Source organism: Cetorhinus maximus, chromosome 21, assembly GCF_964194155.1.
Source record: "Cetorhinus maximus chromosome 21, sCetMax3.hap1.1, whole genome shotgun sequence".
NCBI lineage: Eukaryota > Metazoa > Chordata > Chondrichthyes > Lamniformes > Cetorhinidae > Cetorhinus > Cetorhinus maximus.
This window is the reverse complement of record NC_135899.1, coordinates 4,103,430-4,175,518: the sequence shown is the minus strand read 5'-3', so window position 1 is coordinate 4,175,518 and position 72,089 is coordinate 4,103,430. Positions and strand designations below refer to the sequence as shown.

At 45.6% G+C, this 72,089-nt stretch overlaps 1 protein-coding gene across 1 annotated transcript; it reads right to left on the bottom strand.

Annotated features, from left to right (window-relative positions):
• Nucleotides 1-18,768: 18,768 nt before the first annotated feature.
• On the bottom strand, nucleotides 18,769-50,092 carry LOC144695594 (zinc-binding protein A33-like). The gene is made up of 6 exons (XM_078566490.1): nucleotides 49,626-50,092; nucleotides 48,333-48,428; nucleotides 47,465-47,698; nucleotides 45,807-45,829; nucleotides 45,598-45,713; nucleotides 18,769-19,346 (listed from the first exon to the last, which is right to left on the bottom strand). Exons 1-6 carry the CDS (start codon nucleotides 50,055-50,057, stop codon nucleotides 18,769-18,771), a joined length of 1,479 nt encoding a protein of 492 aa, XP_078422616.1. The 5' UTR covers nucleotides 50,058-50,092.
• Nucleotides 50,093-72,089: the final 21,997 nt, after the last annotated feature.

Below are 72,089 nucleotides of genomic sequence, written 5' to 3'. Positions count from 1 at the left end.
GAGTATTGGAATATATTTCATCTTTTCTTATTGGATATATATTTTATTCTTGTTAACATTTCATCAGCTGACTCCTGAGACTCTGTTCAGTAGCTATTCTCCACATATCTAAACAAACAAATTAAAAGTTAGGATCTATCAAGCTGGGTTCCACTCTGGGGTCAGGCTTGTCCAGGAGTAACCTCAGCTGGGATCATAACAGTGAAGAAGATTCTCTCAAGTTTCCAACTGCATTTCTTCCAGGATCATGGAGCCTGGTGACCTAGCTCTATGTCTGATGGCCTACAGAGAGTGAAGACGTCGGAGGAGAGAGTGACTGAGGCTCCTGGATGCTCAGAGGCAGGAGGAGCAATCTCAGGAAGAAGGAGCAGCTGGGTCTCCCACACACACAGTCGAAGAGCCACAGCGAGCTGTCACTGGTTGACGCCTAATGACACCCAGGGCCTATAGACGCCGCCTGTCACTCCTGCAGCTGACCAACAACCAGTGTCACTGAAGACTGCGATTATCTAGAGAACTGGTCGGTCACATCTGCCAGCTACTGCAGGAATTAGCGCCATGGGGGCATGGAGGGCATCCAGTGCTAGTGGCTGTGAAATTGACCGCGGCGCCCATTTTCTTCACCAGTGTCTCCTTTCAGGGCTCCACATGTGGGATCTCACAAGCCTCCACCCACAAATGCATCCATGAGGTCACGGATGCCATCTTTGCGAGGGCACACAACTTTGTGCATTTCACCTAGGACCAGGACAGCCAGGATGCAAGACTGATTGGATTCGCCTAGATCTCCGGTTTCCAACAGGTTCAGGGTGCAATCGACTGCACTCATTTGGAGCTCAGGCCTCTATTGAAACACACGGTGAACCATATTAACTTCAAGGGGTTCCATTCGCTGAATGTGCCGCTGGTGTGCGACCACCCGAAACACGTTTTCAAGGCAGTGCGCATGACTCCTACATGCTCAGTGGGTCACAGACCCCTGTAGTCTTCCAGGGTCCGCAGAAGTTGTAGGGATTGTTTCTCGGAGACAGAGCTACCGACAGAGCCTGTGGCTGATAACACACTTGAGGCAGCCTCAGACTACAGCAGTGTGACGGTGTAATGAAGTTCATGCTGCAGCTCACAAACATTCACTCCCTTCTCCATTTACAAGATGCACTGCAGGAACTCACCAAGGCTCCTTAGGCAGCACCTTCCAAACCTACAACCACTACCATCTAAAAGGACAAGAGCAGCAGGTACATGGGAACACCACCCCTGCAAGCAACTCACCATCCTGACTTTGAAAAATATCACTGTTCCTTCACTGTCGCTGAGTCAAAATTCATGAACTCCCTCCTTAACAGCACTCTGTGTACCTACACCAAATGGGCAGCAGCAGCTCGAGAAGGCAGCTCACCAGCACCTTCTCAAGGGCAATTAGGAATGGGTAACAAATGCTGGCCTGGTCAGCGAAGCCCACATCCTGTAAATGAATAAAAATTAATTACTGAATTGCTACAGGAAAAGGGAGCAAACACATCCCAGGGTTCAGGAAGCAGCATGAGAGAAAACTCATCCATTTGAAATTTAATGACTAAAGAAATAGCAGATTGAAAGACATCCCTGAAACAATATGAGGTTTACAGATGATGCTGGTAGTGTTCGTAGGAAAGGACGATCACCCTAAGGCTAAAGTGTTCAATCTCCTTTAGTTAATGAATTGAACAGAATTGTACAATCTTTGAGGTTTTCTAATTCAATCTCAGCACTATCACAACTGGGATTTAGCACAACTGTCGTAATCTGTTTTTTTTTCAAATTTAAAAAACAACTGTTTTGGGAGACGTTGCAACCTCAGTGTCCCTGTGGAGATCCCACAGGATATAAATTACAGGCTCTGAGAATGTACGGCCTCTATTTTAAATCACAGGGATAACCTGTAGCACAAAGGGACAGATTTCTTCACATAGAAAATGCATTTACCAATTGATGGTGTTGAAGAAATATACTACACAGTCCTTGCCTTTATTGGTGTTCCTGGTAAGTAACGATAACGATTGAAGTTTTATAAATCTGAGCTGGTTCCTGATTTTGCCTGTGCCCGATAATGTTACACTCTGGTCTAATGATGATCGTTATGCAGATATGTGATTGGTAATAATCAATTCAGTAAATACGATACCCAAAGATTCACTGTCATACTTACAAACATATAAACATAAGAGTTAAGAGCAGGAGCAGGCCACTCGGCCCCTCGAGCTTTCCCTGCCATTCAACAAGATCATGGCTAATCTGATTGTAACCCCAACTCCACATTTCCACCTACCCTTGATAACCTTTCACCCCCTTGTTAATCAAGAATCTATCCAGCTCTGCCTTAAAAATATTCTAAGACTCTGCCTCCACTGCCTTTTGAGGAGGAGAGTTTCAAATGTTATGACCATAGCTGATATTATTCAGCAAGCAAAAACCCAGAGGGAAACTTGTCTGACTGATCAAAACCTTTTTCTTTATATTTTGAAAATGAAGGAAAGAACTACTGATCCCAGAAACGTAGAATCCCAGGAACACTTTTTAGGATTTTAAAATTAAAAGATTTATTAGCAAGAAGGAAAAAATCTTAAGCACACAAGATTAACGTCACACAGTTAAAACAATCTTACAAAACATCCCCCCAAAAAGCCCCACTTGGTCAGAACACACAAGTAAATGACTTGGCAACAGCCCCCTTCTCAATTTTACACATAGAAATCCAGAAATATTACCCCATCCAAACACTGCCGTCAATTTAGTGAAGGTATACCACACAACTTCTCACCATCGCTGAATCCCCCACCATGAAGATCCTGGAGGTTACCATTGACCAGAAACTGGACCAGCCATATAAATACTGTGGCCACTGGAGCAGGTCAGAGGCTGGAAATTCTGAGGTGAGCTTCCCCTCCTCATAAATGGGGAGAAGTGGGGATGTTTGCTGATAACTGCAGTGTTCAGAACCATTCGCAACACCTCAGATAATGAAACAGATCCTGCCTACATGCAGCAAGACATGGACAACATTCAGGCTTAAGCTGATAAGTGGAAAGCAACATTCACACCACACAAGTATGAGGCAATGAGCATATTTCCTTGACATTTAAAGGCATTGTCATCACTGAATCCCCACCATCCACATGCTGGATCCTGCCATTGACCAGAAACTGGACCAGCCATAAATACTGTGGCTACAAGAGCAGGTCAAAGGCTGGGAATTCTGAGGTGAGCTTCTCTCCATTCAAGCCCATCTAATCTTAACAGCATAACCTTCCATACCTTTCTCTCTCATGTACATATCCTTCTTCCCCTTAAATCCAGCTTTGTTTATCGCCTCGACTACTCCATGTTTTGACAAGTTCCACAATTTAACCCGTTTTTGAGAAACAAAATCTCTCCAACATCCCTTATTGGATTTATTAGTGACCTTGATGAACATCCAGGTTTCTTTCATTTGTTCATGGGATGTGGGCATCACTGGCTAGGCCAGCAGTTATTGCCCATCCCTAATTGCCTTGAGAAGGTGGTGGTGAGCTGCCTTCTTCAACTGCTGCAGTCCAATTTGTACCCACTCAACTGGAAATACCTTCTTTATCTCAATCTCACAACAGACCTGGATCTTTTCGGAGATCTTAACTAGCTCACCCCTCAGCCTCCTCATACCTATAGAATAGAACCCACCTTGTTCAGTTATTCCTGTGAGTTATAATCTCTCAATCTGGTGTCATCTTTGTAAAAATAACCTCTCTGTCTTGATACATGGAAATATGGAAACCAAAACTGTTTACACTGCACCCAGTGTCTGATAACCGAGGTTCCATTCGAGTCCAATGTCACATTTTAGCTTTTCATTTCCTTGCTCTAGAATGAACTCCAGTGTTTTATTGTTTATGGCCTTGTTAACATGTGCTGTTACTTTAGATTCATTCTGATCTTGCACATGTGAAAATCTTTGCCCATCTCTCCTATTCAAATTTTTCAGAGAATTTTTGGGAATTTCATTCTTCCTATCGAACACCTCACATTTGTATTGAAATAATTTTTTGCGTAAAACAACCAATCTGCAAGTTTATTAATAGCTGCAGGATTATTTTTTTCACACATTACTCTCTCTATTAACTGCATTTCCAATTACTATTTTGTCTACAGATTCTGCATTTCTGCTTCTGCTTCCTGACTCCTTTTCATTTAGCCCAATGGTTAACAGCCCTGGTCCTTGTGGAAATCACTTCTCATCTTCCACCGGTCTAAATTTGTTTTATTCATTCACGGGATTTAGGCTTCGCTGATTAGCCAGCATTTATTGCCATCCCTAGTTGCCCTTGAGAAGGTGGTGATGGGTTGCCTTTTTGAACTGCTGCACTCCCTGTGGTGAAGCTATGCCCACAGTGCTGTTAGAGAGGGAATTCCAGGATTTTGACCCTGCAACAGTGAAGGAACGGCGATATATTTCCAAGTCAGGCTAATGAGTGACTTGGAGGAAAACTTCCAGGTGGTGGTGTTCACATCTATATGCTGCCCTTGTCCTTCTAGATGGTAGTGGTCGTGGGGTTGGAAGGTACTGTCGAAGGAGCCTTGGTGAATTCCTGCAGTGCATCTTGTAGATGGTACACACTGCTGCCACTGTGCATTGGTGGTGGAGGGAGTGAGCGTTTGTGGATGTGGTGTCAATCAAGTGGGCTTCTTTGTCCTGGATGTTATCAAGCATCTTAAGTGTTGTGGAAGCTGCACTCATCCAGGCAATTGGGGAGTACTCCATCACATTCTTGGCTTGTGCCTTGTTGATGGTGGACAGACTTTGGAGAGTCAGGAGGTGGGTTGCTCGCACAATTCCTGGCCTCTGACCTGCCCTTGTAGCCACAGTATTTATATGGCTAGTCTACTTCAGTTTCAGGTCAATGGTAACCCCCCAGGATGTTGATAGTGGGGGATTCAATGATGGTAATGCCATTGAATGTCAAGGGGGGATGGTTAGATTCTCTCTAAATAAAGACCTTTAACCCCTAGTCCTGCTTTTGTTGTAGCAATACATTTAAAAAATCATACAATCAAGTAGAGTCAACATGGTTTTAATGTCCTTTGATACAAGTACCAACGAATATAAAAGCGGGTATGTTTTCATACAACTATACAGGGAGTTGCTGAGACCACGCTGAGAGTACTGCCTACAATTTTGGTCTAAAATTAAAGCAAAATACTGCAGATGCTGGAATTCTGAATTAAACCAGAAAATCCTGGAAGGACTCAGCAGGTCTGGCAGCATCTGTGGAGAGAGAAACAGAGTTAACGTTTCGAGTGTGTATTCAGAGCTCTGAAGAAGTGCCACACAACTCGTAACATTAACTCTGTTTCTCCCTCCACAGATGCTGACAGACCTGCTGAGTTTTTCCAGTATTTTCTATTTTGAGTTCAATACAACATTGGTTGTCTTATTTAAGTGGGGTTATTGCGTGGAGGCATTTCAGAGAAGGTTCAGTAGGATGATTCCTGGGATGAAGGAGTTGTAATTATGTGGAAAGGTTGAACACATTGAGGTTATACACATTGGAGTTTAGAGGAAAGAGAAATGACCTTATTGAAGCAGAGAAGATTCTGAAGGGCTTATCAGAGTAGATGCTGAGAGGATGTGGGGGAATATAAAACTAGGGGGACAGTTTCAGAATAAGGCGTCTTACCTGATACCATAATGTTGTTGACTGACTAGTTCACCCTCCCCCCATTCTGCCCACCCTCATGCTGTCCTGCTGGGGTATTCCTCATGTCCCATCTGGAATTGATCTGTTTTGTTCCATTCATGTGTCATTCCCACTGGAATTCCTCTCACATTCTGGGGTGGGAAATAAAACATTGACTCTGGTTTCTCGATCCTCTGCCTTCTAGAATGTTCTACTTTGAAGCTGAATAAGGAAGATCATCGTATTTTTCCATTTGACGTGTCATTGTCTGTCAGACTGAGTACTGGGATTAAAACCATCAGATCATAATCACCTCTCCAATGACACATGCTGGGAAATTAGGGTGGTTATTTCAGAGTTACTGGAAGTGGAGGAAGTTTGTGCTGGTGATCTGGGTGGGGCTTCAATAGTGGTCAGTGGGCTGGTGCACATCACTTTTTATTATTCTTTCACAGGGTGTGGGGCATCACTGGTTTGGCCAGGACTTATTGCCCATCCCTAATTGCCTTTGAGAAGGTAGCATTAAGTGGCCTTCTTGAACCACTGCAGGCCATGTTGTGTAGGTACAGCCACAGTTGTTATGGTATGATTCTGTGAGTATGACTATGTCAGGTTGTAGGTTGACTAGTCTGTGGGACAGATCTACCAATTTTTACACAATCCCCCAGATGTTAGTAAGGAGAACCTTACAGGGTGGACAGGGCTAGGTGAACCCTGGTCATTTACAGTGCCGGATGGTCCGTCCAGTTGCAAATTGATACAACTCAATGGCTTGCAAGGCCATTTCAGAGCCAACCACATTGCTGTTTGTCTGGGTTCACTTGTAGGTGAGACCAGGTAAGGATGGCAGATTTCCCTCAATGGCATTAATGATTGTTTTTGAAATCCCGATTTATTAATTGAATTGAAATTCCACCAGATGCCATTGGTGGGATTTGAATCCTTGCCCCCAGAGCATTAGTCTGTGCCTCTAAATTATTCACCCACTGACATTACCACAGCACCACTGCCTCCCCCGCCTTTATTCCTGTGACATGGGAGCCTCTCCTCCCAGACATGTTTTCTTTGCTTCCTTTCCCTTTGGTTATTTTGCTACAGCCATGGACACTTCCTCTGGATCCATCTTTACTTTCTTCAATAACCCCATTCACCTTGTACCACCTTCCTGTTGGTCATTGAATCCCTCCCTCCTGCCCTTCAGCCAATCAGAGACTTTCCTCTCTGTGCTTTCCTCCTCCAACTCCACCATTATTTGCCACATTCATTCATTTTAAAAGTTAATCGCAAAGATCTTCCAGTTCTGCTGAAAGGCCATGGACATGAAACATTGACTCTGTTTCCCTCCCCACAGATGCTGCTGAGTGTTTTCTTTATTTTCTGTGTTTTATTTCATTTGGAGCATTTTCACTACTTTGGCTTTGCTGAAATACTTTGACCTGGATATTATTAGGATCAGGTAATGTAGGTGGGGAAGAGCTTCAGATAGTCCCATCTCTGCACATTGATCCCGAGAGGATCAGAATTTTGTCCTGGTTGGTTTCCAATTCCTCACCAACCCCCCAACCCCACACTTAGAGTCTTGGGAAACCAGACCATGACAGTGAAACCTGTGAAACAGGTCAAATCAGCTGCTGCCAGCCTCATTACAATATTTACATTATTAATGTGCCTCTTGGGAGGGGTTGGCTACCTGCCCCCTGTTGTACATCCATAAACCACATTAGTAAGCAGATTAGAGGCAGTCAGGGAGGAGATTTTCAAATTTTCACCTCTGACAACAGAATGGTTTGCTCCAGTTTTTGCATGCTAAAATCCAAGGTGAGGTGAGAGTGACTGCCCTTGACATCAAGGCAGCATTTGACCGAGTGTGGCATCATGGAGCCTGAGCAAAACTGGAGTCAATGGGGATCAGGGGGAAATCTCTCCGCTGGCTGGAGTCATACCGAGCACAAAGGAAGATGATTATGGTTGTTGGAAGTCAGTCATCTCAGCTCCAGGACATCACTTCAGGATTTCCTCAGGGTAGTGTCCCCGGCCGAACCATCTTCAGCTCCTTCATCAATGTCCTTCCCTCCATCATAAGGTCAGAAGTGGGGGTGCTCACTGACGATTGCACAATGTTCAACACCATTCATGACTCCCCAGATACTGAAGCAGTCCATGTCCAAGTGCAGCAAGACCTGGACAATATCCAAGCTTGGGTTGATAAGTGGCAAGTAACATTCACGCCACTCAAGTGTCAGTCAATGACTGTCTCCAACAAGAGAGAATCCAACCATCGCCCCTTGATGGTCAATGGCATTACCGTCACTGAATCCCCCACTACCAATATCCTGGGGGTTACCATTGACCTGAAACTGAACTGGACTAGCCAAATAAATACTATGAGTACAAGAGCAGGTCAGAGGCTCGGAATCGTGCAACGAGTAACTCACCTCCTGACTCCCAAAACCCTGTCCCACTATCTACAAGGCACAGGTCAGGAATGTGATGGAATACTCCCCACTTGCCTGGATGAGAGCAACTCCCACAACACTCAAGGAGCTTGACACCATCCAGGACAAAGCAGCCTGCTTGATTGGCACCACATCCACAAACGATGCACAGCAGCAGCAGTGTGTACCATCTACAGGATGCACTGTAGGAATTTATGAAGGCACCTTTGACAGCACCTTCCAAACCCGCTACCATCTAGAAGGACAAGGGCAACGGATAGATGGGAACACCACCACCTGAAAGTTCCCTCCAAGTCACTCATCACCCTGACTTGGAAATATATCACCGTTTCTTCACTGTCACTGGGTCAAAATCCTAGAACTACCTTCCTAACAGCACTGTGGGTGTACTTAAACCACATGGACTACAGCGGTTCAAGAAGGCAGCTTACCACCACCTTCTCAAGGGTAACTAGGGATGGACAAAAAATGCTGGCCTGGCCAGCGAAACCTACATCCCGTGAATACATTTTTAAAAATCTACTGTCTGAGCTCAGGCATGGAAAAAATTTGATTAATAATTTACTATCTCTTTCTGACATTTCTATTGTGATGGGGCCACTAGTTTGTTATATTCTGTCTGAGCTCATCCATCAGGAGTCAGTTAAACTATGTAGTGAGTTTCATGTTGGATTTATTAGTATCTTCGAAACATTTCTTGTATTTACGGCCCCTATGATTGAATTCTCCCACAAGTGGAAACATTCTCTCCACATCTACTCTTTACAACCCGTTCAGTTTTATACATCTCCCTCAGATCTCCTCTGAGTCTCCTGTTTCCTAAAGAAAAAACACCTGAGCTGTTTGATCTTTCCCAAGAGCTGCAATATCCCAGTTCTGGAAATTTTTTTTACACTTTTCCCAGTCATTCTATGGTTCCTTTTTCAGTCTGGAGACCAGAACTGTGCACAGCACTAAGTGCAACCTGAATAAAGTCCTGTCCAAGTTTAACATAACTTCACTACTTTTGAATTCTATAGCCCTAGAAATAATTCCAAGTTCTAAGTTAGCTTTTTTAACTTTTTTGCTGATCTGCAATTGTTTTTAAGAATTTGTGTAACGAAACACTGAGACACCTTTGTTATTTTACCCCTTGTTACGGTCACCATGGAGACCAATAATGTAAAGAAACCAGACTCCCAAAACAACCTCAAGAAGAAACCGATGGGCAAGATTTCACTTTTTAAAACTTTCACTGCAGCAACCAAACCAAAATCAATTTAAATTAAACATAAATTAACAGGCACATTGTGCTCAGTAGCGACCATGCACTTTAAACAGCTGATTTAAGAAAGGTAGATCTCACAGATTCACTGGTAGTTCTCCAGCACATATGGCACTATGTGCAGTCCCTCGAAACATTGTTCTTACCAGGTAGAGTTTCAGCTTCTTTATTCATGCAGGAATTATACCCATCTGACAGCAGCTTTACTTCACCCGACTTCCACAGCTAGGCGTGGGTGGAGGTGGGTGACGCTTTCAGTGCCCATGATGATGTGCAGTGCACTGACACCCAGTGCAGAAAAAGATTCAATGATTTGCTGCGCTCTGGACGGGTGAGTACCATGTCAGTCTTGGCCATTTGACCCAGAAGGTGGCCTTAGCCTTTGAACCCCCCCTCCCCATGTCTTGCTGTCGTTACTGCACAGGGCATCTGGTGCATGCTGGGTGGCCAAATGGGTACTAACCATGCTTACACCAGCCTTAGTGGTTGAGGAGAAGGAGAGTTTTCCCTGCAGCATATGTTGGTGTGTGTGGCATTTGAGTAGTCTGGGAGCAACCTGCAGGGGAGGCAGCTAGACACATACTCAGAACTCCAACACATGTCATATTGATGGTGGAAGAGATGGTGGAAGGGGAGCCTCAAGGTGTTTTGGCCAAGTGACATCTGCTGGCATCGGCGCCACACTTAGTTGCGCCTCCTTGCCATGGGCGCTAAGACCCATGTGTTATCAAAGTGATGGACGCCGAATGTGTCCAAGGTGGCCTTTGGGGGTGGGGGTTGGGACCAGCCGTACTATCTTCTGGGGACTGATCACAAGTAGTGTGGACAGGAGCCGCTGGAGGCCTCAGATGGGCCACTGTGGTTGGGGTGCGGCGTGCGCGTGCAGAGTACATGAGTTATCAGCCCCAATAAATCCTCTTCTCTGTTTTGCCACTATGCCCGGGAGCGCCAGAGGACTGGAGGTGGGCACGCCCTCCTCCAGCACCTCACAACCTTTGAAGAGCAGGCCATGGAGCTGGGCAGGAGGCCAGGGCGGCTGGGGGCGGTGAGGCTGGGGTCCAGCTACCAGGTATTTGAGGTCCACAGTTCCATCCACTCTGTCTGCCCACCATCCAAACCACTGATGGTTGCTTCAATCGTTAATGCTGAAACAATGCTCATTCATAGAGTGAGACACTCTGATGTGTGGGTCATACAGAAGGGATGCTCATCCCCTTGAAGATTCGTGTCTCCACCACCTTCCAAAGTCACCCTATCCCATTTGTGACCATTATCACCACGGTCTAACATGCCATTGGATCGCTGCTGCACAGCCAAAGAGTTATTGCATCTTAGGGGGTTTGGGACCTCCACCACCCTTTCAGCCAGTGCGCCCCACATTACTCTGTCCAAAAGGTCCTCAGCACCTCAGCTGTGAACCTCATGGCACTCAACCTAAATAAATGCCACCATGTTACTCAGCAAATGCCGCAAGTGTTTGCGATGTTTCTTCAGCCCTGCAACTCTCCAGGCCAGAATGCATCCAGGTCAGGTACCTCTGCACTTTCCCCACTCCAATGGTACATAACATGCCATGAGGCATTCCTGAGGCCATCTGACCAGCCTGTCTGCATGTGCGTTTAATGGTTGGGGCTTTTCTTCACTCTTTTCCACCTCACCAATGTTCGTCTCCTGAGGGTCTTGAGGGGTGAGCGACATATGAGGCTGGGGGGGAAAGGGATGAAAGGTTGAACTGACTGTCCGCTAACTGAGGCACTGTCCTTGTTGTTAATTTCAGCATCACCACCACAGCGACCCACACCCCGACCCCGCAGCTCCCCCTCCACACCTGAGGGCCAACATGTGCAACTTGCAGCACATCTTTTCAGCCAGCCAGGCACCAGGGCAGTCACATACACCTCGGTGGGGTCTTTACCGTCGGCAAGTGTCCTGGGTTCCAGTGGAGAGGGCACACCGCAATCGCTGGAGGAGATGGTAGGGGCAGAGAGTGCCGATGGCGCCAGCAGCTGGAGAGCTGCAGGGAATGAGGCACATGCTGAGTCTGGCACTGATGACATGCCTCTGGAGTTGTCCCCAATGCAGCAGTTGTAGGACAGGCGGCAGGAAGTGCGTTTGCATCTGGCAGGGTTGCATGAGGGAATGCTTCAGTTGGTCTCTGCGACGGAGGAGTCCAGGCAGAGTGCACGTGAAGGTTTGACCCTCAGGGCAGAGCTTCAGGCTTCCTCCAATGAGAGATCGGCGACTCTCATAGAGAGCGGGTTCGATCGAATGGAACATTTTATGATTGGGATACCCTCTGACCTGCAAGCCCTCACAGCGGTACTGGCCACGGGTGGTCATTCCCAATGTGGGAAATGTTGTGGGCACCAAGCGTCGGCACTCGGTGCCCATGCATCTGCGGTGAGCAGGGAGGTAGATTTGGACCTCATGTTGGCGCAGCAGCTGCCTGTCATCGCTGCGAGCTCCTCTCAGGGCGCTCCGGATGAGGGCAGCAGCTCCTCCGCCTCTCTGCCAGTCAACGTTTCTTCCGTTGAGGCTGCAACAACTGGGGAGGTGCCAGTTCTGGAACTGGCCAGTTCCTCCCAGGCGGAGCCGTCACAGGCTTCACGGGCCAGAGGACGCCCGCCAAGGTCATCGAGGCCAACAGGACAGCAGAGTCAGCAGGCAGTCTCTCAAGCCACTCCGAGCGATGGGGCGGCACCTAGACGTAGCACCCGAAAACGTAAGCATAAGGCACCTTAGGCACTCCACGGATATGTCACTGGTGATTTTGTTTTGGCCTGAGAATAGGGACCCAAATTTTTCTCATTGCAATGGAGAATTGTTTGGTTTTCTTTTGGACAGAATAAAGTCCACTTTTGTTACCATGGCTGAGGGTGTTTTGTTTGTGGTGCATTTTTCTTTTTCACATATTTATCATGAGTGTTTGAGTGGACATTGATGTTTCTGTCCTAAGCCCTTAGTTGCAGCTGAACAGGTGGAAGATGTGGCACCTAAGTGCCACGTGTGGAAGTGCCAGGCAATGCTGTTCCTGCTGATCCATGTGTGTGGAGCTAGCTGAAGGTTCTTTGGGTTAAAGTGTCCTGGGTGTCCCTGCCTCCTTGGTGTAAATGCGGGTCGTCGTTGTGGCCCTCATCATCACCCTGTGCTTCCTCATCCTCTGAGCCACTGCTGGATTCATCATTTGCAGCCTCATCCACTGCGTCAAGGTCTTCATCGTCAACTGCATCCCCCCTTTGCAGCGCAAGATTGTGCAGAACGCAGCATGCTACCACTATCAGAGAGACGGGTTCTGGGGGCTACTGGAGTGCGACCCCTGAGCGGTCCAGGCAACGGATGCGCATCTTGAGAAGACCGATGGTTCTCTCCACCACAGCCCTTGTGGTGCGCTGGCTCCTATTGTACCGCTGCTCAGCTTCTGTTCTTGGATGGCGGAGAGGCGTCATGAGCCACCTTCTGAGGGGACAGCCCTTGTCACCCAGCAGCCAACCATCCAGCCGAGCCGGAGCACTGAAGAGCCCCGGCACCTGGGAGTGTCTGAGGATGTAGGCATCGTGGAAGCTGCCTGGGTACCTTGCACAGACTTGTAGAATCAGTATCCTGTGGTCACACACTATCTGCACGTTCATGGAGTGGAAGCCCTTTCTATTGATGAAAGCACCGGGTTCACCTGCTGGCACCTTGATGGCCACATGTGTACAGTCTATAGCACCCTGGATGCGGGGGAAGCCAGCAATGGCCGCGAAGCCTCTGGCTCACTGTGCCTGACTTGCCTGGTCGCAGCGGAAGTGGATGAAGGTGGATACCCGTCTGAACAGAGTGTCTGTAACCTGCTGACACAAGTGTGGACAGCTGATTGGGAGGCACCGCAAAGATCACCCACTGAGCCCTGGAAGGAACCAGTGGCATAGAAGTGGAGGGCAACTGTGACCTTCAGAGCCGCTGGCATGAGATGTCCACCCACACAGTTAGGGGAGATCTCAGGGCCAATCATCTGACAGATACAGTTGACTGCCTCCCTTGAGATTTGGAGCCTCCTTTGGCACTGCACCTCATATTGAGGTAGCTGCTTCACCGCCTGTATACCCTGGCAGCAGGATAGTGGCGTCTTCTCATGCCCCTTCCACCTTGGACAAGCTTTTGTCCCTGTGTCCCTTGTGCCTGCGCCTGTACTCCCAAAGGTGGCTCCCCTGGAGGCTGATTGTCCAGTCCTGGCCTCCTCCTTATTCTATCCCTCCCTTCCTCCTCAGGGGAGCTGCCTCAGTGGACAGGTCAGAACCCATACCCCCAGGTTAAATGGAGGCTTCCAGAAAGCTGCAGGCCCGAGGAAGATTACTGTCTGAGGACTGGTTTCAAAGTGCACAAAAAGCTCTTGGAAATCGATGAGAACTGCTAACAAGCACACAGGCAACTTTTAAACACTATCAGCAATTAAAACTTCATGTAACACATGAACAACCCCTCTGAGTCCACATATCCCGACATGCATGAGTTTTATTATAAAATGTCCTACCCGCCTGCCCATTGGGCTCGTGCGCCGACCTGAAGTTCGCACGGGCCCCTCAAAATCCAGCACAATTGGCAAGTTAAGGTCTTTAACGAGGCCTTCACTTAATGGCGGCCGAACGCCCCGCTGCTGAGCGCACCCGCCGACTGAAATATCACGATGCCTCGCGCTGAAGTCGGAAAATTCTGGCCCTTGTGTCTACTCTGACCAATGGCTGAAATTCCACCTCTCCGGTTTGTTTTCTTTACTTTCGAATCCGTTTCCATTTCACTGGCAATCTAAGCCACAGGCTGGGTTCTCAGAAGTCTGATGTTACAGACTGGAATTCTAATTTATACCGAACCCTCCCAGAAATCTGGGGATATGGGGTTGTACACAATGTCGGTTTATCATTAGAGGCTGGCAGCTATTATTTGCTCAGCAATGCCACCAGGAGACAGTGGCTGTTACTGGTACTACAACCACTTGGGCTCAGGATTGCTGAAGGACCTGGGCACAGGTGAGTGATGGCAGCGGAAGTGGGGTGGGAGATGTTTGCACGGTGGGGGTCAGAGTGAGACTCTCTGTACCTCCCTCCCACTGATACTGAGTCCCTCAATTGGGCACCAAGTAGCTTTGAAGGAGGGAAACTTCCTGGGAGCCTGCGAGCAACCTCAACAACAGCAGGATGAGGCCCTGTACTGGGCATTTATTGCCCACTTCAGGGCCTCAATTGGCATTGGGCGGGAAAGCCGTTCCTGGTTCCTTCTGTCCCGGACTAAATCAAGGCAGAGGCAGGAAGATGGCGGCATCCCCACCTGTTACCCTCCCATCCAATTAAATGCCCGTGCCACCAAACTCGCCAAGGGGCAGGTAATCAAATTCCACCCTTGGTTTCTGTTTCGGTTCGGGACTGTCTTAATAAAACATAGGCTTTGAAAGCACAGTCAGTGCAGACAACAACTTCCAAACTAGAGATTCCATCACACCATGAGTTTCTTTATTTTCAAATATATACTTTATATTTCTGTTTTTCTGACCAAACTGCCTCACCTTGAATTTATATCTATTAAAGTTCACTTGTGGGTAACTGTGCAGTCTGCAAGTTTTCAAACATCTAATGTGTGATGTTGTTTATTCAATTATTGAAATAAAGCATAATTTTAAAAATAAACAAATAACTATTTATAATGACAGCCATCTACAATTGTATGATATTGTGGGGGGTGTGGATTTTATTGGAAAATTTGATGCTAATTACACAATAAAACTCCTCACATTCACATCATACTACTGCCTTTCGAAGATGTCAAAGTTATTATTCATCTGAATGGAAGCATATGTTCTGGGAACTTAGGAAACAAATGTAATGAACAGAGAGTTTGAGAACCAAATTGAAATGCTGAGATGACATTTCACAAGATGAAAGAAAGGACAATTAAAATGGAAACTGTCATTAAAGCTTGTGGGAAATTCTGCCAACTTCCATCCAGTTAAAGTGAGACATGGGAATTACTGATTGAACAGAAATTGTAAAGGACGCTGGGGTTGCAATTTGTATAAAGTACTTGTGAAAGCGTGTTAAACAATGTTTAATAAGTGATTTCATACTTTGCTTAATAGTCTGCTTTTACAAAGTGTCTGTTATTGTCAGCACCACCCACTGTTCTCTGCATCGATCTTCTGGCATCATGTGAGACAATGGTCTGTGCCGTGGTGGTCATGTGATGCATGTTGTCCTCCAGGGTCCACTGGCTGGAGGGCTCCAGCACCTTCTCCTCCTCGGATGTCTGTGATCTAAGCAAGGCTCTAACACTAAGCCCTGACCCCTGCATGTCACACTCGTCCAGATGTGCTCTGGGCCGGTGTGTTTTCCCGCTGGTGTAACGGTAAATTGGGCCCCACTCTGACATGGCAGTCTCTGCTGCATTCCCTGCAGATGCACCATTCTCTGGCCTCTGTGTTCTCTGGGCCCTCTTCTCAGCCAGCTGAGCTTTCCCTTTCTGCTCACCTCTTCCAATGCCCTTCCAAACAGTCAGCCTCCAGAGCTCACAACCATTGGCAGATGTCTCCCAGTTGTCAGTGTCAATGTCCATCATCTTCATATCTCACTTGCAGGTGATCTTGTTGCAGAGGTATGGACTTCACCTGCTGGAAGGTGACTCAGTGGCTAGTTCACTGTACGAGATCTTTGGGTTATGGTCATTGTCCATCTGATGAATATGGTTGAGCTAGCAAAGGCGTCATTGACTTAGTAATGAGTGTATCTTTATAGAGATAATAGAATTTTAAACATTTTATTCAATGGGAGGGATCGCCTGGTCCTGCTTGTGGTGGGTGTCATGGCGGGTGTGGGGAGAGGGGTGGGGACAAGTCAGTGTGAGGAGCAGAAATCAGTTTCATGTTGGTGTGAAATCAGAGTGGGATCATCCGATGGTGTCCGCCACGGCAGAATGTCCATCCCGCTGGAGGCCGGCGTGAACCCGGTTTGCATCCCAGTCATGAGATGCAAAGTGAGGCCCGACTGGAATTGTCTCCCCGCCCCGTGCCCGATTTACCGTTACGCCAGCGGGAAAACACACCGGCTCAGAACACATCTGGATCAGTGTGACGAGCAGGAGTCAGGGCTTAGTGTTAGAGCCTTGCTTAGATCACGGATATCCGAGGAGGAGAAGATGCTGGAACCCTACAGCCACCGGACCCTGGAGGAACACATGCATCACATGCTGGGTGGATCCACATAGACATGGCTCAGCCACGAAGCAGCTCTTGGAAGGTGGGAGGTCTCAGTTGATGCTTCAGGTCTGCTTCAGAACATCACAGACTTGGCCTTGGGCTGTTAAAGAAAATCAGCGAAGGGGGTGGGGTGGGGAGGAGAGAGGAAGGTCTAGGTGTGAGTGGGAGTGGGGGTGGCAGGGCGGTGGTGAGTTGGGAGGTGGGGGACGAAGATGTCGGGGGAGTGAGGTTGGGAGGGGGAAGAGGGAGTATTGGGGGGTGGGAGGGTGTAACGGGGCAGAATGCTGCAAGTGGGAAGGTAGGTATTGGGGGGACGGTGTAAGGGAGGGAGTTTGGAGGGAGAAAGATGTCCAGGGGAGGAGGGAGTTCGGAGGGGTGAAGGTGTCTGAGGGGAGGAGGGAGTTTGGAGAGGGGAAGTTGTGTGAGGGAGGAGGGAGTTTGGAGGAGGGAAGGTGTCCAGCGGGGAGGAGGGAGAAAGCACGGAGGAGGAATTAAGGGTCGAGGAGGGAATAAGGGGGTGAGGATGCCCAGGTGACTGTGCAAGGGAAGGGTCCATGGAGTCAGTGACTGCTTCCTGGGGAATGAACTGAGTGTGGGCATGATAGGAGGGAATGGTGAGTGAGAGAGGGGGCAGAGGGAGCCGGTAGGGTGGGAGGGTGGGGGTGCATTGGTAACAGAGAAGGGACAGCGGGGTGGTTGTTGGGGACTTGGAGGCAGACACGGACCCTGGGGGTGGGAAGGAGGAGGACACTGACACCCTGTGGATCTGAGACGAGGGATCCGTCATCGGCCAGCAGCCCCAGGAGCTGCTTACGGACCCCCTGCCTGTTTTCCAGTGAGTAGAAGAAGGGGGAGCCACAGTCCAGGTCCTGAAGGAGCCGGATCTGTGACCTGACGAACACACCTCAGGACCGGATAAGCTGCAGGTCCCTCAGCGCATCCTTCTCCACCTCATACACCTTCCACAGGGCCGGGTCCTCATCGGCCTGACCGAGATGGGACTCCAGGTCGAGCACCTCCTGTTCCAACCCCTCGAGCTGGCCTTCCACCTCCTCTGTGCTCCTGACAGAAGACATGAGCCCTCTGTGAGGCGGACCTGTCGAGCAGTGTCAGCTCCGATCATCGGTCGAGGGCCAGCTGGACTTTGTCACGGTGACCCAAGCTGTCGGCTAGGAATTCCCAGAGTTCCCCGAGGGGGATGAGGGGAGATGTGGTGGGGACATGAGGGTGTCCCCCAACTCACTCGTGATGGACTAAATCACGCCCAGTGTCCACCAGCAGCTCCCTCATCCCCCCACCCTCCTCCTCCCCCCATCCCCCTGCCCTACTCCAACCCCCCAATCCCCCTGCCCTCCTCCTCCACCCCCCCAATCCCCCTTCCCTCCTCCTCCCCCCCCCATCCCCCTGCCCTCCTCCTCCCCCCCATCCCCCCGCCCTCCTCCCCCCCATTCCCCTGCCCTCCTCCTCCGGGTTGTCACTGTCAGTGATCGAACCCCCTCCCCCCACCACACAGAGGGCAGCGGGCGGCCCAGCCACACTAGTCGGCCCTTCGTCTGTCACCATCCCACCCCCAGGATCGACGACAAATGGCTCCTCCCTGGGCTGCTCTGGAGGTTCTGGGTCGGAGGGTGACAGTGGTTCAGGGCCCCGCTCTGCCTCAGGCACCGGGTCACACGACGACTCAGGGAAAAGCTCCATCCCAGAACCAGTGCCCCCGAAGCCAAAATCAGAAATGGAGAAGTGGGGACTTCCCCTCCCCCACCACCGCCCAGTGACCCAGTGTGTGGGGCCATCCCCTCCCCCGTGACCCAGTGTGTGGGGCCATCCCCTCCCCCAGACATTGACACAGTGTGTGGGACCTTCCCCTCCCCCACCACTGCCCAGTAACCCCGTGTGTGGGGCCTTCCCCTCCCGCACCACCGCCCAATAACCCCGTGTGTGGGGCCTTTTTAATTGAATCCTCGACCAGGTCGAGCAGGTCCTGGGGATATCAGCCCGTGGTTCCTGAGGAATGGGCGACCCCCGCTGACAGTGTGTGATAATGGGAGGGGGGGGGACAGGATCCGTGAAGGACACCAGCCCCTCATCGACAGAGGAACAAACCCCCCTCCCCCACCCACATACAAGAAACAGTCTTTATTTGGATGAAGGGATAAAACCCTCATCCTCCTGGATTGTTACTGTCCGGGGACAGATTGTCAGTGGTTCTGTGTTTTTACCCCCATCAGTGGTACCTGGACAGAAGAAAGGATAGAGTTTCTCAGTGAATGTCGCAGTGAAAGTGTAGATATGGGACTTGTTATCTGAGTTATAAAAGGACACCTTCCCTCCCTCATAATCCAGGCAGACTCGAATCTTTCTCGGTTTCACACTCAGCTCTAAGAGTTTCGATGGTTTCTCACACGCCTTGTATTTATTCCCCTCTATCAGTCTCAGTGCCCAGTATCCGTTATCTGGACTCAGGTAGATTTGCCCCTTCCTATTGCTGGATTCCTTGGCCACACCCACATCCCACTCAGTCTTGTTCCCCACCTCCACCTCCCAGGAATGTTTCCCTGATGTGAATCCCTCTGATCCCAGGACACAGGGACCGGGATCAAATCTCTCCGGATTGTCGGGAAGCTGCTGCCGTTTCCCGGTGAATCTCACGTTCCTCAGGTCCTCAGACAGGAGAAGGTTAGGATGGGCTGTATTAGGGTCGAAGGTCACTGGAGCTGGGAACAGATGGACACAAATAAAATGTTAGTCACACTCACTGTAACTTTCACAGCCGGTTAGTGATTGGGAAAATCAGCAATGAACCAGAATTAGAAATTCAACCCCCACCCGGGGAAGAGTTTAAACAGAGCACAGGGGAAACGGGAAGACACTGCCCGGGGGAAGGTTTTACCTGGTGCCCACACCCTGCAGTGAGGCTGAGGAAACCCCGTTACAGAGAGGGGGAGGGGCTAGGGAGGGTGACAAGGCCCCAGGACTGCACTGAATCAGGGATCTGCAGTTTCTGGAATAGAGAGAGAGAGAGAGACACAGAGAGAGACAGATAGGTAGAGAGAGAGAGAGACTGGAGGAGAGAGAGGGAGAGAGAGAGACACAGGGAGAGCAATGGAGAGAGAGAGAGAGACGCTTGCAGAAAGAGAGGGAGAATGGCAGAGAGAGAGAAAGAGACAGGCAGAGAGAAGGGGGCTGGCAAAGAGAGAGAGAGAGAGAGACAGACAGGCAGAGAGAGAGAGAGAGGGGCTGGCAGAGAGAGAGAGTGGCAGGCAGAGAGAGAGAGACAGGCAGAGAAAAAGAGAAGTGAGGGAGAGCGAGAGACAAGATGAGAGCACGAGACAGGCAGAGATAAAGAGGGAGGGAGAGAGAGGGAGAGGGTGAGCAAGAGGGAGTGCGAGAGAGCAGGGTGAGCGAGAGAAGGTGAGCAAGAGCGGTGAGCGAGAGAGAAAGGGTGAGAGAGAGAAAGTGAGCGAGAGAGAGGGTGAACGAGAGAAGTTGAGAGAGGGAGAGCGAGAGAGAAGGTGAGCGGGAGAGAGTGTGAGCGAGAGAGAGGATGAGTGAGAGAGATGGAGAGCAAGAGAGAGAGAGGGAGGGTGAGAGAGGGGGGGTGAGAGAGAGTGGGAGGGCAAGTGAGAGAGGGAGGGAGATGTAGAGAGGTTGAGCAAAAGAGAGGGTCAGCGAGAAAGGGTGAGCGAGAGGGAGGGTGAGTGAGAGGGAGGGAGTGTGAGAAAAGGTGAGGGAGAGGGAGGGGAAGAGAGAGGGAGGGCAAGAGTGGGAGAGCAAGAGAGGGAGAACGAGCGAGAGGGTGAGCGAGAGAGAGGGAGTGTGAGAGAGGTGAATGAGAGAGTGGGTGAGCGAGAAAGAGAGGGTGAGCGAGAGAGGGGGTGTGGTAGAGAGAAAGAGGCAGAGAGATTACGGAGGCAGACAAGCAGAGAGAGAGGAAGAGATAGTATCTGACAGTGAGAGCATGTGACAGGCAGGGAGAGAAAGAGAGTGTGAGAGAGGGTATAACAAGGCCACGACAGCCAGAGTGAGAGTGCATCAGACAGAGAAAGAGTGAGAGGCAGTGACAGGCAGAGAGGACGAGAGTGCGACAGGCAGAATGATCCCACAACAGGCGGTGAGCAAGAGAGGGCGTGATAGAGAGGGAGAGAGCAACAGGCACAGAGGGAGAGTGCAACATTCAGAATGAGGTCATGATAGGCAGAGAGGAAGAGATAAACTGATAGGCAGTCAGAGAGGGGTGACAGACAATGAGAGAGAGAGTGTGACAGGCAAAGAGAAAGATGGTGTGACAGACAGGCAGAAACAGAGAGAGAGAGGGTGTGACAGGCAGGGGCAAGAGAGAGAGGTGGGACAGGCAATGAGAAAAGGAAAGAGAGGGCTTGATAGGCAGTGAGATAGTGAGGGTGACAGGCAGAGAAAGAGGGGTATGACAGGAAGAGAGAGATTGAGCGCAACAGGCAGAGAGCGAGGGGGTGCGATGGGCTGAGAGAAGATGCAACAGAGATAGAGGGCACAGGCTGAGAGAGTGAGGGGGCATGACAGGCAGAGAGTGAGAGCGTGCATGACAGATAGAGTGAGGTCATGCCAGGTAGGGAGGGAAAGGATGTGACAGAGAGAGAGAGAAAGGCAGAGAGAGGAGGGGAGAGAGAGAGAGAAAGGGGGAAGAGGCAGATAGAGAGACAGACAGTTATATGTTGTTTTATCTGTAAATAACTGTAAATAGCTTCAGGGAACTACTTATCTCAAACTAATGTGTTATGTGCAAGTGTTCCAGGAGGCCAAATTTCACAGCTGCACCAGAGACTGAAGCGATGTGTATGTAACCAATTCAATCTGCTTCTTCTTTTGAATCAGACGGGGTGGCAAAATTAAACACAGTTTTTTATCTTTACAAATATAAAGTGTGATTATTAACAACATCTGGAAACCAAAAGACAACAAGAACACATGGAAAAGAGGGAGAGAGAGAGACAGGCAGAGAGAGAGAGAGAGGGAAAGACGGGCAGAGAAAGAGAGAAAGTGGGGAAAGACAGGCAGAGAGAAAGAGGCAGAGAGACAGAGCGAGACGGGGAGAGAGAAAGACAGCCAGGCAGGGAGAGAGAGAGGGGAAGAGAGACAGGCAGAGAGAGAGAGAGAAAGACAGGTAGGCAGGGAGAGAGAGAGGGGAAGAGAGACAGGCAGAGAGAGAGAGAAAGACAGGCAGGCAGGGAGAGAGAGAGGGGAACAGAGACAGAGAGAAAGACAAGCAGGCAGAAAGACAGAAGGGGACAGAGGAAGAAATGGGGAGACAGATTGAGAGAGGCAGAGTGAGAGAAAGGCAGGCAGAAAGAGAGAAAAAGATAGGAAGAGAGAGAATGAGAGGAACAAAGAGCAGAGAGAGACGGAGAGAGGGTGAGAGGGGAAGAGAGTGGGAGAGAGAGAGAGACAGGCAGAGAGGGAGGAAGAGAGAGAGACAGAAAGAGATGGGGAGAGACAGGTGGAGAGAGGGGGAGAAAGTGTGAAAGAGAGGGAGACAAGCAGGGAGAGAGACTGGGAGAAAGGAGGGAAGAGAGGGACAGGCAGAGGTGGAGAGAAAGAGAGAGACACAGGCAGATAGAAGGAGAGAGGAAGAGAGAAGGGGAAAGGGAGAAGCAAGAGAGAGCAAGGCAAAGGAGGGAGAGAGAGGGGTAGAGAAAGAGGGAGAGAAGTGTGGGAGAAGGGAAGTGAGACAGAAAGAGATAGGACCAGAAAGAGACAGAGACAGGCAGAGAGGGAGGGCGCATCTGAGAGAGAGAGAACAAGAGGGCATGACTGATGGTGTGAGAGAGAGAGAGCAACAGATGGAACAAGGATATGCCAGTCAGAGAAAGAGAGAGAAGGGGCATGACAGGCAGAGACAGTGCAACAGACGGAACAAGGTCACGACAGGCAGAGAGCAAGAGGGAACGCAGCAGAGAGAGAGAGAAAGGAAGGGGGAGTGACAGGCAGAAAGCAAGAGAGTGTACAACAGGCAGAATTAGGTCATAACAGGCAGAGAGGGCAAGGGGCATGACCGAGATGGTGGCTTAGTGGTAATGTCACTGGAGCAGTAATCTAGTGGCCCAGGCTCATGCTCTGGGGACATGGGTTCAAATCCCATCATAGCAGCTGGTAGAGTTTAAATTCAATTAATAAAATCTAAAACTAAAAGCTGTTCTCAGTAATAATGACTTTGAAACCATTGTTGTAAAAACCCACCTGGTTCACTAATGTTGTTTAGGGGAAAGAAATCTGCCATCCTTACCTGGTCTGGCCTACCTGTGACTCCAGACCCACAGCAATGTGGTTGACTCTTAACTGCCCTCTGAAATGGCTGAGCAAGTCACTCAAATCAAGAGAAATTAGGGATGGGTAATAGATGCTGGCCTTACCAGTGATGCCCACATCCCATGAAAGAATAAATAAAATGAAAGTGAGAGGTTAACAGAGGGGGAGAGTGTGCTGGGCAGAACGAGATTGTGATAGAGTGAGAGGGACAGGTGAGGAGGGAGAGAGAGCATGTGAGAGGGAGATGAGAGAGCATGAATGACACAGAGAGAGCACTGATTATAATATGCCTTTAAGTGATATCACTAGAAGGTAAGTATGCCACGTGATCCAGTCTTGGTTCATTTTGCTTTGAGCAGAGCACACACACACAGCTCTGATGCCTTCAAGCTTTATACCTATGTAGAACCATGTGCCTAGTCTTAATGATTGACCCACAACGTGTTTACCCAATCACCGATAAGAAATTGGTGCCTTGTCTCTTGTAGAGTAAATAAGCCCAAGGTATTATATCATTCTAATAACACGACATGGTGATCAGCAGTGGTAAGACAGGTGGCAGCAAGATTAAGGGAAGGTGACATACAAACAGAGAGCAGAGACTGTGACTTAAAGTGAGTGAGAGAGATAACGTGACAGGCAGAGAGAGGGAGAGACAACGTGACAGGTAGAGAGAGGGAGAGTGTTACAGGCAGAGATTGAGAGAACATGTGGTGGGCAGAGAGAGAGAGAGAGAGGTGAGATCATGACTGACAAGAGATAGAGTGTGTATGACATGCACAGAGAGGGAGAGGGTTATAGAGTGACTGGCAGAGAGATTAAGGGTGGGAAGGGCAGAATTAGTTCATGAAGGCAGAGAGAGAAAGAGAGAGAGAGAGCGTAATAGGCAGTGAGAGGGAGAGGGTGAGAAAAATAAAGGAGAGAAATGTGCCAGACAGAGAGAGGGTATGACTGACAGTGAGAGAGAGAGACAAACAAAAAGAGAGGGAGATAGAGAGAATGACAGGCGGAACGAGGTCGCGACAGGCAGAGCGAGAGAAGGGGCACAACTGAGAGAGTGAGAGCATGACAGACATAAGAACATAAGAAATAGGAACAGGAGTAGACCATTCGGCCCCTCCAGCCTGCTCCGCCATTCAATAAGATCATGGCTGATCTGCTTGTGTTTCGAATTCCACATTCCCATCTACCCCTGGTAACCTCTGATTCCCTTGCCTAACAAGGATCCATCTACCTCCGCCTTATAAATATTCAATGACCCTGCATCCACTGCCTTCTGAGGCAGAGAGTTACAAAGTCGCACAATCCTCTGACAGGAAAAAATTCTCCTCATCTCTGTCCTAAAATGGCGATCGCCAATTTTAAAACAGTGATCCCTAGTTTTGGACTCACCCACAAGGGAAATATCCTTTTCACGACCACCTTGCCAAGACTGGTCAGGAACTTGTATACTTCAATCAAATCACCCTTCGCCCTTCTAAACTCCAGTGGAAACAAGCCCAGCCTGTCCAAACTTTCCCCCTAAGACAACCCGCTCATTCCAGCTAAAAACCTAGTAAATCTCATTTGAACCATCCCCAAAGCTGAGAGAGAGAGCACGAGTGTGTGCAACAGGCAGCGGGAGAGCGTACGATAGGCAGAGAAAGCGAACGTACGACTGACAGAACAAAATCACAACAGGCAGAGAGACCGTAAGACCATAAGACATAGGAGCAGAAATAAGGCCATTCGGCCCATCGAGGCTGCTCCGCCATTCAATTATGGCTGATAAGTTTCTCAACCCCATTCTCCCGCCTTCTCCCCGTAACCTTTGATCCCCTTACCAATCAAGAACCTCGGTCTTAAATACACTCAATGACCTGGCCTCCACAGCCTTCTGTGGCAATGTATTCCATAGATTCACCACTCGCTGGCTAAAGAAGTTTCTCCTCATCTCTGTTCTAAAAGGTCTTCCCTTTACTCTGAGGCTGTGTCCTCGGGTCCTAGTCTCTCCTACTAATGGAAACATCTTCCCCACGTCCACTCTATCGAGGCCTTTCAGTATTCTGTAAGTTTCAATCAGATCCCCCCTCAACTTTCTAAACTCCATCGAATATAGACCCAGAGTCCTCAAACGTTCCTCATATGTTAAGCCTTTCATTCCTGGGATCGTTCTCATGAACCTCCTCTGGACCCTCTCCAGGGCCAGCACATCCTTCCTGAGATACAGGGCCCAAAATTGCTCACAATATTCTAAATGTGGTCTGACCAGTGCCTTATAAAGCCTCAGCAGCACATCCCTGCTTTTATATTCAAGTCCTCTCGAAATAAATGCCAACATTGCATTTGCCTTCCTAACTACCGACTCAACCTGCAAGTTAACCTTAAGACAATCCTGGACTAGGACTCCCAAGTCCCTTTGCACTCCAGATTTCTGAATTCTCTCCCCATTTAGAAAATTGTCTATGCCTCTATTCTTCCTACCAAAGTGCATGACCTCACACTTCCCTACGTTGTATTCCATCTGCCACTTCTTTGCCCATTCTCCTAACCTGTCCAAATCCTTCTGCAGCCTCCCCGCCTCCTCAATACTACCTGTCCCTCCACCTATCTTTGTATCATCTGCAAACATAGCCAGGATGCCCTCAGTTCCTTTCATCTAGATCATTAATGTATAAAGTGAAAAGTTGTGGTCCCAACACTGACCCCTGCGGAACTCCACTAGTCACCAGCCGCCATCCTGAGAAGGACCCCCTTATCCCCACTCTCTGCCTCCTGCCAGACAGCCGATCTTCTATCCATGTTAGTACCTTGCCTCTAACACCATGGGCTCTTATCTTACTGAGCAGCCTCCTGTGCAGCACCTTGTCAAAGGCCTTCTGGAAGTCCAAGTAGATAACATCCATTGGCTCTCCTTTGTCTAACCTACTCGTTATCTCCTCAAAGAATTCTAACAGATTTGTCAGGCATGACCTCCCCTTGATGAAACCATGCTGACTTTGCCCGATTTTACCATGCACTTCCAAGTATTCTGAAATCTCATCCTTAATAATGGACTCTAAAATCTTACCAACGACTGAGGTCAGGCTAATCGGCCTGTAATTTCCCATCTTTTGCCTCACTCCCTTCTTAAACAGGGGGGTTACATTAGTGATTTTCCAGTCCTCTGGGACCCTCCCTGACTCCAGTGATTCCTGAAAGATCACCACTAACGCCTCCACTATCTCTTCAGCTATCTCCTTCAGAACTCTGGGGTGTAATCCATCTGGTCCAGGTGATTTATCCACCTTCAGACCTTTCAGTTTTCCTAGCACCTTCTCCTTGGTAATGGCCACCATACTCACCTCTGCCCCCCGACTCTCTTAAACATTGGGGATGTCACTCGTGTCTTCCACTGTGAAGACTGATTTACAGGTGACACAGTGGCTGGAGCGATATCCAAACCCTTAAATGTTAAGGGTGGGACCCCAATAAAGTGGACGTGTGTTTTAGTGAGATGGGACCAGCCTTGGATGGGAGTTTTAGGTTCAGATTGGAAGTTGCCTCTCGTGGTAAATAACTGTTTGTGGGGTGGAACGGATAGCGGATGAGGTGTTGGTTATTCCTCCACGTCACGGTGAGACATGGGAAATGACATCAATAGGATCCTATTATTTAAAAACTCTGAGAACTTGGACACGGGAAACGTATAGGACTGTAGTAGAAGAAAATAGGGAAGTCTCCACTGTTCACAAACATGATTGTGGATGAGTGACTGGGGGAGAAGTCAGGATAGAGGGAGACCCCATGTCCCAACCATAGAAACAATATACTTTCCCTAAGGAAGTGGGGAAAGACCTGGAAAAGGCTGTAGCCTCCCTAGTGGAACAGGGAGCATTGGGACTGGGATGACAAATGTGAAAAGGCTTTCATTAAACTGAAAATGGGCTTGCAGACTGGCCCAGCTCTGGGAGTTGTGGACCCTGACAAGGACTTTTATCTGGAAGCTGCAGCCACCGACGTCAGTTTCAGTGAAGTCCTTCTGCAGGAAACAAACGGTCACTTGTGACCAGTAGCCGATGTGTCCAAAGTCCTAGCAGACGTGGAAAAGGGGTTTTCCCTCTGTGAGGGACATCTGTTAGTGACCTGTTGGGCAGTGAAACATTTTACCATTTTCACCGGCATCCATTACTGACCCAGCACAACCCAATCCGACTGTTGTTGGACAGAAAAATGAAAGAAGGAACAGGATCTAGTGCCAGAATAACCAGATGGACTTTCTTGCGAAGTGGGAAAAACATTACGGTAAACAGAATGGATGACCCTAAACTCATAGCTAATCTCAACTATCTGGGAGAACCCCTTACTTGTACCTTACAGGGGGTTTGGGAAACTGAGGGAGGATTCAAGGCAGGAATCCACCCTGAGGGATGAGATATTTATGTTGATGGCTCTAGTTTCTGTTTGTTGAATGACACATTATTATTTTGGTACATTAACTGCCATGCAATCGTCAGTGATGTGGCATTCTGGATATAAGTGCATACCTACATGTCAAATATAACCCCTGAATAATTTTGGAATAATATATATATAACAATGACCTTGTAGTCTTTGACATGAAAAAAGGGGGAAAAAAATGAAAAGAAAAACAGAATGCTGGATTAATGATCCACAAAGGGGGGTTGAATGAGCAATATCCCTGCCCAATACTATGAGTGCCCAGCAGGTGGAGCTAGTCACTGTGACTCTTGGTCACGCATCCGAGTGAAGGAGAGTCAGATAGAGGGTCAGAAAGGGGTCTGCCCGGCAATAACTGAACCCCACCTGAAACCCCCACCTGAGAAAAAATAGGTTTAAAAGTCCCACAACAGAGGTTAAAACTGCTCAGACAAATGAATAGGAAACATTTTCTGTTTTGAATGGAAAGGCAACGGGACCAGAAAACACTGCTGAAATTTTATTAGAGGAACTTTTCTTTAAAAGGAAACTACTATTGCTTTTGGTAGACATCCAATTAAAGACATGTCTTACTGACTATTTTTCCAAATGAGGCTAAGAAATTGAAAATTGGTTTAAGGGAGAGAAAGGATAAATAAAGGAGATATTGGAAATTCTTCCCCCTTATTCCATGTTATAGACTACAAGGTCGTTATATATATTCCAAAATGATTTAGGAACTATATTTTGACATGTAGGTATACACATATATCCAGAATGCCACATCACTGACTATTGCATGATGGTTAGTTTACCAAAGTAATAATGTATCATTCCACAGCACATGGAGAGTTCTGGAGAAATGCACTGCATCTCAGCTCCGATATTTGTATCTAAAATTCTAATTATTTTGGACTTCTGGGAACCATAAGACGTAACATGGTGGCAGCAAGTGTTTGTGAGTAAACCCCAAACCATATAAATGAAATAAATGCTGAATTAGTTTGAGAAAAATCAACTCAAATTAGTATAGAATGAAAAAAAACTGAGTGAACTGCATGAAAACGAAATGATTGCTGCCACAACCATGAATACACAGCTCTAACTCAGGATGAAATGGGAGGCCAATGATGTTATGGAGGCATTTGATAAGTTTAAACAAGAGTGTAAATTGACATGAAGTAAACATAAATCTGTAGCTGAAGCTTGATACTGAAGCACAGAGTAACATCATCCTGCTCAGACTATATCAGAAGATCTTTCCTGAAAATTTGAAAGAAAATGGTTACCTAAAGAAAGATGCTCTGAAATTCAGCAATGTCAAACTGACAGCATCTGGTGGAACTGAGATTCGACAGCTTGGAATGTCCCAAATCAGAGGGACACACAAAGGGAAAGCCGTCAACTGCGTGTTCTGCGTTGCTGAAACAGGTGGTCCTGCTTTCCTGGGTTGAGCAGATGTGAAGAGTTGTAGCTTACTCAGTAAACCATGAGATGATGGAGGCGTCACTGAGGGTTGTAGGTAGTACATCCACTGGAAAATGTCCTCCAATCAGATGCAAGAAAGATCTGGTCCTAATGTACCCAGAGTGTTTTGTTGAGACGGTTGGATGCTTTGAGAGTTTTGAGTACAAAAATACAAGAAATAGGAGCAGGAGTAGGCCTGTCGAGCATGGCTGATCTTGGGTCTTCAACTCCATTTTCTTGCCCGTTCCCCATTTCCCTTAATTCACTGAGAAACCAAAAATCCAAAGATCTTAAGTATAGAGTCAATGATTTATCACATCACCATTGACCCAGAGAAGAAGCTGATGATTCACCAATCACATAAATACCAATAGAATTAAAAGGAAACCTAGAAAACGAACTCCAGGAGACGGAAGAAAAGAAAGTGATTGTCAGAGTCCCAGAGCCTACAGATTGGGTAAGTTTCATCATTATGAGAGAGAAGCCAAATGGATGTCTACGAGTTTGCCTGGATCCCAAAGATCGTAATCAAGCAATTAAGAGAGATCACTGCCCCATTCCAACACTGGAAGAGATCACACCAGCACCAACAGGGGCAAAGGTTTTCACCATGTTTGATGCCAGAAATGGCTACTGGACTTAAAGCTTGACAAAGAATCTTCACTGTGACAACATTCAGCACATGTTTTGGACAGTACAAATTCCTGCCTTTTGGCCTTGAAGTGAGCCAGGATATGAGAAATGTAGGTGAGAAATATAGGTGAGAAAAAAATATATAAAAATTAAAAAATAAATATTAAAAAAAAATTTGTATGGAAAGGCAACGGGACCAGCGAGTTTGTGTATGAGTTAAGTTTCAGCCTTGAAGCTTTGAAGTCTGAAATTCAATTTGAACTTTTAAAAACACTGCTGAAATTTTATTAGAGGAACTTTTCTTTAAAAGGAAACTACTATTGCTTTTGGTAGACATCCAATTAAAGTCATGTCTTACTGACTATTTTTCCAAATGAGGCTAAGTGGCAAACATCAGAAATTGAAAATTGGTTTAAGGGAGAGAAAGGATAAATGAAGGAGATACCCCACCCCCACCAGCCCCCCACCGCACCCCTCCCCATTCCCCACCCACCCCCAACCCCCACCCCCACCGCACGCCACCCACCCCCACCAACCCACCACCGCACCCCCCCACACCCCAATTTTTGCTGACAGAGGATAAGGTTGTGAGGAGCAAGCCCACACTCTGCACTCTCGACCTTGCCAGCTCCATTGTGGGGTCAGGTGAATCATAGCCCTCCCGAATTTTTGTCGAGTCGGGCCAGCTTCTCCATGACTCATGGTTCATGGCCTCACAGAGGAGTTGTGACACATAGTCCGGATTTAGGAGCCTTTTGAAAGCTAAGGTCAAAAGGTCTTACTTATGCCCCCCATGTCCTTTTCATGCACCTACCATTCCCCCCTCCATTCCAACCCAGTGCCAACCCATTCCCTCCATCCATCCCATCACCCCTTATAGCCTCCATGTGAACTCATGGCCCTTCCATGCCCATTAACCCAGTGTACACAATGTATAGAACCAATGAGCCAGTAAGTAACAATGGCACTCGGGGAACTGCTCAGAAATAAAAAGCTATTCACAAATTGTCTTTTGAAAACGTATTACTGTTTTTACAGCCGAAGTGGCTGAGAGTCCAGACTCATTAAAGGATTATCTCAGTGAGGTTCTGTTTTGACACCTGGAGAGAAGGCTTGCCTTTGCTTGATTGACACCTTTCAGTAGTTATAATACATTTTCTGTCTGTGATCAGCTTTGTTGATGTCTCAGTGTTTATTTTCACAACATTAAGAGGTGTTGAAGCTGCTGTGTTTGATACTTTAATGGTCTGTCTGACTGACACTTTTACAGGGTTGTAGGAACAACAGTGTTTTTTTCAAAAGACGATTTGTGAATGGGTGTTTTTATAGCACTTCCACACAGGTCATTGTTACTATATGACTCATTAATTCTGTACATAGTGTACACTAGGTATAAGGGTACGAAGGGCCATAATTTGGATTGAGTTGACATAGGAACACAGGATCAAGGAGCAGGAGTAGGCCAGGCAGATCCCCGAGCCTGCTCTCCCATTTGATAACATCATAGCTGAACCGATTGTGGCCTCAACTCTACTTTCCTGTCTGCAGCCCCATAACCCTAGACTCACTTGTGTGTCAAAATTCTATCAAACTCAGCATTGAATAAGTTCAGTGACCCAGCCTTCACTGCTCTCTAGTGAAAAGAATACAGGCTAATGACCATCTAAGAGAGAAATCAAATCCCCTTGTCTCAGTTTTCAATGGGAGACCTCTTATTTTTAAACCTTGTCCCCTAATTCTAGTCTCCCCCACAAGAGGAAATACCCTCCTGGTATCCACCCTATCAAGTACCCTAAGAAACTTATATGTTTCAATAAGATCCTCAGGATTATATAAGTTTCAATAAGATACTATCAACATATTTAAAAGCCTCTGTGCATGAACATTGCAGAAATCCACCAAGATTGGTTTTCCTTTTTGTAGTGCCCATTCCCTTGTTTTTCGTGTAATACGTCACATCTCTTGGGAGTACTGACAGGTGATGACTTGGGAGATTTGTCTGCGCTTGTTCACTGAATAGTAATTCTGTATTGGTTCTGCAGTATGATGAAGTGTACACGGTTGGAATAGGTGTACATGATTTCACAATGTTCAGCACCATTCACGACTCCTTAGATACCGAAGCAGTTCATGTTCAAATGCAGTAAGACCTGGACAACATCCAGGCTTGGGCTGACAAGTGGCAAGTAACATTCACGCCACACAAGTGTCAAGCAATGATCATCTCCAACAGGAGAGAATCAAACCATCACCCCTTGACATTCAATGGCATTACCATCACTGAATCCCCCACTTCTAACATCCTGGGGGTTACTATTGACCAGAAACTGAACTGGACTTGCCATATAAATACAGTGGCTACAAGAGCAGGTCAGAGGCTAGGAATCCTGTAGCGAATAACTGTTAAGAAGATGTAATAATCCTTATAATGTTATTGGAATTTATTGTAAAATAGACTAATAGTGGGATGTGTCTGTGTGTCTATACGTGTCAGTGTGTGTATGAGACTTAAATGAATTAGTCTGGGTGCTTTGGTCTAAGAAGGGAGGTCAGCTTTGAAATGTTAGATAGATAACCATGGGGAAGTTTAGAAAGATAGGTGTCAGGGGAACCTTTGCATTTTGAAATAAACCAGACTAGATTGTTTTCAAAGGAGGGGTGAAATGTGTCACCTCGTCAGGTGAAGTTTAGAAACAGTGTGTTTATTTTTCCTGAAGATTACTGGAAAAACTTAGTGCTATAAGAGGGTTTTATTATTAGGGGGATAAAGTCCAAAGACAGAGTGAAACAATGGGTATTTGCATTCAAAGAGGAAGATATGTATAAAGACTGTTTTGTAAGGGATGGCATTTTTAAAATTTTATAAGTATGTGAAAAAGCCTTCAGCATCTATGCCTCAAGCTGCTGTCTCCAGGGACTAAAGTGAAGAAAATGCGCTCCGAATGCGACTTGTTCAGGGTATCATGATTCTTTGCCTGGGTCTTTTAAAATCTATGTGTCTTTCTGTTGCCTTGACAAAAGTGTAACTTGGAGTTAGATTGAGTAGGGAATTTGAAGTTATCATAGTAGTAATTTGTAGATCTGTGTATGGATTATGGATTAAAAATCATTTCTCTATTAGTAAATGTTCACTCTAGTTTTGTAAAAAAACCTATTAGATTTGGTGGTCTTATTACTACTGAATTCAAGGCAGGCATCTCAACATTTATACAAATTGAAAATTAATTGTGACAGTTGTTTCAAGTTTCCCTCTGGGATTTGAACAGCTCAGCATTTACCGTCGGCTGTGTCATAACATTCTTGTGGGATATATTTGAAATTCCTTGATTTGTTTGGAGTTGGTGAATCTTAAGGCTACGAGTAGGAGAAGCACTTTGAATTGAGAAGTTTGGCTGAGGCCTTTTGTAGTGGTGAGGCTGCAATATGGCTTTGGCAGTTGCTCAGACTTGTTTGGGAGTTGAAATTATAGTTTGGCCTGTTTACAAAAGATATCTAAAGTTAAGTTACTGGAATTGGTGGATACATTACAATTGGGGTTACCTGCAGGGGTTAATAAAGCAGATATAATTGAAGGTATAACACAACATTTGAAGTTGGAAGTGATACCTGGCACTAGTGAGTCACAGCTGGAGGTAGCGAGACTTCAGTTAGAAATGAAGAAGTTTAAACTTGAATAAAGAAAGGAACGAGAAAAATTGAGCGAGAGGCAGCAGAAAAGGAAAGGGCATTTCAAAGTGAGAAAGCAGAAAGACAAGAGAAAGAAAGGAAGCTAGAACTGGAATTCCAGGCAAGAGAGAAGGATAAAGAAAGAGAGGCAAGGGAAAGTGAGAAGGAAAGAGAAAGGGCATACCAACTTCAAAGGCTGGAAGTTAAAAAAGAGACCTCATATTCTGAGGAACGTTCTGATGATGTAAAAACCTTTAATTTAAAACCCAGTGAGGAGACGTTTAAATTTGTACAAGTTCTTCCAAAGTTTGAGGAAAGAGATGTTGAAGCATTCTTTATTTCATTTGAGAAGATAACTAAAGAGATGAAATGGCCACAGGAAAACTGGACATTGTTGTTACAATCCAGGTAGGTGGGTAGAGAACATGAGGTTTATGCTTTGCTGTCAGAAGAAATGTCAATGAATTATGATGTGGTGAAAAAAGGCTATTTTGAGTGCAGATGAGTTGGTTCCTGAGGCAGATAGGCAGAAATTTAGGAATATGAGAAAACAGCCGGGGCAAATTATATTGAGCTTGAAAAAGTAAAACAAAGTAATTTTGACCGGTAGATACGGGCATTAAAGATAGAGACAACATATGCAGCTCTTAGAGAGGTAATTATTTTGGAAGAATTTAAAGATTCAATTCCTTCGGTAGTGAGAACTCATGTGGTGGAACAGAGGGTTGAATCTGTCAGGCAAGCAGCAGAGATAGCTGATGATTGTGAGTTAGTTCAGAAAGCTAAACCTTTTTTTCGTCACCCTTTCAAATTGGAAAAGGATAGAAAGTGGGAATGTGAAAGGAAGGTTTGTAGTTAGGGGTGAGAAAGAGTAGGTGGAAATTGTCAGGATGTTTTTCCTAAGAATACAAAGGAAGGTGCTGAGGGTAGAAGTCACATTCGAAAATTGAGATGATTTCATTGTAATAAAGTTAGACACATGAACTCAGTCCGCTGGAAATTGCAGGGGAAATCTGTTGGAATTATAGGGGTGCAGAAAAGTTCTGGAATTAAGAGGACAGTGGGTTCTGAGTTTCAGGCACAGGAAAATCCAGTGGTTTGTGCACAGATAAAACAGGAGGAACCAGTGATAGGTAATGAAGTGCAAATATGTTCATAATTTTCCAAAAATCTTAGGACTCCCTCCTGAACAGCACTGTGGGTGTACCTACACTACATGGACTGCAGCGGTTCAAAGAGGCAGATCACCACCACCTTCTCAAGCGCAACTGGGGATGGACAATAAATGCTGACCTAGCCAGTGACTCCCACATTCCATGAATGAATAATAAAAAATTAAATTCAGCTCAAATTGTGCCGCTCAGCCTGCTGGCCGATGATGTGCATTGCAGAGTTTGGTGATATTCTCCCAATGTAAGCACCGGGTTTCCAATGGTACTCCTTGGGCTCTGTCTTCCTCATCTTTGTCTTGATGTTACTATGGATGGTGACCAAGGACAGGTCCTTGCCCGCCGGTCGGCCTGCAATCACTGGACCCGTGGTGTCCACAATGTAAAATATCTGGGGTAATCAGAGTGAGTTGTTGAAGTGACATTTGAATGTAATAGATCCCAGGGATGGAATCTCCCGGTCATTGTATGCAGTGAGTTTGGCGTTGGTTGGTTGAATCATCACTTGCCATTTCTGTGGGTACATACATTTCAGTGTGTGAAATGGAATGATGTTTACACTTGTACTGGTATCCAGTTTTGCACGTGGGTTATGCTGCCCCTTCAGCTATGGGCATATTTATCTGGATGTTGGCAAAGGCTTCTGTTGGTATCACTGTGCCAATATATTCTTTGATGTTCACCAGGCTGATTGTTTGTTCACTTTCACTGTTGGTGGTCTGGTCATTCTCACCTGACCGTGTAGCTTGGCCAGACATGTCGTGGATCTTCTCTTGATGCTGTTTGGTGCACACCCTTGGTTTGTTGGAATGCTGCATCTGTCCGGCCTCTGGTTGTGGTTTCTCATGACATTGAACCACTTCTTTTGGCCTTTGCTTTCAGCACTCACACTTCCAATGTCCTCTGATGCCACATACATTGAATACAGCATTAAAAGCTGGGCAATTTCTGGATGTATGTATGAGATTGTATCTCCTGCATTGCTTACTAGTCTAACCTGTATTGGCAATGGTGCCAATGGTGGATAAATTCGGCATAGCCTGTAGACTTTTTCTACCCAATAGTCTGGTTTCATACTTGTATCTGCTTTGTAGTCACTTCTATAGTGTAGACTTTGGGCTGGTCCAAGAGGTCTTTTTGGAACACTTCTATTGGAGTAGATGCTATAACAAGCTCGATTATTCTGTCGGCTAGCTCTGCTGCCGTGAAGTCACAATCACACCCCTTGTATCGACAGCTACTGATCAATGGTCTCTGTCGGTTGTTCACTAAAGGACATGAATTCCAGAAGGTGTATTCTGAAGTTGAGCTTCAGTCGTAATTGATCTTCGAGTGTTAGACCATATTTTATTCAGATTTTTAAGGTGGCCATCTGACGGACTTGACATGTTCAGTCTGTGGAGACCTTCATTCCCGACAGCAATTTTCATTTCAATGTTGTTTATCACGTTCAGAAATATTGAGGTCCAGAAAACACAGCTTGACGCGTTATCAGAACAAAGTCAACTCAGATAGAAGATCAGTTGCCTTCCAGTTGAGTGTTAGAAATTTTGTGGTCATCTTTTTGCTTTTTTCAGGATTTTTAATGCTATCTGAAAGTTGTAACAGCTATTCAGATTTTCTTTTACAGCTTTTGAACTTAGTTTAGCTCCAGGTTGCAGCACTTTAAGTGGCAACTGCCTTAGATGATCATTGGTTGCTGCTTGACTGCAATGGCATTGCTGTTCAGCTTTGTTTCTTCTCTCCTGGTTTAACTCTATGCTTCACCCACAAAATAGTGATTTAGGACAGAAAATGGTTACAGGGCTTCAAAATGAAAGCAAACTGTGAAAAGTTTTTTTTACAGCTCCACTAAAACCTCACAGCATTTATATTCTATACCCCAGCCAATGAAAGCAAGGATCCCGTATACCCTCTTGACCATCTTATATCCCTGTCACATATGGGACCACACTACACTCCAAACCCAGACATGAACATTCACAGATAATCCACTGCTTCAGGCTCCAGACTCAACAAAGCAACATATTTCACCAGGCCACACTTCTGGCTGCATCCCCAGTCGAGCCTCTCAGGTTCATTCTGCCCATGTGCTCATCTCAATTCGATTCTGTGCACGTGGAAAATCTCACACTCGGAATTTGCTAATAAAGATTTACCGATACTAATAAACCTTACTAGTATTAATAAGCTTTACTAATATTGATAAACCCTACTAATACTTAATATGCCTTACTAGTGGGAATAAACCTTACTTAAAAATAGAAGATAAAACTCGCCAGCTACTAATTTGTTATTAATAGGTAATATTTTTAACATTTTTTAAACTCAGTCCCTAAGCAGCAATACTCACCAGCCAATCATCTTATGACTTTCACCGTGAGGTTATACTGGAACTGTATAAAACACTAGTTAGGTCACATCTGGAGTACTGCCTGCAGTTCTGTTCACTGCACTCTCGGAAAGATGTGATTGCACTATGGAGAATACAGAGGAAATTTTAGTTATGAGGAAAGATTGGATAAGCTGGGGATCTTTTCTTTGGAACAGAAGAGGCTGAGGGGAGACCTATTTGAAGTGTATAAAATTAGGAGAGGTCTAGATAGAGTGGATAAGTAGATCCATTTCATCCGGATGTCAGGTTCCTGCTTCCAATTTGAAAATCCGCCTCATCCATTTGGATTATATTGAATTGTCTAATTTAATTAGTTCACATTGCAAAGTATTGCTCATGGATTGAAAGAGCAGGACTATGAAAGCAAACAGGTATGAAAAGCTGAATAATCAGCTCTGAGATCAGAAGCGTACCCAGCTTCACGGAGAGTATTATGGGACATGATGATGTCGGGCGCGTTTATGACATCATCACGCCGGTTGCTGATAATAGAGTACGCGGGCGGGTCAAAAAGTCAGGAACCTGCCCGCGATATTTAAATATCAATTTAAAAGGCAATAGAGCTATTTAACTACCCATCTCACTGCAATAATACGGTCAAAAGATAATAATACCCCTTCAGGGTGAGAATCACGACTGGTGAGGATTTTGTTTTTTTCATAGGCGAGCTTGTTTGGGCGGGTTTTAAAACTGCAGCTCACACCAGAGTCTCAGCTTTGCAATTAACACTTCATTGACAGCAGAGACTGCTCGTGTGACTGAGCAGAGGAACCTTGTGGATACTGTTTCATCAGGAGGACTCTCCTCTGGTTCAGAGGGTTCTTTCGATTGATTATTTTGCTGTTTGTTACCCAGGGGTGAAAAGTCTCGGAGACAGATGGCATTGTGGTCTCAGCTGGAGAGACATCCTCCAGTGAGGAGGAGAGAACGATTAACAGGAGAAGCAAGATGAGAAAGGTGAGAGGAAGAAGGGAGCACAGGGGCGCTCAGGATGCTGTGGTTCCTCAGGAAGGAGGCAGAGTAATGCCAGACCCCAATGGGCAGGAGGAACCCAGAAACCCTCAGCAGAGGCACAAATGAACTTATTCTGTCCCAAGAATATACAGGCAGAGATTCAGCTACCTGCAACTGAGTGAGACTCCGTGACTTTCAGGAGTCACTGTGACATCACTATGTGAGATGCTGACAGGGGAGATCTCACCCAACCACCTGGTGCCTGTCACATTGAAGGTAACAGTGGAGCTTTACTTCTTCACAACAGGCACATTCCAGGCAGCCTGTGGAGATCTCAGTGGGATAACACAGCCTGCTGCACACCACTGCATCAAGGTGTTCACAGATACAATATTCCAAAGGGCTGGGAATTACATCCCCTTCACGCAGGATGTCCAGGGCCAAATGGATAAGGCTGAGGATTTGCAGCGATTGCAGTTTTCCCCCGGGTGCAGGGAGCCACTGACTGCATGCACGTAGCCACTAAGTCTCCTGCTGGACAGCCATGCACCTTCAGAAACAGAAAGGGCTTCCACTCGATCAATGTCCAGCTGGTGTGTGACCATATTCGGCAGGTCATGCAGGTGTGTGCCAGGTACCTGGGCAGCAGACACGACTCATACATCCTCAGGAACTCTCAGATTCCAGACCTCTTCACCAGCCCGGATGGGTTAGAGGGACGGATTCTAGACATTAAGAGCTATTCACTGAAAAGATCTCTAATGATGCCTGTGAGGGTGTCCAGAACTGACACAGAAAGGAGATACAATGAGAGTCACAGCAGCACCAGGGCCATAGTGGATGTCATGAGGTGTCATAATTTTCACAATATTTTTCTGGTTTATTGTAAAGTAGGTTTATGGGGGTAAATAGTTACGTCTGTCTGAGTGTGGCATTTAATTTCATTTTGTAACTCTTTCGAGTCAAAACCAAATAAACTAAATTAACAAACCAAGGGACAAATGAAAAGGCAGCCCCTTAAAAGGGAAACTGCAAAAACAAAAGACAAAATTTGAAGCAAACTTACAAACATTAATCCAAAATGTGATCAAAGTGATCAATAAAACACCCCAGTGCCCACGGTGCCCACCGAGAACGGAAGGCCTCGACGATGCCAGCGGGGACTGCGTGCTCCGTCTCCAGGGACTCCCGGCTGCAAACATAGGCACAGAAGACGGGGAGACAGTCGGGCCTGATGACCCCCTGGATCATCCACTGCCTGGGCCTGATAAAGGCCAACTTGGCCGGGCCCAGGAGCAGGTTCACGAGGAGATGCTCCTCCCTCCCCGTCTCCCTCCTCATTGGGTGCCCGCAGATCAGGAGCGTGGGACTGAAGTTCAAACAAAACAGAAGCAAAAGGTTCTTCAAGTAACTAAAAAGGGGGTGCAGCTTATAACAACCTATATAAGTGTGGTCCTCGCACTCCACAAGGCCGGAAAAGACGCAGACATCTTGGGAGTCCGTGAACCGACACATGCTACGGTTGTATGGGACTGCTGCCTGCAACACCCACCACCCCAGGTCCCTGATGGAAAGGAGGAGGACTTCCATGTAGAGAGCCCCCCCCCACTGGGGACCTCTGCCACTGAAGGGCAACAAGGTATGCCAGGGCGTGTCTGGGCAGTGGCTGAGGGCAAGGGAGTGAAGGGTGTGCAGCGGCAGCCCATACAGGAACCCCCTTCGCACCATGCTAAAGGACACAGAGGGCATTTCCGCGAGGCGACTCAGGTTGCAGGGCCCCAGCTCCAGAAGGAGGGTTTGAGATTTGGGGTGAATGTGGAATTCTGTCCAAACAGGGGTATGCTCTGAAGGAAGGCCACCGCACACCTGCACCATCTCGAGACCCAGAATGACATCAGGGCTGGGCATGACCATCCTAAGGTCTTGAATGGCATTGGCTGTGAGCCAGATACATACCGATGCACTATGTGCCAAATCCTGCAGAAGCATCCAGCCCACTCCTCCGCCATCCGACACATCCCCTGTCCTGGTCACCCCAGCAGCCACAGCCCTCCTCTCCGCCAGCCACCGAAAATGGTGGAGGTACAGATTCCTGAGCAGCGGCTCTCTGATGATATTGATACTCTTCAACAACTTCATTACTCACACATGGGCATAGATCAGACGAGAAGACTCGTAAGAGGGTCAGTCTATTGGCCGGGTATGAACAATGACAGTGAAGTCATCATCAAGAAATACAAGGCATGTCAAGAGCACATGTCAATCAACACAAAGCACCATTGATTCCACATAAAGTTCTTACGCATCCTTGGCCCAACGTCAGATTCTACCTCTTTCATGTCCATGGCACATTCTTCATCATCATGGTCGACTACAAATACCCAATTATTCGACAATTGCACAATATGTTAAGCATAACTGCCACATGCAATCTTAAGGGCTATTTTCAGTTTATTTGGCATGCCTAGACAGATCATTATGGATAACAGTCTGCAATTTATTGGTAAACCATTTTGGGATATGTATGAGAAATGGAATATCAATCACACTACTTCTTCTCCTCATTACTCTAGATCGAACAGCCTAGCTGAACGAATGATTCATGCAGTGAAATCCCTAATTCTCAAATGTAGACAGACCAAGCAAGATCTACACATTGCAATGTTACATCTCAGACAACACCTTAAATGCAACTATTCCATCACCAGCAGGGCACATGCTTGGCAGACCAGTGCATAGCAACTCTTACCCACTCGAATTCCTCAGAAACTAGAGAACAAATTTTAAAACTACAAGATAAGGTGACTAATGTGTACAATAAAAATTCAGGTACAGAATTGTGAAATTTACAGTTGGGGCAATGAGTTTACATCCAGAATCCCACAAGCAACCAGCTGAGGTGACAAGGATTTGTTCAGAATCAAGGTTCTATGAAGTCATTACACACAAAGGTGCAACAGTGAAGCATAACCGGAGACAAATCAGATCCATTCCAGCTCCTCGACCACCGTACAGTCCTACTGCATCCAGGACAAGATCCCAAATACAACCAGGAACAACATCCAAGAATGTCAATCCCACAGATCACTGTGAGCAATTAAAGAAACCTCCAGACGAGGTTACCATTGCAAGATCTGGGAGTGCCAGCTGATTATCTTTACGCTTTAGAGACTCACAGATTCATCAGTTCTATGCACTTGTGTAATGGGGACTAAACATGAGCATGTATTGTAAATAGTTAAACTTCTTTGAAAGAGGGGAAGGTGACATTCAAACACAGAGCAGTGTGCATAACTTACAGTGAGTGAGAGAGAGAGGAAAATTGACAGGCGGAGAGAGGTGAGATCGTGACTGACAGAGAGAGAGTGTGTGTGACATGCACAGAGAGGGGGAGAGAGAGAAAGAGGGGGCATAATCGGCAGTGAGAGGGAGACGGTGAGAAAAACAGAGAGAAAGAGGGAGAGAGAGAATGTGCCAGGCAGAGAGAGCATGTGACTGGCAGTGAGAGACAGAGAGAGACAGAGAGAGACAGAGAGTGACGAGCAGAGAGAGAGGGAGTTAGAGAGAGTGACAGGTGGCCACGACAAGCAGAGGCACAACATAGGGAGTGGGAGCATGACAGACAAACAGCATAAGAAATGGGAATGGAAGTAGACCATTCAGCCCCTCGACGCTACTCCGCCATTCAATACGATTATGGCTGATCTGCTTGTGCCTTCAAATTCCACATTCCCGTCTACCCCCGGGAACCTCTGGTCCCCTTGCCTAACAAGAATCTCTCTACCTCTGCCTTCAAAATATTCAGTGACCCCGCCTCCACCACATTCTGAGGCAGAGTTCCAAATTCCGACAACCTTCAGAGAGGAAAAATTTCTCCTCATCTCTGTCCTAAAAGAGCGACACCTAATTTAAAACAGTGCCCCCTAGTTCTGGACTCATTCTTAAGAGGAACCATCCTTTCGAAGTCCACCTTGTCAAGGCTCCGCTCTACGGGCATTACCCTGGGCCTCTGGAATACTAGTCCAATGACAATGCCACTGCCTCCCTGTTGCCTGTAAGGATCCAGGTGCAGAGAAATTCAGGACAGCAGTAACGTGACTGCCACGAACAGTAATAGGGCTGGATTTTATGCTGAGGGTGGGATCCACACACCCTCATGTAAATTTCAGGGGCAATCACACTGCTGCTGAGTCAACTCGCCTCAATTCGGCCAAAGTCAGGTGACCACCTGACACCTCCCCTGCTAGCCATAAAATTATGAGGTGGGGTGAGGCTGGGTATTGTGTAATGAGAAAGGAATAATTGGCAATCTAGTTGTGTGAGGCCCCTTGGGGTTGAGCGACAATAATATGACAGAATTCTTCATCAAGATGGAGAGTGACGTCGTTGATTCTGAGACTTGGGTCCTGAATCTTAATAAAGGAAACTATGATGGGATGAGGTGCGAGTTGGCCATGATGGATTGCGAAAGTTTACTTAAAGGGATGACGGTGGATAGGCAATGGCAAACATTCAAAGAGCGCATGGGTGAACTGCAACAATTGTTTCTTCCTGTTGGGCGCAAAAGTAAAACAGGAAAGGTGGCCAAACCATGGCTTACAAGGGAAATTAGAGACAGTACTAGACGCAAAGAAGAGGCAGACAAATTGGCCAGAAAAAACAACAGACCTGAGGATTGGGAGCAATTTAGAATTCAGCAAAGGAGGACCAAGGGATTGATGAAGAAGGGGAAAATAGAGTACGAGAGTAAGCTTGCAGGGAACATAAAAACTGACTGTAGAAGTTTCTATAGGTATGTGAAGAGAAAAAGATTGGTGAAGACAAATGTAGGTCCCTTGCATTCAGAAACAGGGGAATTTACAATGGGAACAAAGAAATGGCTGACCAACTAAATCCATACTTTGGTCCTGTCTTCACAAAGGAGGACACAAATAACATAACAGAAATGTTGGAGAACACAGGGTTTAGTGAGAGGGAGGAACTGAAAGAAATCAGTATTAGTAGGGAAATGGTGTTGGGGAAATTGATGGGATTGAAGGCTGATAAATCAACGGGGCCTGATAATCAACATCCCAGAGTACTTAAGGAAGTGGCCCTGGAAATAGTGGATGCATTGGTGGTCATCTTCCGAGATTCTATAGACTCTGAAACAGTTCCTACAGATTGGAGGGTAGCTAATGTAAACCCACTGTTTAATAAGGGAGGCAGAGAGAAAACAGGGAATTATCGACCAGTCAGCCTGATGTTGGTAGCGGAGAAAATTCTAGAGTCCATTATAAAAGATTTAATAGCTGGAACGTGGAAAACAGTGGCAGAATCAGACAGAGTCAGCATGGATTTATGAAAGGGAACTCATGCTTGACAAATCTACTTGAATTTTTCGAGATTGTAACTAGTAGAGTTGATGAGGGGGAGCCAGTGGATGTGGTTTATTTGGACTTTCAGAAGGCTTACGACAAAGTTCCACATAAGAGATTGGCGTGTAAAATTAAAGCGCATAGGATTGGGGTAGTGTATTGAGATGGATAGAAAACTGGTTGGCAGAGAGGAAACAAAGAGTAGGAATAAACGGGTCTTTTTCGGAATGGCAGGCAGTGACTAGTGGGGTACCGCAGGGATCAGTGCTGGGACTCCAGTTATTCACAATATATATTAATGACTTAGATGAGGGAATTAAATGTAATATCTCCAAATTTGCAGATGACACAAAGCTGGGTGGGAGGGTGAGCTGTGAGAAGGATGCAGAGATGCTTCAGTGTGATTTGGATAAGCTGAGTGAGTGGGCAAATGCATGGTAGATGCAGTATAATGTGGATAAATGTGAGGTTATCCATTTTGGTAGCAAAAACAGGAAGGCAGATGATTATCTGAATGGCTATAAATTGAGAGAGGGGAATGTGCAACGAGACCTGGGTGTCCTTGTACACCAGTCACTGAAGGTAAGCATGCAGGTGCAGCAGGCGGTAAAGAAGGCAAATGGTATGTTGGCCTTCATAGCCAGAGGATTTGAGTACAGGAACAGAGATGTCTTTCTGCAATTGTACAGGGCCTTGGTGAGACCACACCTGGAATATTGTGTGCAGTTTTGGTCTCCTTATCTGAGGAAGGATATACTTGCTATAGATGGAGTGCAGCGAAGGTTTACCTGACTGATTCCTGGGATGGCGGGACTGACATATGAGGAGGGATTGAGTTGATTAGGATTATATTCGCTGGAGTTCGAAGAATGAGGGGGATCTCATAGAAACCTATAAAATTCTAACAGGGCTACACAGGGTAGATGCAGGAAGGATGTTCCCGATGGTGGGCTAGTCCAGAACCAGGGGTCACAGTCTGAGAATATGGGGTAGACCATTTAGGACTGAGATGAGGAGAAATTTCTTCACCCAGAGAGTGGTGAGCCTGCAGAATTCGTTACCACAGAAAGTAGTTGAGACCAAAACATTATATGCTTTCAAGAAGGAGTTAGATATAGCACTAGGGGCGAAAGGAATCACAGGGTATGGGGAGAAAGCAGGAGGAGGCTATTGAGTTGGATGATCAGCCATGATCGTAATGAATGGTGAAGCAGGCTCGAAGGGCCAAATGGCTACTCCTGTTCCTTGTTTCTATGTTTCTGTGGGAATGGGTGAACCAGTGGCGGGTATGTCACCAAGGACATGGCACCCTAATTTACAGGTCCACCTGCCTGTTTGCCCACGAGTGGTCCGTAAAGTTCAGCCGATATTGTCCAGGTGAAAGTCCAGCTATCAGTGGACAAATCTCCCTAAAATCCACTGGGGGAGAGGCTGCACCCTCCTCGGAGGTGAGGAACTGAGAAATCTAAGTGTCATCTTCTTGATCATCAATCCTGGTGAGTGGGGATCCCCCATGTACTGCTGGGATTAACTAGAGTTGAGGTTGAGGATTAAATTCGGAGTGGAATAGTGGTATTGTCACTGAGCTGGAAATCCAGAGATCCAGTGTAATGTTCTGGTGACCTGGGTTCCAAACCCACCACAACAGATGGTGGAATTTGAGTACAATAAAAAAATGTAGAATTGAAAAAAGTCTAATGATGTTGTTGATTGTTGTGAAAGCCCATCTGGTTCACTAATGTCCTACAGGGAAGGACATTTTAGCTGGTCTGCCCTATATGTGACTCCAGACTCACAGCAATGTGGTTGACTCTTAAAATACTCTCTGAACAAGGGCAACAAATGCTGGCCTAGCCAGCAATGCCCACGTCCCATGAATGAATAATAATTTAAAAATTGTGTGGGCGGGCTGACCACCCACACTGTGGTGGAGTGGACTCTGTGTGGACATTAGGGAAATGACACTTTGTTGAGGTGAATTATAAACCAACAGAGTTAAGGCAGTCACAGTTCCTGCCTATTTAACTCCATTTAGCACCCACAGTGAGAGGGAAATCATAGGACAATCCAGACAAACAAATTTCACTGGCCCACTCACTCCCCCTATCATTTAATATGTTTATTTTATGTCCAGTGTAACTGAAGACATGGGGGACATTGAACATTTGAAAGGTTTGATTCCCAAATGTAATCGATCACTGATTGATTGTGGGCTTTCAGAAAACCAGCCTCCAGTAAAAGCAGCAGCATTTTTCAGTTTTCAAATGTAGCTCCCTCCTGTCCCTTACATTTCTGACCAGTCTACTGATCGAGTGGGAAATAGAATTGGCACCGACGGACAATATGGAAATCCCCAAGACTCCAGGATTTGGTACAGTGTCGGGAACAGGACAGATGGAATTTCAGCCGTTCCCAGATCTGTCCCGAAAATACCTCCATTGGGAATTCTGGGCCAGGCTATGTGTTCACCAAAAAATGTCAAATGGAAACAGATCAGACAATTATATATTTTAACAGAAAACTAACTGAAGTAAAATCTAATCAGTTACAAATACAATGAGATATTTATTATAAAGAGACAGGTCCCTTCTACTAATAACAGAGAGAGCTGTTTAATAGCTGGTGTCAGGAAGCTCACACCCACCTGTATTAATCACCGTCAGCATCTTTTTCCACACTCTGTACTGCAGTGGCCCAATGTACTTCCCCACATTTATTAAAGGGTAAACCTTCTGTGGCTCTGGGAGAGTTCGCTTCACTCTGAAACAGGAGATAAAGGTCAGTGTTGGATCTTTCCAGGGTGAGGGAGAAATATGTTAGAAATAAAAATCAAATCAAGGGTCTAAATTTTACCTTTTCTGTCGATCTTGAATTTTCTGTGGAACAAGAAGAATTATTTATGTTTGTGTTTTGAGAGCATTTTATCACAAAAAGTAAAGAAACAAACTGGATTCCACAGAAAAGTACATTATAAATTTCGCAAGTTATTGGACTGCCTCTTCCTGTCCTCACTGGACTGTGAGTTACTCCACAATATTACAAATGACTCGATCTTACTGCACAACACAACTCACAGAGATACAATCCAATTGTAAAACCCTGATGGATGTTCAATTATTGGAATTAATTTAACAGCACTGTGGGTATACATACACCATAGGGACTGCAGCTGTTCAAGAAAGCAGCTCACCACCACCTTTTCAAGGGCAATTAGCGATGGGCAACAAATGCTGGCCTAGCCAGCAATGCCCACTTCCCATGAAGGAATAAACAAAATAGTTGCTTGGTAGAACAGAACTTGAATATTGATGAAAAGAGACATTACTTGTGAAAAAATTTCAGATGAAAAGATTATTTTCTCTTTTCAGCAATAATTAATTAATTGGTTAAAGAGAATTACTTTAATGATTTCATTTAATAATTTGTATGTGTCCTGGAGACAAAAGTTTCTGTGACTCTGTACCAGTGTTGTCCAATAGAAATCATGGACTATCCTAGAAAGATGGGTAAATCTGCAATGTTATTTTACGTTCAGTCTTGGGGCTAATCAAACTTGTATTTGAATCTTTGTCCGCAGTTATACTACAGAGAGCGTCTCAGGCTACTCTGTGTAACCTGAAAACCTGAACCATACAGAATATGATAATGTCGGGTACACTTGCTGTGAGTCCCACTGAGCTCAATGACCAACCAGCTGAGTGGGAACTCCATTGTCAGAGGTACCGGGTTTCAGCTGAGATGTTAAACCGAGGCTTCTTCTGTCTGTTCAGGTGAAGGGAAAAATTCCCAAGACACTTTTCCAAGAAGAGCACTGGAGTTCTCGCAATGTCCTGTTTAACATTTATCCCCCAGCCAGCACTGTTAAAATAGATTAATCAGCACTTAAATATACAGCAGAGAATTAACAAAAGTAAGGACACAGGGTGTTCATTGAACTTGCTGGGAAATTCTTCAATTCAAATTGATCTTAATTTAAATGTTTGCAGAGTGGAGATTCCCCCTCCCACTCTCTGGACATTTAACCATTTAACTGCTGGGAGAAAATTTTACCTATATGTGTATCTGAGCCTGTGGAGAGCTCTCTCCTGGACAGAATCATTACAGATCTAGCCAGTGAGGAGCAAAGCATTGTAAACATGGTAATGCCTGGATGGATCCTGGACTGCAGTTCCCAGTCACAGCTGAACTGGAAAAGTACACCCAGGGTAGAATGGTCTGACCCTTCTGAGGGTTTCTCACTCTGTATGAAGCTGCTTTTCCTCATTGTTCAATTTAATGGAATTGACCTCCTAGAATATCACGATAAACAAGCTCCAGATGTAGTAATTTCCAAGTTAAAGGCAGCCGTTAGTGACCTTGGGTGTGAGACAGAGGAAACAAAATGTCACAGGTGATTGGCATTATTCTGATCAGTGAATTTTATATTCTAGATATTGATGACACAACCTGTTCATTCTTCACGACAGTCTCAAAGAAAAGAGGTGAAGGAGAGAGAAATAAATAACAGGCACCGTTAAAAACTTGATGTTGTCCTGTTCACTCAGCTCTTGTTCAATATCCCGAACAGTGACTAAAAGCGATGAGATTTCCTCCATTATCTTCTCAATCCTCTCCTTCATCTCCTGACTCTTTTTCTCTTTCTCCAGGTTCAGATCTTCCAACACGATTCTCTCTTCCTCACGGAGAAACTGGTGCAGTTTTTCAAATTCGGCTGTAATCTGTTTCTCTGCCTTTACACTTTGGTCCTTTGGAAATTATCAGTGAGGTTGATAAATTAAATGAGGATTTTAAAAAGGTTATTCAGCCTGAGCAGTTCTGTTCATATCAGAATATTATACAGAAAAAATATTCCCAATCTAGTTAATCCACATCCAGATAATTTATTGAGATGTATGTATGATTTATTTTAAACAGAGAAAGTTATTCTCTAATGTTCTGAAATCTAGTTACTTCATTATACATTAGATATAACAGATGATATATGATCAGATGATAATTTATTCAGAAGAGGGAGCTCTAACTGAGGATCAAGTTGCTAATTTCTCAATTGGCTTATTGGTGAATATCTTGTACTTAAAACCCCAAGTTTTGGACTCCCTGTCAAACAGAAACATCTTCTTAACATCTACACTATCAAAAACTTTCATAATTTTAAAGGACTCTCTCAGGTCACCTCACAGATTCTCTTTTCCAGCTGGTTGAATCTTTCCCTAAAGGTATAACCTCTCAGTTCTGGTATCATCTTTGTAATTATATTTTTGCGCCTTCTCCACTGCCTCTTTATCCTTTTTGTAATATGGAGACCAGAATTCTGCACAGTACAATTCTGGATGTCTATAATTCTGTACAGAGGGTCAAACAAAATAAGATCAGAAGTACCTGAATGTGGGTTAATGTTTTCTCATAATCACTTTTTACAGCATCACATTCCTTCTTCTTGTCCAGGATCGGCTTCTGTAAATTTTGCAGTTCCTCCTGATGAAAGAAGGACAATTAATTTGTATATTTTTCAGAAATAAACACCCAAAATTAAACATCCTACAGTTAAAATTAAAAATCTGAAGGCTCTTATTGTGGGGTACCTATTGCTTCACATTCAGCAGTTTGGTTGAAAAATGCTATCAAAGGTTTTCATCTTGCCCTCATCAGGACAATTCACAAGAAATTGGCAACATTAAGGGGACAACAATTTACACTGCTGGGAAGAGTGCTGATTGGTTGGCAAGTGGACTCTGATTGGTGGAGGCGTTGCCATGGAGAATGCAGCATGGAACAGTTAACTGTCCAGATGCGAATTTGATTGTTTAGTGTGATAATTTGATGTGTAATATACCTTTAAGAAGAATGTTATACAGGATGATTACATGATCTTGTCATCCAATAGCTGTGTAGCTCAGGCTACCTCTGTAGTTAGTCGTCTTGAGTTAGGTTTTGTGTTAGAAGCACACAAGTGTAAGAGCTGTGTCTCTTTTGTAAATAAACAGTATGTGCTTCATCTAATATTGGTCTGCTGATCTGTTCTTTCTTCTGTACCAACTCGGCCATCCTGAATCATGCGTGCAACCCGTATTCTTTAGTCCCAGCAAATGGGTATTGAGAACACAACATTTAGCAAGTGTTGTCTAATCCTGATTGTGCTAAGAATTACACTAAAAATCAATTTAAGATTATCAGTCGGTCTTTCAGTGTGGCTCACTTATGCATGCTAGAAGCCACAAATATTCACACACAGGGCCCTGTGCTTAGCAGGCAGAAGGAGCCCACGTGCTGCACCTTTTACAACTAAACAAAAGCTTGGGGAACAGCCATTCCCTGGTTCACTCCCCAGGGCAAAGCCTTGAGCAATCACAGTCGACCTGGACTGAATTTTGAACAAAAGCTCATCATGCCTTTGTTACCTCCAGAATGTTCCAACGCACTCCTGGCTGCTCTCCCACATTCTACCCTCCATAAACTTGAGGCTATCCAAAACCCTGCTGCCCATCTTCTTACACCATGCCCCATTCACCCATCACCCCGGTGCTTGCTGACCTACATTTGCTCCCGCAAAAAACACCTCGATTTTAAAGTTTGCATCTGTAATAAAACATTGTGTAATAACTTTATAAAATCCTAAAACAGCGACGCCCGTTACCTCTGTTGTTTTTCCCTTTCAAGAATCTATTCATTTACCTCATTTCTGTTCTCTTTTACCTTGTACATTCCGACAGCTTCTTTAATCGGCATGAAGCGGTGCTCTCTGTGTTCCCGCGAATCTCTACAAATCAGACAGATCAATTTCTTGTCAGTTTCACAAAACAGCTTCAGTTCTTCCTCATGTTCCTCACAGTGAAGTTTACTTTCCTTCTCTCTCAGGTTCACCTTCATTTTTCCAGCTTTCTCAGCCAAATTCGCTAAGGCCCGATTTATTCTGAGGTTTCTTTCCGGAAACTCTTCTCTACATTCCGGGCAGGAGTTTATCTCCTTCTCTTCCCAACTCTGGGTGATACAGGAGCGGCAGAAGTTGTGTCCACATTCCAGTAAAACCGGTTCGGTGAAGAAATCAAGACAAATGGGACAAATTGCCTCCTCAGTCCAACTCTCCTCCGGCTGTCTGGAAGCCATGTTCACACTCAGCACTTCCTGATTCAAACCACTTTCAGTTTCAATGTTCCTGCACTGCTGCTGAACACATGCAGTTCGGTAATTCCCTCAGGACTTTCACTGCAATACACAAGAATTATTAAGATAAAAGCAAAATAGTGCAGATGCCGGAAATCAAAAACAAAAATAGCTGGGTTTTTCCAGGTATTTTTGTATTTGTTTCAGATTTCCAGCTTCCGCAGTATTTTGCTTTTATCTTAATGATTAATTGACTGCCACTCCTCTTCAAGGAATGCCTACCTTGAAGAAGTATTGTTCTTCTCTCTGACAGGATTTCCGCCTGTCTCTTTTGCCCTGATCACCTTCATTGCTTTCCATTTCTCTCCTGATGTTTGCACCACCGTTAACACCCCTTTGCCCTTTTGTCTATGACATCTTTGGCAATCTCTCCTTTGCCTCTACCTATCATTGGTCCTCTACCCAGCTCTACCTGTCCCACCCCTCCTCAACCAGTTTATATTTAACCTAATTTCTTGTATTCCCTCAGTTCTGATGAAGAGTCATACGGACTCGAAATGTTAACTGTATTCCTCTCTGCAGATGCTGTCAGACTTGTGGAGTTTTTCCAGGTTTTTGTTACAAACTGAAACATATTGTCCAGCTCCTCCTGACCTGCCCCTTTTAATCCACGATGATCCTCTCAATCGTCACTTTGCTGGTCACTCCATTTAACTGAAGTCCCTCATCCCTGGTTCCATTCTGGTAAATCTCCCCTTGCACCATTCCTTCGGCCTTGATATTCTTCCCAAAGTGCGGTGCCCAGAATTGGCTGTAACTTCGGTGGATGAGCAGTGGAAACTGCTCCAGGATGGTATGTTGGCTCCCTGGTGCAAGGGTCAAGGATGTCTCAGAGCGGCTACAGGACATTCTGAAGGGGGAGGGTGAACAGCCAGTGGTCGTGGTATTCATTGGTACAAACGACATAGGTTAAAAAATGTTATGAGGTCCTAAAAGCAGAATATAGGGAGTTAGGAAGTAAACTGAAAAGTAGGACCTCAAAGGTAGTGATCTCAGAATTACTGCCAGTGCCACGTACTAGTCAGAGTAGTAATAGCAGGATATATCAGATGAATACTTGGCTGAAGAGATGGTGTGAGGGGGAGGGTTTCAGATCCCTGGGACCTTGGCATTGGTTCTGGGGGAGGAGGGCCCAGTACAAACTGGACAGGTTACACCTGGGCAGGACTGGGACTGATGTCCTCGGGGGAATATTTACGAGAGTGGTCGGGGAGGGTTTAAACTAAAATGGCAGGGGGATGGGAACCTATGCAAGGAGTCAGAGGAGGGGGAATAAAGGACAAGAACAAAAGACAGAAAGGGGAATAAGAAAAGTGATAGACAGAGAAATCAAGGGCAAGAATCGAACAGGGCCTCAGTGAAAAATAGTGGGAATGGGACAAGTAATGTTAAAAAGGCAAGCCTTAAGGCTTAATGCCTTAACGCGAGGAGCATTCGCAATAAAGTGGATGAATTAACAGCGCAAATAAATGTAAACAGGTGTGATATAGTCGGGATTACGGAGACATGGCTGCAGGGTGACCAGGGATGGGAGCTGAACATCCAGGGGCATTCAGTATTTAGGAAGGACAGACAAAAAGGAAAAGCCAGTGGAGCTGCATTGCTGTCTGAAGAGGAAATTAACGCAACAGTGAGGAAAGATATTAACTCCAACAATCTGTATGGGTAGAGCTGAGAAACATTAAGGGGAAAAAATGTTAGTGGGGGTTGCATATAGACCCCCAAACTGTAGAGGTGATGTTTGGAATGGCATTAAACAGCAAATTAGAGATGCATGCAATAAAGCAACATCTGTAATTAAAGGTGACTTTGATCTGCATATAAATTGGGCAAATTAGTAACAATACCGTAGAGGGGGAATTCCTGAAGTGTATGTGGGATGTTTTTCTGGACCAATACGTTGAGGAACCAACTAGAGAAAAGGCCATCCTGGACTGGGTATTGTGTAATGAGAAAGGAATAATTGGCAAACTAGTTCTGCGAGGCCGCTTGCAGATGAGCAACCATAATATGATGGAATTCTTCATTAAGATGGAGAGTGACATAGTTGATTCTGAGACTAGGATCCTGAATCTCAATAAACAAAACTATGATGGTATGAGGTGCAACTTGGCTATGATGGATTGGGAAACGTTACTTAAAGGGATGACGATGGATAGGCAATGATAAACATTCAAAGAGCGCATGGGTGAACTGCAACAATTGTTCATTCCTGTCTGGCGCAAAAGTAAAACAGAGTGGCCAAACCATGCATTGCACAGAAAATTAGAGATGGTATTAGATCCAAGGAAGGGTCATACAAATTGGCTAAAAAACAACAGGCCTGAGGATTGGGAGCAGTTTAGAATTCAGCAAAGGATGACCAAGGGATTGATTAAGAAGAGGAGAATAGAGTGCGAGAGTAAACTTGCGAGGAACATAAAATCTGACTGTAAAAGTTTCTATACGTATGTGAAGAGAAAAAGATTGGTGAAGACAAATGTAGGTCCCTTACAGTCAGAAACAGGGGAATTTATAATGGAGAACAAAAAAATGGCTGACCAACTAAATGCATACTTTGGTTCTGTCTTCACAAAGCAGGACACAAATAACATGCCAGAAATGTTGGAGAACACAGGGTTTAGTGAGAGGGAGGAACTGAAAGAAATCAATATTAGCAGGGAAATGGTGTTGGAGAAATTTATGGGATTTAAGGCCGATAAATCTCCAGGGCCTGGATAATCTACATCCCAGGGTATTTAAGGAAGTGGCCAAAGAAATAGTGGATGCATTGGTGGTCATCTTCTGAGATTCTATAGACTCTGGAGCAGTTCCTACTGATTGGAGGGCAGCTAATGTAACCCCACTATTTAAAAAGGGAGGCAGAGAGAAAACAGGGAATTATAGACCAGTCGGCCTGACGTTGGTCGTGGGGAAAATTCTAGAGTACATTATAAAAGAGTTAATAGCTGAGCACTTGGAAAACAGTGGCAGAATCGGAAGAGTCAGCATGGATTTACAAAAGGGAAACCATGTTTGACAAATCTACTGGAATTTTTCGAGGATGTAACTAGTAGTGTTGATGAGGGGAACCAGTGGATGTGGTTTATTTAGACTTTCAGAAGGCTTTCTACAAAGTCCCACATAAGAGTTTAACGTGTAAAATTAATGTGCACGGGCTTGTGGGTAGTGTATTGAGATGGATAGAAAACTAGTTGGCAGACAGGAAACAAAGAGTAGGAATAAATGGGCCTTTTTCTGAATGGCAGGCAGTGACTAGTGGCACTGCAGGGATCGGTGCTGGGGCCCCAGCCATTCACACAATATATTAATGATTTAGATGAGGGAACTAAATGTAATATCTCCAAATCTGCAGATGATACAAAGCTGGGTGGGAGGTTGAGCTGTGAGGAGGATGCAGAGCTGCTTCAGTGTGATTTGGACAAGCTGAGTGAGTGTGCAAATGCATGGCAGATGCAGTATAATGTGGATAAACTTGAGGTTATCCACTTTGATAGCAAAAACAGGAAGACGGATTATTATCTGCATGGCTATAAATTGAGAGAGGGGAATATTCATCGAGACCTGGGTGTCCTCATACACCAGTCACTGAAGGTCAGCATGCAGGTGTAGCAGGTGGTAAAGAAAGCAAATGGTGTGTTGGCCTTCATAGCGAGAGGATTCAAATACAGGAGCAGGGATGTCTTGCTGCATTATACAGGGCTTTGTTGAGACCACACCTCGAATATTGTGTGCACTTTTGGTCTCCTTATCAGAGGAAGGATGTTCTTGCTATAGAGGGGCTGTAGTGAAGGTCTACCAGGCTGATTCCTGGGATGGCGGGACTGACATATGAGGAGAGATTGAGTCAGTTAGGATTATATCGGCTGGAGTTCAGAAGAATGAGGGGGGAATCTCATAGAAACCTATAAAATTCTAACAGGACTAGAAAGGGTAGATACAGGAAAGATGTTCCCAATAGTGGGTGAGTCCAGAAATAGGGGTCACAGTCTGAGGATACAGGGTAGACCATTTAGGACTGAGATGAGGAGAAATTTCTTCACCCAGAGTGTGGTGAGCCTGTGGAATTCGTTACCACAGAAATTAGTTGGGGCCAAAACATTGTATGTTTTCAAGAAGGAGTTAGATATAGCTCTTGAGGCGAAAGGGATCAAAGGATATGGGGAGAAACTGGGAGCAGGCTATTGAGTTGGATGATCAGCCATGACCAGACTGAATGGCGGAGCAGGCTCGACGGGCCGAATGGCCTACTCCTGCTCCTATTTTCTATGTTTCTCTGGAAATCCTGTGGTGCCGTTTACACTATTTCTCCGGGGGCGCTGCAGGTTCCCAGTAAATACAGTGGACAGTCCAGAGAATCTACCCATGGAAATTTAACCTCAAGGGCTTAATCAAACTCTACAGACTATAACAATCCTCCTCAGATTGTATCTTTCTTCCCCGGGGAGGGTTCGGGGTTAAGGTGATATGAGGTATCCATGAGACCCAGTGTCCTTCACTTCAATGTGCAACACATTTTCACTTCGCCGTGTAATTAAATTCACAAACTGAAAGCGGATCCAGTGTCAGCATCAAGAAATTCTAGATCAGTGATCAGACAGGATCTCCACAATGTACCATAGATCCAGCATCAGTGCACGACACCATGACTGCCCAGTGTGAATTCCTCCATTCATCTCACCAGCCTTTCCCAGTAATGTATTAAGTTACCAGAATGTTGGTGCTGTGGATCCTGTTGACTCTACTCCCAGTCCACAGACCCATGTGAAAGTTTAGAACAATCGAGGAGCCCATTATGTGAGCTGGCTGTACTACAGCAACCAAAACTAATCTACTCATCGGATTCTTATCGCCTTATTACCAGAAATTATGTTTCTGCTATTAGCCTGGACTGAAATTAGCCAATTCTCAGAGGTGCGAGGAGAATTCCAAATCCGACCTAATCCCCTTCTGAAAATAATATTCCTGCAATCTGCACATTAGTTTGGCAGAATATCATCAACTAACCTTGTGCATCTCTTCAGAAACAGCTCACCGTTCACACAGTAAACCGTCCAGACATGACACAAGCTTTTTCCGATATAGAGACGGAGAGAGGAATAGAGAAGCAGATTTCTACCGTGTTCCGTCCCGAGGACATTCCCGACCCTCCTGTCCATTCCTCTGGACTCCATCCTGCTCCCGGAAACCTTCTTCCGACCGCCCCTTATCACACATGAGATTTCCCACCAATCACCTCCTCTCCCTCTCTCTCTCGAGAAATAAACAACGCTGGATCCTCGACCATCTGCTGTGAGACTGGGACCCCCAATAGATATGGAAATGGGTCAATAATAGAGTTTCCCATACTTACTCTCACACTCAGTTGTTTAGCTTTTGTTTGCTGTTGTTGACATAACCTCGTGTCCAGTGTGTGCCCACAAAACCATGTTTCCAATTTAAATGTCAAATGGATATCCTTGTTCACCCAGATAAAAACGGCTTATCCTGCTGGGGCAGTAATCTGGGGTCTGCGAGAAATCAGTTTAAAAACACGCTCTGTTGCATTTACTCATTTTATTCAAACCCAGTTTGACTCCAACTCATTTTCTCATAGATAACCGAGATCCCGCTGTCAATCTGAAAAATATTCACCAAAAAAATCCCCCACTTTAAAGGAGCAATGCGCTGTGTTCAACATTCAGTTCAGTGATTCCCCGACTAAATTTACTGCCCTTCTCAGGGAATTGCTGTTATTCGCTGTTCTCGGTAGCGTCTGATTTTACATATAGGAAGAGGCGGTCTGACTATCCAGCAATGTCCCCGTGTCTCCCTCAATATCTCCACTGATGAATTTGGACACTGGAACTTTCTAATTCCGGTCTTTCCCGGGGCTCTGGGCTGTTTCCCGGTCTCCCCATCCCACCTCAGCCGCTCTTCAGCCGCCTTCACTCACTCCGCAGCGGGGCCGAGTTCCTCTGCTCAACAGTTCCGCACCGTTTAAACTGAGACACATCTGACAGGGTGAGGGTTAGAAACCCTTATTGACAACATCATTGTCACTGGACGCGTCCGTTCCTATTTAAGTTCCTTCACCTCACTCAGACTGATCACAGAACAGACTCAGGGATTGTACATTCAAGGAAATTTCTTCTGGTTCCACCTCAGAGTGAGTGAAGTTGGCCGCCCCTTGGGGAACTGAGGCCAATGGGCAGGGTGGGAAAGCAGCTCGAGTGAAGGGGAAAGTCGGTTTATGAGGGGAAATACCTTGGGGGATCAGATGGCGGTGAAACTGGGTGTTGGACACCCACAGGTCTCAGAGTGAGTGAAGGTCACGGTCCCTCCACACCTGGGAGGAAGAAACTACAAACTGAAACCCATCTGAAATCCGGCGCTGTAGCTTCACCTTCCGCCTGTGGAACAACATTACAGGCAGCAGCTCCCTGCCCGGCCGCCCGGGTTCCTGCAGTGCACAGCTCACTCTACCCACTAACTTCCTCTCCACAATTCACCATCTATTTATTTCTTCACTCCCCCTCTTTCTTTCCCTCAGCCCTACACAGGTCCTTGCTAATCTTTCAGCTCCCAGTTCAGATCCAGGGCTGATACCCGGAATGTTAACCTGGCTTCTTTCCATTTGTGTGGTGTAGATTTCCCATGTATTTTTTTATCCATGATCAGGTGCATCTGTGCTGGATATGATGGATTCCACCAGTAGTGTGAAGATCCAGGGTAGAATTGATGAGTCTGTGTGTAACTGGCGGAGCCTCACATGGTGTAGGTAGTTTATTGAAACATTGCACTCTCATTGCCCATGATGTTTTTATTAAGTGATGAGTGGGAGGATAATCGAGCACAGTTCTCCAACAATGTCGTGTGCTGCATGTGAGATCCCACTGGTGAGAGGGTCCTCCAGGATTTTCATCATAAGCTGCTGTTGTTCCCGTACATCCTTCCAAGTCCCTGACCCAACTGAATTTCCCATTAGTGCCCAAAACCAATTTCACCCACAGAATGTGTTCATTGATAGTGCATGTTCATAATGAATTTACACCCAAACCAGGGTCACTGTGGTTTAACAGCTGTCTTATTAACTGATTATTTTCATTAATCTAACAATTGAAAGAAAGCAAATAAAACTGAAAAATATATTCTTGTCAGACTACAGCTTCCAAAGCCCTGTTTACTAGTCTGTTCATATCTTCATCACTGTTCTCTATTCTTCAGGTCTTGTCTCTCTCTTCTTTAAACCTGTCATTATCAGCCCTCTCCTCAAAAACACCAACACTTGACCTTACAGTCCTTGCAAACTACTTCCCCATCTCCCATCTCTCTTTTATTTCCAAAGTCCTTGAACATGTTGTCACCTCTCAAATCCATTCCTAACCATTCCCATATTCCCTGCAGCTCCATGTTTGAAACTCTCTATCAGGTTTCTGCCTCTGCCACAGTTGAGAAACAGCTCTTATCAAACTCAAAATGACATCCTGAGTAACTGTGACAAAGGCAAACATTCCCTCCTTGTCCTTCTGGGCCTGTCTGCAGCCTTTGATATGGTTGACCACACCATCCTCCTCCAATGCCTCTCCACTGTCTTCCAGCTGGTGCGACTGCTCTCACCTCCTTCCATTTGTATTTTTCTGGCAACATTCTCAGATTAAGTCAGTTTGTTGGAAACCTTTTGTCACATATGATCTCGAGATGAGTTACTGACCTCATATTCATCCCATCACTAAGACTGCCTATTTCAATCTCTATAATATCACCTGACTCCGCCCTGTTTCATCTCATCTACTGCTGAAATCTACATTCATGCCTTCATTACCTCAACGATTCCAACACATTCCTGACTGACCTCCCGCATTCTACCCTCCATAAACTTGAGGTCATCCAAAACTCTGCTGCCCATGTCTTAACTCACACCAAGTCCCATTCAGCCATCACCTCTGTGCTCACTGACCTACATTGGTTCCTTGTCAAGCAACATCTTGATTTTAAAATTTTCACCTAACATCAGTTGTAGAGTGTAGTTTAAAGGCTGTGATAACAGGACACTTAGAAAATATCAATTGGATTAGACAAAGCCAACACGAATTTATGAAAGGGAAGTCATATTTGTCAAACCTACTGGAGTTTTTTGAGGATGTAACAAGCAGAATAGATAAGGAAGAATCAGTGGATGTGGTGTATTGGATTTTCAGAGACCTTTTGGGAAAGTCCCACATAAGAGGTTAGTGTGCAAAATTAAAGCACGTGATTGGGGTAATATATTGGCATTGATTGAAAATTGATTAGCAGATAGGAAACAGGGAGTAGGAATAAATGGGTCTTTCTTGGAGTTGCAGGTGTGACTAGTTGAATACCACAGAGATCAATGCTTGGGCCCCAGCTATTCCCAATATATATCAATGATTTGGATGAGGGAGCTAATAGTTCCAAGTTTGCCGATGACATGAAACTTGGTGGGAATGCAAGCGGTGAGGAAGGTGTTAAGAAGGTTCAAGGCAATTTAGGCAGGTTGAGGGAGTGGGCAAATACATGGCAGAATCAGTATAATGTGGATAAGTGTGAAGTTATCCACTTCAGTAGGAACAACAGAACGGCAGAGTATTATTTAAATGATGATAGATTGGGAAATGTTGATGTACAAAGGGACCTCGGTGTCCTTGTACACCAATCACTGAAAGCAAGCATGCAGGTGCAGCAAGCAGTTAAGAAGGCAAATGGCATTTTGGCCTTCATTGCGAGAGGACTTAAGTACAGCAGCAAGGTTCTCTTACTTCAGCTGTACAGGTGAGACCACACCTGGAGCATTACATGCAGTTTTGGTCCCCTTACCTAAGAAAGGGCATACATGCCGGAGACCGGTGCTGCAAAGGTTCCAGACTGATTCCTGGGATGGCAGGATTGTCATATGAGGAAAGATTGGGTTGACTAGGCCTGTATTCACTGGGGTTTAGAAGAATGAGTGGAGATTTCATTGAGACATAGAATTCTGACAGGGCTTGACAGGCTGGATGAAGGGATGATGTTTCCTTTGTCTGATGGGTCCAGAGCATGGGGTCACAGTCTCAGGATATGGGCTAGGCCACTTAGGACTGCGATGATGAGAAATCCTTTAACTCAGAGGATGGTGAACTTCTGGAATTCTCTACCAGAGAGAGCTGTGGAGGCCAAGTTGCTGAATATATTTAAGAACAAAATAAATAGATTTCTAGACATTAAAGGTGTTAAGGTGTATGAGGTGAGAGCAGGATCATAGCATTGAGATAGACGATCAACCATGATCATATAGAATGACGGAGCAGGCTCGCGGGACTGAATGGCCTGCTCCTGCTCCTATTTCCTAACATTATCGTTCTTGTTTTTAAATCCCTCCATGGCCTCATCTCTCTCCCTTTCTCTGTAATCTCCAGTCCCACAACCCTCTGAGATATCTGCACTCACCTAATTCTGGCCTTTTGTATATCCCCAAAATTATAATCATTGCACCATTGGTGGCCATGTCTTCAGTTGCCTCAGCCCCAAGCTCTGGACTTTCCTCCCTTCACCTCCCCACCTCTCTACTTCATTTACCTCCTTTAAGACACTCCTGAAAACGTAACTTTTTCACCAGCTTTTGGTCATCTCATTTAATATCTCCTTACATGTCTCAGGATCGTACTTAATTTTATAATGATCCTGTGACACGCTGTGGGGTGTTTCATTACATCAAAGGTGCTATGTAAATGGAAGTTTTTGTTCAATATCACAGTGAATAACTAGAAGCATAAGCCCAATGAATGGGGTTCTTCTGATCAAGTTACAGAACTGATCGGTCCTGAATGGTTCTTTCTGTTTTCTATCAAGTGATCAGATTCACATGCCTTCCAAAGAAGGAGTGGTCAGAGACACTAAACACAACATAGAAATTTCAGGGGTGTTTGAGCAGTTTGAACCTGTCCCCTCCCTGCCAACACCCTGGAGATAGAATAGACATTACAATATTCTGGATGTTAAACCATTACAGCACACAGGAGTTTGCAATGCCCCAAATGTTATTTCACCCGTGGTGTTCAGGAAGTTTCAATAAAGCCCCACTGCTGGCTCTTGTTGAGAAATATAGACATTTTTTTAATATTTGGAGTTTAAAATTTTATTTCCCAAGCTCTTACAAAATGCAGATTAATGACAACATATCATCATGACCATGAAATTTATTAATATAACTGAGTTGGCCAAATAAAAGGAAAATAAACTTTTCTCTACATTATTCAATGATATAAAATCTATGCAAAGAGCATATATTGCAACCTGTTCTGATAAGCTGCATTTTAATGTAATAATCACAGAGCCTCATTCACACTCTGGCTCTTCTGTGCTGAATAAAGTATCAAGTTAGTAGTTGCAAGATCAATCATCAAAGTGAGTTCAAAAACACCATCTCCCCGATATTCTCATTGAGACAGTGACAGAAATGAAATACATCTGTAAAGTCAATATCTGTGTATATATGGACATATACATGACGTTAGTCCTACTGTAAGAAATGGTACTTTTCAGAATGAGAATAGAATTCTTATGGAATTGGTCAGCAGAGCATAAGGTCACGTTCATAGAGAAACTTCTTTCTCACACTGGAAAAACACATAAACATCCCTAGAAATATCGGGGTCTCCTGATTCAGGATTCATGTTGACATTCCTAAGTCAATTGGACTTGTCTTGTACCCTCTTATCTATGCAAGTGTCTGGTAAGCACTATTAAATGACCTTCAGGAAGAGTTAAAATAAAAGATAACCTCGAGCTAAAGTGATGGACAGGGAGGTGGTGGAGTTGGGTCAGTAACCACCCTGACATTTTGGGTCACCCCACCAGCCTCCGCATTCAAAGGATCATCCTCCGCCACTTCTGCCAACTCCAGCATGATGCCACCACCACACACATCTTCCCTTCACCCCCCCCCCCGGCAGCATTCCGTAGGTATCGTTCCCTCCGGGACACCCTGGTCCACTCCTTCAACACCCCCTACTCCTCAACCCCCACCTATGGCACCTCCCCATGCCCACGCAGAAGATGCAACACCTGCCCCTTCACTTCCTCTCTCCTCACCGTCCAAGGGCCCAAACACTCCTTTCAAGTGAAGCAGCATTTCACTTGCATTTCCCTTAACTTAGTATACTGCATTCGTTGCTCCCAATGCGGTCTCCTCTACATTGGGCGACCGCTTTGCAGAACACCTGTGGTCTGTCTGCAAGAAAGACCCAAACCTCCCTGTCGCTTGCCATTTCAACACTCCACCCTGCTCTCTTGCCCACATGTCTGTCCTTGGCTTGCTGCATTGTTCCAGTGAAGCCCAACGCAAACTGGAGGAACAGCACCTCATCTTCCGACTAGGCACTTTACAGCCTTCCGGGCTGAATATTGAATTCAACAACTTTAGATCTTAAACTCCCTCCCCCCATCCCCACCCCGTTTCTTCCCCCCTCCCTTTTGTTTTTTTTCAATAATTTATATAGATTTTTCTTTTCCCACCTATTTCCATTATTTTTAAATCTACAACTAATACCTTGTCAGTCTTTCAACCCCACCCCCACTAGAGCTGTACCTTGAGTGTCCTGCCATCCATTCTTAATTAGCACTTTTCTTAGATAATATCACCACCTTCAACACCTCTTTGATCCTTTTGTCTGTGACATCTTTTGATTATCTGCTCCTATCACTGCTTGCTTGTCCCTACAACCACCCCACCCTCAACTTCTCTCTCCCCCCACCCCCCACCTTAAACCAGCTTATATTTCACCCCTCTCCTAACTACACTCAGTTCTGTTGAAGGGTCATGTGGACTCGAAACGTCAACTCTTTTCTTCTCCACCGATGCTGCCAGACCTGCTGAGTTTTTCCAGGTAATTCTGTTTTTGTTTTGGATTTCCAGCATCCGCAGTAGTTTTTTGTTTTTATCTCTGACGTTTTGGGTTCCTGTCCTATATTCATTGGTTAGGAGGTTACAAACAAGTGTTTTACATAGGGTAAACTACCAGCCCCTGGTAATAAAATATATTCACTACTGCTCGGGGGCAGAGGGCAGTCCTCGTCAGACAGTGACCTTCTGCAGATTGAAGATGGACCAGGAAAGATGGAGGGAGGCTGGAGAAGAATTCCCGAACACTTCAGCGAGAGAGCAGAATGCTGCTGCCACAAGCTATTGAGATCAACACCCTCTGTACCATCCGTTTGATCATCCTCTGGGATCAGTGATCGGTAAACAGCACTCACCTGTCACGGTCACGTGGTTTTCCAGTCTATTTAGCTGATGCATCTTCTCTAAACTCTTAATAAATAAATAAACTACCTTAAATTCACTTGAGTTCTAAACCAGCTATTTTGGATAATCTTTTGACTCCTGAACATTAAAATTTACAACTTGGAAACTTACACAGGAATAATAACAAAATTCAAAGATAATAACAGATAAGGGAGGTCATTCTGCCCATCTTGATCCATCCATCCATCTAGAGAGATCTTAATATCTCCGCATTGTGACTGCAAATCGTTTCTTAAATAATTCCAGGTTTTCTGCCTCCATTACTCTATCTGGGACATCACTTCACATGCTGAAGATTCAGTGGGTTACAGTTTCAGGCCTCCTGCTGGTGGAGACAAGGTGATAGGGACTCAGTGTTGGCCAGTGACAGACCATCTCATTGCTGTGGCGGTGTTAATATTTCTTCACGTTGATCACTGGGTGTCCGGTGCAGCCCTAAGTCAGGTAGTCAGCCCGTTTAAAATACAATCATTCAGCACAGCAGGGCATTAGGCCCATTGTGCCTGTGTTGGATTTGAAAGAGAAATCTCAATAGTCCCGTTTCCCTGTATTTTTTCACATATACCTGCAATTCTTCCCTTCCTCTATTGATACAATCACCTTTGAATGTTATTATTGAATCTGCTTCCATCAGTCTTTCAGACAGTGCATTCCAGATCACAACTTCAGCGCAGTACTGAGTGTTTTAATTCGCCGCTGTCTCTACTCCCCAATGATTCTCGAGGTTATTGAGGTTTGATTTAATTTTACAGGAGTCTCTGGAACAGTTGCCACCAGTTTGTTCCTCCGCACTGATTAGCCAAAGCAACGTAACCAACAAGACATTGTCACTGGGTTATACTAGATATAGGACCATCTGCACGACCTGTAACTGAGAGCGACCACCGGCAGTTTATAGGAGGTTGGGAGAGGGTGTGAAATTATGGGATGGATCTGTTAGTAAGTTTTAATCCCACATTGTCAGTGGTTCTTCATCCAGTGGTGAAGTGAAGATGGGAAAGATTCTCTCAGTGAAAGTGTGGAGATGGGACATGTTGTCCATATTGTAAAATGACAACTGTCCATCCTCATCGTCCAGGGACGACCCGATCTTCCGGGGTTTCCCACTCGAGGTGAGGCGGGGGCGGGGGGGGGGAGCGGAGCGGGCCGCGGCGGGCGGGGTTCGTTGGGGAGGTTCTGACAAGATAGGGATCAAGAGGATTTAGCCACACAATCCAGTATCCCGCCTCAGATCTGGGCTCGATTCTGTCTCCCCTCTCGGCAGACTCTCGGGTCACTCCCAGAGCCCAACCACTCCTGCCCCCCACCTCCAGCTCCCAGTAATGTCTCCCTGATGTGAATCCTTCTGATTCCAGGACACATGGGGCTGTGCAATTCCTACATTGCAGTGGGAGAAGCAAACTGGTCGGGTTCTCAGACAGGATGAGCCGCGGATTCTGTGTGTTCAGATGCAGAGTCAGAGAGGCTGGAGCTGGGAGAAAGTTAAAATCACACAGTTTCTCACTGTGTTTTATTCAAACCCTTTTCTTTAAGAAAATCCCACTCGGAGGAATTCCCAGGAATTCCGGTGTACTTAAATGACTCAAGGTTGGGTTACTGGAAGCTGCTCCCACCTGGGGGTTTACCTTCCTGGGATCACTCTGACTGTCCAACCTGGTGAGAGGTGAGTGGGGCCCGGGTCCACATTCTGCTTGATTTTCCCTTTCCCCGCCCCCTGGCCTCCTGCTTCAATCCTCACCTGATACAAGGAATCCTGTGGCCCTCAGCCCCCTGCGGGTCTCAGTGTTGGTAGAGTGAGACCCAGACCTTTAGAAATACACCAGGAACCGGTGTCAAGAGGCTGTGACATGGCGAAGAGACACAATGTCAACCCTGGAGGTGTCAGCCCTGATATCCCACATCACCAATCAGTGTGACCGATAAGGGGAGGGGGAAAGATACAGAAGCCAGAGGGAGGGAGAGAAGGGAAAGAGTAGAGTTAAAAAAATACAAGAAGTGATTAGGGAAACTATCACAGGAAGGAAAAGAGAACCACAAGAGAAGGGAGAGAATTAAATTTTAAGAAACTCAGTCGAGTGAATGAACAGGTCTGCGGAGGAATAACAGCAGCAGCTACTCAATGTGACGGCCCATTGTCAAACCACTACCCTGGATGGAGAAAAGACATTGGTCTAGGGTGAGTGGAGAATGCTGCATTGTGGAAAAGGAAAGGTTCCACTGGGAAGGAAAGGTAATGTGTTGGGATGGGGGAGGAGAAGGAGATGGATTAATCTCTGGCTGAATTCCACAAAGTGTTGCAGTAATAAATAAATAAAATAAACAAACCACAAATCTGAGTTGTAGGAGTCTGACTGTCTACATCCAGAAAGCAGAACTTACACTGACATTGTTATAAACTGCTGATAATTGCCAATTCTCATTGCTGTGGACACACATATAAAAAGATGGTTTCACAAAAAGGAGAGGAGAACTGGTGAAATGCAAAACAAAACAATAATTACCAGAACGAACAGGTTACAGCTCCCAGGAGAATGAATAGACTGGCTGAGATGCGACCTGGGAAAGGTGTGAAAGGAAAAGCTCAGCAGGTCTGACAGCATCTGTGGAGAGAGAAAAACAAAGTTAATGTTTCGAGTCCATATGACCTTTCTGCAGGCGGGTAGAGGGGTCTCAGAAGGAGGGTCGTACGGACTTGAAATGTTAACTTTGTTTTTCACTCTCCACAGATGCTGTCAGACCTGCTGAGGTTTTCCAGCATTTTCTGTTTTTTTTTCAGATTTCCAGCATCCACAGTATTTTGCTTTTATAAAGGAATGAAAGGATTCAATAGGGTAAAAGCATGTTGGGGGAGCATCAACATTTGTCTCTTAATCATAAGATGGTCACTAAGGAATTCAGTAGGAAATTTAGAATAACATCTTTACCCAGAGAAAGGTTAGAATGTGGAACTCACTGTCACAGGGAGTGGTTGAAGTGAATAGTATTGATACATTGAAGGGGAATCAGGATAAATCCATGAGGGAGAAAGGAATAGAGTGGATGAGGTGATGTAGAGTGGGAGGAGGCTCATGTGGAACATAAGCTCCTGGCCTGTTTCATTGCTGTAAAATTCCATGCGGGAGAGATTTGAAAATCAGACAGCAGAAATTACCCCAGAGTTCTTAAATATATCTGATAGAAACAGGAGGTAGAAGGAAAATCTGATTGTTTTGTCTGATAATGGAAATCAACCTCAATCCCAATGAGAGACACAATGGGCTGGAGTTTTACTCAGAGTGAAGGGAGAGAGAAGGGATGGGAATGGGGATGGTTGGATAATGGTCAGGAAACCCAGAAAGACAGGTAGGGGTCACTTTGAGTGGGGTCAGAGGCCACGGGGTTTGGTATCCCATTGCGCTAGGCTCCAGACTGAACTTGCTAATGTGTACAAACCCCCTGGTGAAACACTGTGTAAGATAATGTAAATTGTGTAAATGATCACCATGAATGAAATTGTTCTGCTGCAGGAATTCTGTAAACAATATGATGGTGTGAATCATGTCATTTCTGTCATCATATCCAAAATTGGACAGATTTTAGTCTTTCCCATCCAGCATTAGGAAATATCCAGGATAAAGAGTAAAATCTAATGCATTGTGTTCAGCAACAAACGTTCACCAATTGTTGATACAGATGGAGAGGAATGGAAAGATTTGGAAAGATGTGGGACAAACAATAGGTTGGTGCTGTGTGCTTGGGCAGGTATAGAACGTGTGGTCATTACACACCTGAAGTGTGCCGCCTGTCATATTGGTGAAGATAGTAAAAGAGGTGTCCTGGATCCATCACTAAAACAGATGTTAGAGTCTTTACAGTGTGTAAATGTGGGAGACCTGATACCTGACTGAGGCTGCTTTGTAAAATGGGGCTGTCTTGAACATTGCCTTAAAGATAGTCGGTTCCCGATGTCCAGCAGACGAGCTCCAGCAGCTCCTGTGAAGTTGGGATCCTATCTCTGACTGCAGGGTGACCAGTGGAGTTCTGAGTTCACCGTGAGTTCACATTCCAGTCGCTCAGCATCTCACCCAGTGCAGGGGAGCTCATGTGTTCAAAATCCGGATCTACATCCGGAACTGAGAGTGGATTGGGGGCGAAAGTGAACTTCTACAGAAATCAAATGGCAGGAATTCAACCAACAACTAAAACATGTATGTTTGCATTTAAGGAGAAGGTTTAGACACGGAGCAGAGGGAGAGACGTGGGCAGGGGCGGGGGTGGGGAATGTACTTCAATGTTTCAATGTAACATTTTAAACTGCGATGTTCTACCTCTTAGGAAAAGAACAACAGGCTGGATCTCTCAGTTTGGGAAAAGGGAATAGAGGTTTTTAAAATTCTGAAAGGTTTTGCTGGAGTGGATACAGAGAGAATGGGCTGAATTTTCTCAGCCCTGTTGTGATGGGCTGAGAGGAGGGAAGCTCTGACCATATGGCGGTGGGAGGCATCACAAGGGGATACCAACGTTTTTTAAATCTATTACCGGGTGTGGGCTTCGCTGGCAATGTCACAGCTTATTACCAATGGTGAGAACCGAAGTGGCACTGCCACCTGCCAGGTGGCTAATTGAGGGCCACCCTGTCCTGCAGCCATTTTCCCAGTGTTGATAGGGCCCGCTGCCATGTGGCAGCCTCCCAGTGGGTTCTTGGGGTTGGCCTTCCTTTGTTGCTGCTCTGTAGCCAAGGATGGACCCCAGAAGAAAGTTGACCTGCATCAACGGCGTTGTGGCCGCAATATTCACCATCGCCCCACCCCCACCAACTGTTCAATATTAACTTCCCCGGCTTTCAAGGGTACCTTGGCATTGAGGCACTCTCACCATCATTAGCGGTGGTGCTGGTGAAGCTACTGAGCTGCCGACCTTGTGTTTGGGCTGGCAGCTCAGGAGGCGGCCTACAATCCTCAATTGTCCAGTAGCCCTGACTGCAGCCTCTTAATTGGCCGCCCCCGGTAAAATCTTGCTCCAGGGTCCCACTCTCTGTCACAACGAGGTCGTCTCCAGCTTTAGGCTCCAGCAGCGGAACGTGACTCCCTTCTGAAAAAAAATCAGCCCAATGTTTCCACTTGTGGGGAAAAGCTAAACTCGAGGGCAGCAATATAAAATAGTCACCAAGAAATCCAATACGAGACTCAGAAGAAATCTCTTTACCCAGAGATGGTGAGAATGTGGGAGTCACAGGGAATGGGTGAAGCAAATAGTAAAGATGTATTTAAGGGGAAGCTAGACAAGTACATGAGGGAGAACGGAATTGAGAGTTACAATGATAGATTTAGATGAGGGAAGATAGGAAGAGGACCAAGCGGAGCATAAACATCGGCACTGGTTGGTTGGGCCAAATGGCCTGTTTTTGTGCTGAATATTCTACCTAATCCATTGAGTGTGTACATGACCCACAGTGTGGTAACCAAGTGCAGCCATTTCCCATTTTCAGTTAAGGGATCTACTTGTTACACAGCTCATCCCTCCAAATGCTGACTGTATTGAGATCTGGGCCGAGTGCAGAGAGAGTGTCACAGTTCAACAAACAGTTAACATAGACCAGAATGTGAATGAAGGGATTTGACTATGCTATGGCTAATTGGTGTATCAGTGAAAAGGAAAAATGAGATTGCCACCCAATTAGTGGTTATTGTGAGAATTGGGAAAATTCAGAGCAGCAGGACGCACTCTTCTCATGTTCCTGCAGAAGCCCTTTAGCTTCTCCCTGTCTGGTCCTGCTGCTCTCCATATGGATTTTGGATGGAGGAAAGGGAAGTTGGATAACTGATGGTCTTCCAGTCCTTTTTATAATATTCGTGGTATTGTTAGGCTAATAAAGAATAGTCCCAGAGTCTGCTGAGATAAGGAAAACACTAACTTTATTGGAACACATCTAATGGTGGGCCACATCTTACCATGAGGTTGTATGAGAGAGATCATGTGACATTGCATCACTTCCTGCAATGATGTACACTGTCTCTCATTAGCATATTACACAGTTAGAATTAACCCCATATACGACATCTCCCACCAAGTCACTGATTCCCATTTCTCTATTGTGAAGATCAAACAAACCATGACTTTAACCCTGGTGTGTTGCAGTCCTTAACCTTCTTTCACTCTTTTAGGTCCTCCGCTTTTCCCCATTCCTTTTTGATGTGGAGAACCACTGTGATGGTTTCATAAGTCTACTGGAAGGAGTCCTCTTCTCCTTTGGAGGGGATTGGGGGTTTGAGCCTTGCTGGGTGGGTGGAAAATTGGTAGATGGCTCAGGTTCACCAGCCAGGTTGACATCTGGATTGGTGGATGAATGCAGCATCTCTGGCCTGTTCGATTGGGTAGCTAACTGCTTCCACAGAGTAGGAGGCTTCTTCTGTGTGGCAACCAGTGCATTTCTCTTCCTGATCACTGTACTGTTGTCTGTTTGGATGGGGTTAGACTGTGAATGTGGTGTTTGTTCAACCACTTGTCATAGTGAACTTGGTCTTGGATCCAAACTGGCAGTGTGTGCTTTGTGGAGCTTGTCATAGTTCCACGTCTGGCTGGAATGATATTCGTCTTCTTTCTCTCTCATTTTGTCATCAGCTTGTACTCATGGCTTGAGTATGTGTGTGAGGGTGGGGAGTTGAGTTCTCAGTCTTCTTCTCATGAGGAGTTCACATGGTGCTAGACCATTGAACGATAGTTGAACGATAGCTCAGAAGTGCAAGTTGGATGTTTCCATTCTTCTTCAGCAATGCTTTCACTGTATGCACTCTTTCAGCTTCACCGTTGGCCTGAGGGTATCTCAATGAGCTGGTAGTATGGGCAAATCCATATGATGGCATCAACTCTTTAAAATATTCATTGGTGAACTGTGGTCTATTGTCTGAGATTGCAATGTCTGGGATTCCATGTGTTCAACTATCCCCTTCATTGATGTAATTATTGCTAAAGGCGTGTGGCCCTGCAGTTGCTTGAGTTCTATCTACCTGGAGTAGTAGTGTACTATGATCAAGGGCATCTTGCTTCTGTTCAAAAAGGTCTATCCCAAAATATTCCCATGGTTGTAATAGAAAGGAAGATGACATCAATGATTCTCTTGTTTCCTGAAGATTAATAGCGCAAGTTATATGGCTTGACATCGTCTCCTCCAATGACCATCAGAAATTTGGTCACCAAACAAAATTCTTTGCTCTGGCTCAACATTTTGTGATGCCCAAATATCCTTGGTGCAAATGTTGCAGTATGTAGAGTCTTAGAACTCGTGAAATCTCTCGTCATAGATGAGTAAATCATCAACTATACTGCGGTATTGTATTTTTGAAAATATGATTTTTCATCTTTCAACTGACAGGAAATTTGGCAATTTGAACAGAGACAGGGCAAATTGCTTAAAAATGCAAAACCACATTACAAAGTGAAGGTGAGAAACAAACACATCACCCTCGGGGAAGTGTGAACAGAGAGTCACTCCCTATAATCTAGACACTCATCGAAACTCATAACTGTCTGAGGAAGAGATATTAAAAATGCAAAGTACTGGATATTGAAACAATGGCTGTCACAAACAGACCCACACAAAACCAATTGGAAATACACAATGTGTGAAGAATTTCAAGCCAAGGCTGCCCAAGCAATAGAGAGAGATTACAAGTGACAAAGGCAATGTCAAGAAAGTCTTCGATAGAGAAAACGGGCTGAGGGCTTCTCTCTTTGCCTCCCTCGCTCTTTATGGAATAAGTGTGTTGCCTGGTTTGAGAGCCCAACTCTACCAGAAACCTACCACCGAACTGAGATCTAGTAATAATTGCAACAGTTTCTACATGTGACCACAACCAAGAAATTAGCCAACCCAAATCCTAGCAACATTTTAAAATCTTCTTCTCAAGGACAATCAAAAGATGGGCAATGGTGATATATTTCCAAGTCAGGATGGTAAGTGGCTTGGAGAGCAACTTCCAGTTGATGGTGTTCCCATCTATCTGCTGACCCTGTCCTTCTAGATGGTAGGTGTGATGGGTTTGGAAAGTGCTGTCTAAGGAGCCTTGGTGAGTTCCTGCAGTGCATCTTCTAGAGGGCATACACTGCTGTTACTGTGCATTGGTGGTGAAGGGAGTGAGTGTTTGTGAATGAGATGCCAATCAAGTGAGCTGCTTTGCTCTGGATGGTGTCAAGCTTCTTGAGTGCTGTTGAAGGTGCACTCATCCAGGCAAGTGGAGAGTATTCCACCACACTCCTGACTTGTGGACAGGCTTTGAGGAGTCAAGAGTTGAGTTACTGCAGGATTCCTAGCCCCTGACCTGCTCTTGTAGCCACAGTGTTTATATTGTTCGTCCAGTTCAGTTTCTGGTCAATGGTAACCTCCAGGATGTTGACAGTGGGAGATTCAGCGATGGTAATGCCATTGAATGTCAAGGGGCAATGAATAGATTCTCTCTTGTTGGAGATGGTCATTGCCTGGCACTTGTGTGGTGCGAATGTTACTTGCCACTTATCAGACCGAGCTTGGATATTGTCCAGGTCTTGCTGCATTTGAGCATGGACTGCTTCAGTATCTGAGGAGTTGAGATTGGTGCTGAATATTGTGCAATCATCAATGAACATCCCCACCTCTGACCTTATGATGAAAGGAAGGTCATTGATGAAGCAGCTGAAGATGGTTGGGCCGAGGATGCTACCCTGGAGAACTCCTGCAATGATGTTCTGGAGCTGAAATGACTGACCTCCAACAACCACACCATCTTCCTTTGTACTCGGTATGTCTCCAACTGGCAGAGAGTTTTCCCCTTCAATCCCATTGACTCTAGTTTTGCTAGGGCTCCTTGCTGCAGCACTCGGTCAAATGTGGCCTTGATGTCAAGGGCAGTCACTCTCACCTCACCTCGGGAGGTCAGCTCTTTTGTCCATCTTTGACCCAAACTTTCCTATCACTCTCCCACCTCCTATCCTTCTCAGATGGTTGTGAGTTCTGAGGGAAGGGTTTCCTTTGGAATGAGGATTTCTGGACAAGCTCATACTCATCAGCTAGGGTTGCTGCCTGTCTGGCCCCTGTTACTCTCTGTTTCTCTATGTGAGTTCTTATCAGGAAGGGCATAGACGTTTTGAACTCCTCAAGGGGAATTATTTCATGAAGGTTTTCATAGGTGGCCTCAGTTTTAAGTTCCCATACCCACCGGTCAAAAGCTGCTAAAGTCATTCAAATTCCAGGGACACCTAATCAGACCGTTTCCTGAGGGTGTGGATTTTCTGACGGTATTCCCCTAGCACTAACTGGTACACACTTAAAATAGCCCTTTTTTGCTGTCTTACAGCTCGTTGCACTTTCCTCAGGCACGAGGGAGTAAATCTTGTGGGCTTTTCCTGTCAGCTTACTCTGTAACAGCAGGGACCAGTGTTGGTCTGGCCACTTGAACTACCGTGCTAACCTTTTGAAAGAGATAAAGAAAGCTTCCACCTCCTCTTCATCAATTCTAGGGATTAAATGGGCAAACTTGAAAACCTCAGCTCCTAATTATGAGCTCGGTGTGGTTCCCTTATCAGGCAGGTCTTCACTGGGCACAGTGGAATCCTTTCGTCTCAGCCGAGCTAGATTAATTTAAACTCCCTTTCCTTTTCTCTTTCCTGGCATTATCTCTCCTCCTTCCATCCCTGCCCCTCTCTCCCTCTCTTTTTCCCTTTCCTGAAAGTCCAGTTCC

Bases quoted from the DNA above. Each gene is read 5' to 3' on its own strand.
- LOC144695594 (XM_078566490.1), bottom strand. From the start codon at position 50,057: ATGGCTTCCAGACAGCCGGAGGAGAGTTGGACTGAGGAGGCAATTTGT. The intron at 47,699-48,332 runs GTACTTCTGATC...TAATTTCCAAAG, and splicing joins AAACATTAACCCACATTCAG to GACCAAAGTGTAAAGGCAGA. The intron at 45,714-45,806 runs GTAAAATTTAGA...CTCCTGTTTCAG, and splicing joins ATTCAAGATCGACAGAAAAG to AGTGAAGCGAACTCTCCCAG.